This window comes from Castanea sativa, chromosome 9, assembly GCF_040712315.1.
Source record: "Castanea sativa cultivar Marrone di Chiusa Pesio chromosome 9, ASM4071231v1".
NCBI classification, from domain to species: Eukaryota; Viridiplantae; Streptophyta; class Magnoliopsida; order Fagales; family Fagaceae; genus Castanea; species Castanea sativa.
In genome coordinates, this window is record NC_134021.1 from 15,552,434 (window position 1) to 15,624,522 (window position 72,089).

The window sequence follows — 72,089 nt, forward strand, 5'->3', positions numbered from 1 at the left end:
TGAGCAATGATGATATTATCTGTAATGCTTCTTCCACTAATGAATGCATTTTGAAAGGGAGTGATAAGGGTGTCCATCAAAGGTTTAAGCCTATTAACCATAAGTTTGGAATTAATTTTGTAAATTACATTGCAAAGGCTAATAGGCCTAAAATGAGTCACAAATTTAGGAAAATTAACTTTAGGAATGAGAGTAAGGTAGGTTTGATTGAGAGATTTGTGCAAGGAACCTGAATGGAAGAAAGCCTGCACAGTGTTGTAAATATCATGTTTCACAGTTTGCCAAAATCCTTGCAAGAAGAAAGCTAGAATGCCATCAGGCCTTGGGGCTTTAAAAGGCCCTAATTGGAAGACAGTGTTCTCAATCTCCTTGATTGTTACCGGTTTGTTCAGTAGCAGCATTGCTGAGCAGAAAATTGAGGAATGGCTAGATTGTGCAATTGTTCCATGATGCTCTCTATATTATAAGTGTTGGCAAACTCATAAGTAGATTTAAAATGATCCACAAAAATTCTTTCAATGCCCTCAGGATCCTCAATAAGAACCCCCTCAGTATTCTTAATGCAATGGATTCGACTTCTAGCCCTCCTTTGTTTAACCACAACTTGAAAATACCTTAAATTTTTGTCTCCTTTCAAAATCCATTCACTCCTGTGCCCACATAAGTTCTTCTCTCTTCAACAAGCACTCCAACTCTTTTCTAAGCTCTCTCTCTTTTCCCACATTTGCCACAGATATCACATTGTTCTGGAGATCCTGCAACAATCTCTTTTTCTGGTTAATCTCTTGTTCTATTCTGCCAAAAACATTCCTATTCCAACGAACAAACTCCTTTCTAACACTGTAGACTTTATGCATTGATTGGTAAGCTCTTGAACCATATGTACTACTAGCCCAAGCTCTTTGCACCACTTCCTTTCATGATGGATGAGTTATCCACTTACGTTCAAACCCGAAGGGTCTTCTTTGAGAGGGAAGCTTGAGATCAAAGTCTAGAGTGATTGGACCATGATCTGATTTGATAATTGGGTGATTTGTTAAAGCATAATCTGGATAGGTTTCAGTCCACTCCACACTTGCAAAAGCTCTGTCCAAGCTCTCCATGACAAAATATTCCTCCTCCCTCTTGTTCATCCAAGCAAATTGTTGACCTTGAGCTACTAAATCACATAATTGTAAGTCTAACACTAGGAGCTGAAAGTTCTCTGCACTAGGGATTGGACCATCACCAAAAGAAAATTTTTCCTTCACAAAGAGAATTTGGTTAAAATCTCCAATACATAACCATCTCTGGTGAGCTAACAATTTTAATTCCCTAAGTTTACACCAGACTTCTTCCCTCTTAGAAATTTCAGGCTGTCCATACACAAAAGTAATAGAAAGGGGGTTACCTCTATTGTCCAACAAATCTGTATGCACCAAATGTTTGGACTCATACACAATATGAAGCTTCTGTCTATCCATCCAAGCTAACGGAAGACCACCACTCATCCCCTCCCTTGGTAATTCCAAACCAACCTCAAAGCCACATTTATCCCATATCTTTTTTCCTATATCTTTAGGTAAACGAGTCTCCATCAGAAACATTAAATCTGGTTTTGACTCGTGGGCCTTTTTTTCACATTGAAGAACTGCGAAGGATTTGCCCAAGCCTCTGCAGTTCTAGCTCAGTATCCTTATGGCGACTGGGGAAGCTGTTGAAGGCCAGCTTCCCGTTGCCCATTTGGATTATATTGGATAGAAGGATTACCCCTCTGAACATCTCCTTGATCCTCCCTCTGTACCTCCCTATTGTGCTCCACACCTTGATCATCCCTACCTTCTTCTCTTTGGAAGAAACCACAAAATATCCTTTGCTTGATATTTCTACCCAACCTGCCAAATTCCCTCCTAATTCTCTTCTTGGAAGTACTCCCTTCGACCATTGACTCTGCTGAAGCATTCCACACTACATCTCTCTGGTTGGAATTAAGAGGAAAAGGGTTAAAGTGTGATTCAGAGTGAGTTGGAGACACTGATTCCGGGCTAACCACACTCCTAGTACTGTAAGGGCTCATCCCAGCCCATTGATTTATAAGGAAAGTGGGTACTTGGGCTGCAGACACATCACCTTCAGACTGGGCCCAAAGGCCCAATTGTGAGTTATCCCTTGTTCTGTTAACTTCATAGCATTGGGCTTGATCTCTAGTTAAATGAGGTCCATCACTTGCACCACCCAATTCAAAATTAAAACGGTCTCTGTTAACTCTTCTGACCAAATCTTCCACCAATGAATCAAGGGATTCCGGAATCTGCCCTCTCCCCCCGCAAAGAAACATCTCTAACCTCAGGTCTATCCATATTCAAACGATCTAAATTAAACATAGTTGCAATGAGAGAGTCACTATTTGTCTCAGAGGAAGAATGGTGATCGTCCCTAAAATTCCCATTCGTAACAAAAGGCCCTGCCCCATCTAACCAAGTCCATCTCAATGGCATAGAGCCTGTATGCATCCCAGACTCAGAGTAATTAGTATGAGTGTGTGAATTATGATCATGCTGTGAAGGAAACAGATTAGAAGCATAATCACTTCCCCTAGGACCATTAGCAAGGCTCTGCTCAGGTGATGGTATAGGAGTATTGAAAGGTGTAATAGGGTCGTTGTGGTTGTCTAAGTGCAGTGAGTGAATAGCAGAGTTTAAATTGGAATGCCCCATGTTAGTTTGGGTAGGAATCTGATGAGTTGGATTAGGATTGATGTTTGAAGTAGGACTCGGTGGGGCTGTTCCTGGGTCAAGGTACAAAGGATGATTCGGTGCATGAGATTGATTTAGGTTGACTCTGCTAGAATTAACATAGGGTTCTGTGTTTGGGTAAAAAGGTGGTTTGGAATGTGAATTGGGTTGCATGAATAATGCTGATGCTGAGCCATAGGACCAAAACATACCTGAGTTGTCCAACGTCTTCGCCGATTGAAATATGCTTTGAGCTCATTTGAGAAGTGGGGCTCCAGAGCATCAAACCTGAACTGCACTTGGTAGAGTTGTTGCATGCGAACCCTCTACCGATACAAACTCGTTTCAATGTCCTCCATGCACTGGGAGCATTGATTTTTGGAATGCCCAATCAGTCCACATCGCGTACAGAGCTTATGAACCCGTTCATATTTACATTGAATCCACGTTCTTATTCCATCGTCCAATCTGAGCATGAAACCAGTCACTACTGGCATCCATGGATCAATAAGAGCTCTGATATGCATAAGCCTCACATTCCTAGGCACACGATCCTCCCAATCAACCCTCTAAAAAATGCCCAATAACTACCCCATTTTCTCCGCAAGTTTAGGACATTGATACTCCACTGGTAACCCGTGAAGTTGTACCCACAACGAGACAAATTTGAGTTGAAGCTTGTGCATGACCAGATTAGGCCGCCATTTCTCTAAAACTAATAAAGCACCGTCAACGGACCAAGGACCTTCATTGCATGTATGACTTAGATCCTCCAAATTCTCAAAATGGATAAAGTAAAAGTAGGAATCCCTTCCTACCACAGTGACACAGCCCTGCAAGTGCCATGCATTATTGAGAAGTTGCTGCAATATAAAATAAAATAAGAAAAAGAAACATAGGGGAGAAAGATGGAAATGCAATCCATATAATTACAATTAACGGAACAAGAACCTTTATCACGGGTTTGTTTTATTGTCTTTTTGGTAACCATTTATTTAACTTTTTGTTGAAATTCTGTTAAAGTATATTTGTATTTTGAAAAAAAAATTTTAAAAATAAAAATTTAAAAACTGAGCTTATAAGTTGATGCCAATAAAAGCTCATAACCAATCTAGAATTTTTAATTTGAATTATTTCAAACAAATATTGGTAGAACAAACAACAATAAAGCCAAGAACATCTAATTTGAGATTAAGATTGAAATAAATAATTAATCTTATAAATTTGAACATTTTAACTTTCTCTCTTCTAGAATTTTTAATTTAAATTATTTCAAACAAATATTCGTAGCACAAACAACAATAAAGCCAAGAAAATCTAATTTGAAATTGAGATTGAAATAAATAATTAAACTTAGAAATTTGAACATTTTAACCTTCTCTCTCTCATATTTGTTTGTGTTTGTGTTTGTGTTTATGTTTATAATGCTGATGTGTTTGTATTGCGATACTTTTTTTTTTTCTTTCTATATTATCATTTTTCATATTACCATTTGCATTTATTTTTTCTGTTTGTATTTATGTTTACTTTTATGTTTTTATTTTTTATAAAAATATATTTTCAATATTTTTCTTTTTTTGCACTCCCTACGTGTGCATGAACTATTCCACTATCATTGCCATCACTGTACATCAGTAAGGAACAAGAAAACTTATAAGTGGTAACCAAGTGGACAAATTAGTATAAACCTGAACAGAAAAATAGCTGAACAGCCTTAAATTTTAAACTATGTACCCAAACAACCATCTTTTCAAACAATTTTGGAGAATGCCCCTTTTTTGAATTCAATAATGCTAGTGTAGAGTTTTGCGTGAAACTCGATATTAGCAAGGTCAAGTTCTATCTATATCCTGTCATAGTGGCAATGCTGATGTGGTGTTTTCAAATAAATAAATAAATAAAATGAAACTAGACATTAGTAACATCAAATTTCATTAAATCTAAAACTGTAAATGCTTCACATAACTTAATAGCCTGATGGAGTTCTTCAGATACTCCCTAAATTCCTTCTCAAATTCAAGCTTATCAGATTAGTAAGGTTAAACCATGGATGAGATAAGAGATTTTTATCCTTCATCATTTGAACAATTATCTGGGTAAACTTTTGCATTGCTAACTGCAATTCCAAGATATGTAAGATACTTATAACTAAGCTTATATACTTAAAATTTTATAAAAGCTTACTTTTTTCCACAGAGAGAGAGAGAGAGAGATTTTGAAAGGTTCATTATCCGTTTTAAAGCTAATGCCTGGAACATACTTCAACCAAACATAAAACCCCTTAAGACCAAAACAAAAGGCAAAAACAAACATTGTATTTACTGTTTCACTAATATCGATATTTGTGTATTAATTTAGTTGTTTTATTTTAAATCTTAACATTTGTGCTTACACAAGTCAACACATACTCTTTCAATGCATAGGCGATTATAACAATTTTCTAACAAAACCTAATTAAACTTCTTGATATTTCATCACGTATATACAAGCCTTTAAAAAGAATTTAATTGTAACCTTTATTTCATTTTTTATCACAAATGTAGGAAATTATCTTTACTTTTCAACAATTTTCCACCGATAATATTTTAATGTATAAATATGTGTATTTGTATGTTCAGGGTTAAAATTATATTATTTATCATTTTGTTATCAATTCTTTCCAAGCAAAATGTAAGTCTATGGCAAAAAAAAAAAAAAACTATTAATCCAAAAGAGCTAAGATTTAGGATACTAAGTTATAAATTGGGACAATGTTGGTCAACTGTCCGGCAAGATTTGACTTTAAAATGGGAAAAATTTATAACTAATGCACATATATCTTCATAAACATATACATTGTGCACGCTTTATATAATATTTAAGATCAATTTGGACAATAAAATGTCACTCGTGTAAATATTGAGTAGTATTTTTATATTATTAAACTCATGAAAAAATAACATTTCGATTATATTATGTTCATTTGTTTAGATTTTTTAATATACAAATACAATGTGTTTATCTTTTTCATAATAATATTCCCACTTATAAGTTAAGGCTGTGATTTTTAATAATTATGAGGGGTAAAATGCCTTGATATCTCCTAAACTTTGGAGTCGTTGTATTTAAAAAACAATTTTAAACTAAAGGCTTTGTAGCTGAATTGACATCTCCCTATACACAAAGTGCTTGAGAGTCCAGGAGGCAGGAAATGGTTCGAGTTGCCAATTTTAAAGCATAGACATAGAGTAATCATTTGTTTGTCTGAACCTTTGAAGGTTAATTTAAAAATAATATCAAAATTATGGATTTATTTAACAATTAATTTCAAATTTTATTAATTATATATTCATTTTAATGAAAATTAACAAAATTATATATAAAGAATTTAAGCTTTTTTTTTTTTTAAAAAAAGAAGAATTTAAGCTCTTACCACTTTTTAAAATCATAAAATGTAACAGTATACTTTCTTTTCTTTGGTTAACACTTTTGCTTCTTTATTTTCCTTTTGAATTTTTTTTTTTTTTGGTGCTTATCCTTGTTTAATTTCAAAACTTAAAGAACACTAATAAGATAGGAAATATATCCTTTATAATTTTTTCTAATGAAACTTTGTATATAAAATAAACATATAAAAATAAATTAAAAATATATAAAAAATAAAATACAAAGGAAATTTTCGTGGGACAAGGGGAAATTGTCCCCCCAGTCCCTACTCCACCATTATTTATTGGTCAATATAGTACATTTACTCATCCGAATCATAAATTAAATATAATATTACTATAAATTGCAAAAAGAAACAACCAAAACAATGGAACAGTGACATATACTACACATCACACGCGAAGAGCGTTGTAGCTCAATTAGTGTGCGTTTGGGATGAGCTAAAATTTTCAATTTATCTCCACTTTCAACTTATTTTTGCTACTATTTATAGGTCTCACTGCACTTTTTGACACTATTCATGGATTTTACTGTACTATTTAGCTATTTACATTTATTTACAATACTTTCAACAAAAAGTTTTCAATTTCAGCTAAATAAGCTATTTCCCAACAGACACTTAGTATGCATTTCTTGAAATTTTCAATGGTGACATCCAAGATTTAAATCCTCCCTCCTCGTTGTAACTATCAAATTATTAAAAAATTGGAAATTAAATGGACAAAACATAATAGGAAGAATATTGGAATTAAATTCTAAATTAAGTTAACATATACTTTAAGTAAGAATTAGATGAAAAAATCTTGAAATGTATGTGTTAGGTTCTAACGAATTAGGAACTAATGTTTTAAAACTTTAATATGTAATATTGGCAAACCATGATAAAAACTTAGAGTCTAAATTTAGGCTGCTCAAAGTGATGTATGTGTAAAGTTGGAATCGAGTAATTACAAAAAGCTACTGTTCAATTTTTGCAATGATCAATCGATCGAAAATTAGACTCAATTGATTGAAGCTCGTTCAAAATATTTTTTCTGCAGAATTTCCAACTCAACCCAAGTTCATATGATGTGTAGGGTTTTATGTTTTGTCTTAGGTATAAAAGGAAAAACCCTAACCACGTTTTGTTGTTGTTTATATTGTGTGTGTGAATCTCTTGTGAGATCTAGATGTGTTTGCCTTCATACATACTTAGGGTTATCAAGATCAAGATTGATGTCGAGAGCTTTGTGATCGTTTAAGTTGCTGCATAAAGAGTTTAAAGAAAAACAAGTGGTATACTTGTGGATGCTGTGGATCTGAGAAAGAAGTAGTCCGTGGACTCGGAGCTGTCACATGGTCATAGTAGTAAGCTTTCTACTCGAGATAGTAATAGGATGTTAGTGGTCTAAGTCGCTATTGTAAAATTTCAATTCTTTCATAGTGGATCTGTTTTACCATGAGAATAGCTAGGTTAAATCATCCCCAGGTTTTTTACCAGTTTGGTTTTCTTGGGTTATCATATTGTTGTGTTCTTTATTTTTCGCATTGCTTACATGATATGATTGTTATTGTCTTAACTTAGATTTGAATAATTTATCTAAGTAATCACTTGGCTAAATAACTAGATTAAACAACTAGTGTTTTAAGAGGTCTAAAAACGTACAGTATGAAATGCATGAACAAGTGATGATTTAAAAATGAATTAACATAGGATAATAAGAGAGTGTTTCAATATGTATTATGTGATAATGGATGATGCTTAAGCATGTGAAAATAAATTACAAGAAAAATGGCATTTAGTGACAAAACCTTTTTGAGGATTGCACAACACCCTTGCAAATATATATTTAGGTAAATTGCAAATTACACTTCTAAACTTTGGGAGTGTTTAGATTTTAAACTCTGAAATTTTAAAATTTAGATTATACCCCTTGAAATTTAAGGGTGTTTAGATTTTATACCCTAACGTTTCAGAATTTGGATTTTTCCTTTTAAATTTTAAGAGTGTTTGGATTTTATTCCTTAAAGTTTGGGGGTAAAATCTAAATTTTGAAATGTTAGGGTGTAAAATCTAAATATTCCCAAACTTTAAGGGTGTAATTTACAATTTACCCTATATATTTTTGTGAGGAATCAAAATAGGGGAAGGTTGAGATACTCCTTGCGCTTCTTCAAGATCTTAGCCGAAGGAGAATGAAAAGAGTAACAGTCAAAAAATATATATATCAAAGTTAGAAGGTTCAAACAAAATAGTACAGCCCTTTATAAGGGTCTTAGAAAGACCAACAGTCAAAAAACCTACAAAAGGTTTGGGTGCACCCAGCAATGCTGGGTGGGTGTGATCAAGGCAATGAAGGCCAGACTACTCACTTTAGAGTGAATGAACCAAATCCCAAGTGGTTTGATCTGCATGCATTTTCTTAATAACTAGTCATAGACCCGTGCGTTACGCGTGACAATTTTTTTTAGAGTTATCTCATAAATATATTTTTTATTTTTATTATTATTTTTTTACTATTGTTTATATAACTTGTGTAAAATTCTTATATGGTAAAATTATTCAACTCATGTTATATAACAAAATAATATTATATTCTTTATAATGCAATAGAATATCATTTAACAACCAGAGAGAGCAAAAAAAAAATTAAAACACAAAACTAAATTGCATCAACTCAAAGTAGAGTTCTTAAAAATACAAAAATTTAATAACCTAAAGTAGAGATGCAAGAAAAATAAAAAATAAAAATCCACCAAAAAATTGAGAGAGAGAAATAATATTTTTTGTGAGGGAAAATTATGCATAGAAATATAGAATAGAAAAGATAATGAAAATTTTGAAATAAGAGGATAAGAATAAGAAAAAACAAAATAAATGAAGTTAAATGGAAAGATGAAGAGTGATATTAAGGTAGAGGGTAGTGGGGAGATGAAAATGTGAAAGGAATAAGAAATGTTGGAGAAAGTGTAAATGTAAAAAAAAAATGAGTATTTTTTTTATAAGAAGATTTTTATTTATTTGTTTTTAATTAAAAAATTATATGTTTAATTTTTAAAAATTAAAAAAATGAGAGAAAATATTAATAATTTAATGATATGGAGGATATGGCTGAATTTAAGTGGTCAATTGTAGTAATGCTATTGATGTTAGCTTGAATATGTGTGTGTGTGTGTGTGTGTGTGTGTGTGTGTGTGTGTATTTTGCAACATGAAAAATGATAAACCCTATCCATATAACTAAATTAAAATTACTTTATGATATTGAGTTAACAAAACAAATTGGTGGTTACCAAAAAGCTAAGCATATTTTGTTTTTCTTTTTTTTAAAAGAATAAACCTAAAAGCTGAACATGAATTATCTTGTTTTATTGCTTGTCATTTGTGTGAAATTAAAGCCTCGTATAAATTGATGGAGCCTCATTAGACCTATCAACCATTATAGCTCTAAAGAATACCAATAACAAAAACTTACATAAATCAGTACTTACCATTTGCAAGTCCAGAGACTACACATACAATCTAACGTACATCATTACCTAACAATATTTCAACTCACCACACAACAAAGTAATCATGCAAATGAACTTTGAAATATCCATTTGGTGTTACAATCGATGGTATGTAGCTTTCAGGAAAAAATATGTAGTAGTGGTAAATTACTTAACAATACTATTCAATTACTCAAATTTATCACGATATGAGGAGAACATGAATGCATTATAAACCCTTTTGTTCCTTATGGCCCATACAAAATTTAAACTGTTGGAATTAAGAAGAAATAGATTTCTATATATAGAAATAGATTTCTAAATATATAAATAAAATAGTTTTTGTTAGAAGTCAATCACTACACATGAGGAGAGAAAACAAAAATTAAATGAGAAGATAACGTATCAAGTCTAAAAGGAATTTCATAGAACAAATGTCATCTTGTACAAAAATAACATATATAGAATGACTAAATAGGTGAATTCAAAGCAACCCAAACTAAGAATTTAAAAAAAAAAAAAAACACATGTAATAAATTAAGAATTAAAGAGAGAAAAAAAAAACTTAAATCACAAAACTAAATTACATCAGCTCAATATAAAGTTCTAAAGAACACAACAATTTATCAACCTAAAGCAAAGATGCAAGAAAAATAAAAAAATCTACCAAAAACTTGAGAGAGAGAGAGAGAGCCTTTTTTGTGAGGGAAAAGTATGTAAAGAATGGAAGAGAGAATAATAAATTTATAATAAGAGAACATGAATAAGAATGGGAAAAAAAAAAAAAAGGAAGATGAAGGGAAAGAAGAAGAGTGATATTAAGGTAGAGGGTAGTGAGGAAATGAAAATATAAGGTAGGGATGATGGGAAGATGAAAAGGTAAGGGATAGAGAAGGGTTGGAGAAAGTATAAATATTTAAAAATGAGTAAATGATAAATAAAAATCAATATATATATATATATATATATATATATATATATATATATATATATATATATATATATATAAGCAGAGACCTCATGTGGGAGTGCATGACGTCCTGCCAAGTAGCGCTCTAATTTTGCATTTAGCATCTTTTTACCTCTTTCATTCAGTATTTTTTACTATTACCCAAAAGTTCACATTAATTTGTTTTACTGTTATCTCATTAATATCTCATTAATTGTCTAAGCTTACACCACATCTTTCTCTATTTTTCATGTCTTTTAGCATACCCACTGTTTTAGTATTTTTTTAAAATAATAATAAAGTAAAATAAGTAAGGACTAATAGTAATAACTAACGAGATAAGACCCTTAAGAGAAATAGAGAAATACAAAAATGTTGTGGATTGTTAAATAAAACGTATTATTTCACTATATATTACCAAAATAATAGACCTAAGATTAACAAAACATTTGAAAGAGAGAGAAAGAGGAATCTGAAGGGTCGCTACCTTTGTTATACTGGCCTCCCACCACCATCAAGATACCGAAACCCCTGCGGGTAATTTTTTTTCTTTTTTCTTTTTAAATTAGGGGCTTAAATTTGATTTAGGCTTAGGTAATTTGGTTTGATAGTTTTTGTTTTGGGTATATACGTAGAGAGAATATTTGGTGCACAATGTAAAGTCATATTCTATCATAGTTTAATTTTAAATCATCTGTAAGACATATGCATACACACTTGCCCACACCATGTCTTAATGTTGTACTATCGACGAGTGGAAAAAAGTCAGAGAGTTGGGTATGCTTTCATTTCATGGTATGAAATATGTGAACACTGCACAAATTGGTTGATTTTCATGATCCTGTTACTCTTTTACATTTATTTTTGGTTTCATGATTAAAAAAAAAATCTTATCTTAAGAAAGCTACAAATATGCAGTGAAGTTACTAAACTAATTTTTAATATTTCAAAATGTATATGTTTCTTTACTCTAATATAGTTTAATTTTTCTTTATAATATATGTACAATATTTACAAAACCGTCTTACATAAAATATTACAAAATTATTTGTGCATCGCACGGGCAACTTACTAGTTATAGGAAAATTGAAAAAAAAATGATATCGACGTGAACGCTGATGTGGCTCAACTGGAACGTATCAACAATAAATGTTACACTTCAACATTCATGCGCAATTGATTATGTTTTTTTTTTTTTATTGAAAAACACACACACACACACACACACATATATAGGGGGATGAGGATGAAACAAGGGAATACACTCACACGCCAACACCATGGCAGTCAGTGTCGCGGAGCAAGAGATAAACTTTTTTTCAATATCACACCTTACTGATGTGGGACGACTCAACAACATTGACTATCTTTTTTTTTTTTTGGTTGAGAAAAACACACACACACACTCACATATATATAGGGAAATGGAGATGAGATAAGAGAATATACTCACACGCCAACATCAAGGCAGTCAGTGTCGCGGAGCAAGTGATAAACCCCTTCTCAATATCACACCTTACCAATGTGGGACGATTCAACAACACTGAATATCTTCTTTTTTTTAGAAAAAAAAAAAAAAAAAACACACACACACACACACACACACATATATATAGAGGAAGGGGGATGAGATAAAGGAATACACTCACAAGCCAACACCAAGGCAATTAGTGTCGCAGAGCAAGTGATAAACCCCTTCTTAATATCACACCTTATCAATGTGGGACGACTCAACAACACTTCGTATTTTTCTTTTTTTTTTTGAGAAAAAAAAAAACACACACACACACACATATATATATAGGGGAAGGAGGATGAGATAAGGAAATACACCAACACCAAGGCAGTTAGTGTCGCAGAGCAAATGATAAACTCCTTCTCAATATCACACCTTACCGATGTGGGACGACTCAACAACACTGCGTATCTTTCTTCTTTTTTGAGAAAAAAAAAAAAAAAAAAAAACACATACACACACACACACACACATATATATATATAGGGGAAGATGGATGAGATAAGGGAATACACTCACACGACAACACCAAGGTAGTTAGTGTCGCGGAACAAATGATAAACATCTTCTCAATATCACACCTTACAGATGTGGGACAACTCAACAATGCTGAGTATCTTTTTTTTTTTTTTTGAGAAAAAAAAAAACACACACACACACACACACACACACACATATATATACAGGGGAAGGGGAATGAGATAAGGGAATACATTCACACGCCAACACCAAGGTAGTTAGTGTCGCGGAGCAAGTGATAAACTCCTTCTTAATATCACACCTTACCGATGTGGGACGACTCAACAACACTGAGTATCTTTTTTTTTTTTTGAGAAAAACACACACAATCGAAAATCCAATTAACCTTTGCACCAAACCCTGCCAAGGTGGTGGAGGTCCAAGGAACCTAGATAACTCAATCATATAAAAACACGAGCTCAAACCTAGAGGAATTTACAATCCAATTATTAACACACACAATTAATAATTTCCAAACATAAAATTGCTCATCATAGAGAGAGAGAGAGAGGTAGTAATCTACATAACAATCAAAGATTATATTATCACATGAAAAATTACATTGATATTGCACATATATTAAGCATGAAAAAGCTGATACTAAGCATTAAGAAATCAATACCGGAGGCTAGTAGACCTAGCTAATATATTTGGAGAGATACAATGGATGGTATTGAAACTATTGATACATACTAAGAGTTACATTGGATGGTACATATGTTGTATTCTAATCTTCCATACATAACATATAAATTTGTTAACAATGATGATGGCTCATACACAAGGAAAATATGCTTTTGGGATACTTCATAATCAGGCTGGATTTGTGAGGTTGATACATTTTTACATGATTGCAAGATTAAGGCTTTCGTTGCCTTTGCGACGTCTGATCTCTCCTCCATATTTTTTTGGGCTTATGACACTGCTTGATCCTTCCTTCCACTAGTCTTTCAAGTTCAAGGCAACATTTGATCTCTCCACCGTGTTTTTTGGGCTCAGGACACTACTTGATCCTTCCTTCCACTAGTCTTTCAAGTTCAAGGCAACATTTGATCTCTCCTCTTTTGTGTTTTTTGGGCTTATGACACTACTTGATCCTTCCTTCCACTTGTCTTTCTAGTCCAGGGCCACATTAGATCTCTCCTCCTTCGCGTTTTTTGGGCTTATGACACAACTTAATCCTTCCTTCCACTAGTGTTTCAAGTTCAAGGCAACATATGATCCCTCCTTCCTAATGTTTGTTAGACTTTTGATGCCACCTGATCCCTCTTTTCACTTGTTTCCGGGCTTATTGCGCCTTTAAAATCTTCAATAAGTCCTAGCTGCTTTAGAGAAATATATGTGCACCATTGATTATGCCCCAAAGGAAACTACCGAAATAATTCATTTTAAGATAGCTCGCTCTATCAACTTGCTGAAATCTGAGAATTAAATGATTCTCAAATGCTCATAAAGAAAATTATGGATTATATGAAAGCAATATCAACCCATTCGGTTCTATTTTCAGTTCTCTCTCAAAATCATTGATAGAATTTGAGTCAGTATTTTCTCTATTATGAAAATGGTCCATAAACAGAAAATGGCACCGTTTACCCAAAATACTGATTAGAAAAAAGCAATGATTGCAAATGATTCCAGCCACAATAATGAATTTGTATGATCGTATCTGCTATTGTTTCTACATTCTTATGTTCTTCTTTTTTATTGTAAATAACTAAAGGTATCGCACAATTCCTAATTCCATAGAGGATTCTGGAAGAGATATGAACATTAATAAAAATCATAGGATTTAATGAAGAAGTATAAAACTGTTGCAAACTTACAAAAGATGCATACATTATTCAAATTTTAATCTCAAGCAATGCAACAATAGCAGCACAGAAAGAAGTAGATTGAACATACCAATCCAACGAGGCATCCTTCACCATGATGCATTGGCCATGAGGAGCAAGTGTATGCTTCTGCAGTGGCAGCTATCCTTGTTTGTCTAATTGCTGAAAAGAAAATAACCTACTGAAATGTTAATAAATTGTTGTTTATGTTTTTATAACTACAACTTGTACACAGACAGTTCAAATTTTGACTTAGGGAAGGGGAAAAAAAATTCTCAAATAAAAAAGATACAAATGCCACTAAAATTTATTGGGCAATAAGTACTTGCCATTTAAATAGATGATTATATTTTTGCAAAATGCAAAATTCTTCTGGTAAATCATTGATCTGATTTAGTAGTCTCCATCTCCTCAAGAATCTTTCTTATACTTTGATGAAAGGGAGAGAATTGGGAAGGAAAGTGGGGTTGTTGGATGGGCAACATGAGTACTGATGATGGAGACGATATATTAAACATTGAGAACTGCAGAAACACATATTATGGAGGCATATTTATACCCACAAGCACTAGACAAAAATGAATCAATCACATTACTTCCGAGGCAATTTTGGAAACATCTAAGGTGTGAATTTCCAATTCTGGACTAGCAGATAAGAAGCATATTGTAATATATTATGTAGCCTATATAAGAGGGGTGTCCTTTCATTTTGCGTTCAGACAACGAATATCTCATGATCATCACAAATAAATTTTTCGATGGACATGAACATGCCAGATGCATTGAATTTGGCATGTAGGAACTATTCAATTCAATTTATAGTCCTTATATGGCAAGCAATTTTATACTCCAACCAAGCAAGGTCTTTCCACGCTTGCACTTCCTTTCCAAATAAACCTTGGAATCTCAGGTCCCCTGAACTTAATCGGTCAATTTGGAGGACAACCAGCTACTATCTTGTGAAAAACTTGGAGGACAACCAGATACAAATTGACAGAATTTGGTTCAATTTTCCTAGAAGTACAAACTAAAATTTTAAACATTCCCCCATATATGCGTTTACTCAACTACTAGTACCACCACCAAAAAAAAAAAAAAAACTGTAATTTTGTCTACTTACACGCAGGCTTTAATAAAAACACTAAAAGGTACATAAAATTGATAGTATCGTTCACCATTCATGGATACATCCTTAAATCAATACTTTTTTTTTTCTTTGTGTAAATGAGGGGATTCTAGTCATTCGACACCTAAGAAATCCCTACAAGAAGGCAGATGCCACCATACTATAAGGTTGGTGGCATTCTTCCATAAATATATGATCCTGTTCTCTATGCATCTGATCCCGACATAACTCCGCAGTTATGCTTCCTATCTCTAGATCCATTTCTGTCTTCCATATTGTTTTCTCAAGTCCAATACGACTGGAATTCTTATAATTTCTTCTTTTGGGGGAATGGGAACGAAAACTTCGAGTACATGGAATAAACTTCAATTACAATTTATGTTACAGGTTGGCTAAAACTCATCTGGCAAGCAAACCAACACCACAACAACTCATCAAAAAAAAAAAAAAAACCATTAAGATTACCCAATTTGAAAACAAGTTGCTCGCGATCAACATCAGAACATATTCAACATTAATTATAACTAGTCATTAATCCATGCAATGCATGGAAAAATTACTGAAAATGAAATCTAATGAATGCAAAGAAATTGTGCAAAATATCATTTAAATTAAAAGACATATATTAGTGAATGTTATTATCCTTAACTGTTTGTGTTACATCTAGAGTTTCATATCTAAGTTACTACAATACTACTTGTAGTAACTAAAGCTCACAATATAAGTATATTATATGAGGCCAAAACTTATATTATCTTCAAGCTCTCCTTAGCCTTACAGAGTCCCTAACAAAATTTCTTTTGTAATGAATTTGATTTAAGAGGACTTATTCAAAATTATTTGAATTAAACCTCACAAATTAGAAAGAAAAAATAAATAACATTACAACATTGTAGATTATTAATATGCAAATAAACTACCAATTTAACATGATAAATCACTATTAGTAATTTAGAAAGCAAAAATTAACAAAATTAAAGTTGTTACCCATTTAACCTAAAACTTTTCATATTCTAAAGTTGTCAAACACCTATTAACAAATAACTATTGATATAAAATATTTAGTAATTACTTCAATACTGCAAGTTGTTCGTACTGTAAAAAAAATTGAGAGAATAACACAACATGCATCTTAAACTCTTTCTTGCTTGGATCCATTGCTATATATATATATATATATATATATATATATATATATATATATATATATATATATATATATAGCAATGGAGACGGAACATGCAATTAAAGAGATAACCAATTACGATAGTGTTGGAGGCAAAGTAAAAGATTAAAAAAAAAAAAAACTAAAGAAGCAAGCGCTTTGGCTAGCATACCAGCTAGTTAATTTTTATCAAAAGACATAGAAATCTTACAATCAAATAGAATCCATAAGTAAATAAATACATGTGATACAATCAGATAAATAAAAGGTTTGTCAAGATAATCAAGTTTGGCAATGAAGAAGACGCAGCAGCTATTGATGAGAGTAATCTCTATCTTAAACTTGTGATAATGATAAAGATGCAGCAACTACTAAGTATGCAGATCTAGCATAATCTTATTTTGATTCAACTACAACAAAAATGACAATAACTACCATAAAAAGATTATATCAAAAAACAGTCTTTTATGATATAGCCAAGAGTACAATCAAAGCTAATAGAAGGAATTTTAAATCGATTTCAATGATGAATGAGGGATTCACTTAAATGAGGAGACTAAGACAAAAGGATAAGTATCATGTTCTGAGTATAGTATTGAATTTTAAACTCTATAATTCAATTTGCTAACTACCAAACTACCTTAGCAAATTGAATTTCTGCAAGCATAGATTACATCATTCAATTAAATTTCTGCAAGCACAAATACTGCTAAATCTCTATCATTTAATTTCCTAACAACTAAAACTTTATCACACGGATACTACTAAAACACTATCATACGGATTACACAATATAAACCAATAATGTTACCGTCTCAAACGTTAAAAAAAAAAAAACACCAAATCAATTTTAAACATAGAAACAATCATATATCAGTACAAATACCCAACCTAAATACATAAAAATTCAAATATGAACCACAACACAAAAGAGGTAGTAACAAGATTATAAAAAAAAAAAAAAAAAAAAAAAAAAAAAAAGAACAACGCTATTAATCTAATCCTTACATTAAACTATCATGCAGGCAGCCCCAAGAATAGAGGTCAAGAACAACTAGGATTTAAAGATACAAAAACTGAATCATCCAACTTTTCAGTATTAATATAGTGTGAAGAGAAGAAGAGATGAAGTTAGAAAGCCAAAATCTGGAGTTAGGAAGCTAAAGGGTTGTCGTTTGAGATTGTAACCGTAGAACACAGAGGGTTGCTTTTTAAAATTGTAACCGTGGAACAGAGAGAGTTGGGAATTATTTTCTTTTTATTAGTAATTTTAAATTTAAGAAAACTAATTTTAAATTATAGGCCAAATTCAGGAAAAATAATGATAATGACATGACAACTGATGTAACTCAAACTAAGCGTAGCAACATTAAATGCTACCGCTTCAGCTTTTAGTAATATATATATATATATATATATATATATATATATATATATATATATATATATATATATAACTTAGAAGGTTGGAACATTATTAAGCTAGTATACATTCTGTACCATTTGCAAACCACAAATGGGACTAGTTAAGAACAAATTACAGGAGACCACACAATCGAGGCCTAGAACAGAACTGCCTTCCATTAGCTTTAACCACTGCCATGACTCCAGCAGTCACTCCAGCCCAGATTACCGAAGACATAAATTGCTGTGCACTTCGCCCAACTATATCACAGACAATAAAATTAAATGTCTTAGTGAATATCATATAGGAAAGATATATATATATATATATATATATATATATATATAGAGAGAGAGAGAGAGAGAGAGAGAGACACACACACACACACACACACACATTGTATAAGTCCCTTGTGGTACACTGAATATAATATAAATGATACCATTCTGAAGTGTGAATGATGTCAGCGTCAAGCCTCCAACTATCAAAGCTGATGCCACTGGGAGATACTGCAATTTTTCAGTTTGTCCAAAAAACATGCAATCAGAGACAACTCCAAAAATTAACATGGATTTCCAACATCTGAAAACTAATGTAATCAGGCCAACTGAGCTGGACTAGGCCAGAATTGATGTTTTCTTTTTGGTGAAGATTTAACCAATTTTTTTATTATTTCACAGACGGTTTTGACTAAGATTATAAAAAATAAAAAATAAAAAATGTCATTAGTGTTACCCAAAATTATCATGATAACCAAACCAACAAATACATTCTTTTCACAGGGTCAAAGTAACAGGTTCTCTGAACTAAAATCACCTAATTTAGAATTACTAGCACCATTAAGAGGATCCTGAAATGTATCCCCCCCCCCATCCCCCCTACCTTCTCCCAATTAACAGTAATGTGAATCTATTGCCACTTTTCTTGATGGTAGAAGGCAGCAAGTAACAAAAATGTCATATTTAAGCTATAAAGACACTTATATTACTTACAGAGAGTGACTCAAATCCATTTAGCTGGAACGGTGAAGGACTATTTCTACTGACAGTATAGTGACCACTTATAAGATCCATTGCATCCTGAGAAAACATGAAATTCATTAAAGCATACTAGCAATACTGGTTTCTTTCTTAAAGAGTGGTATTCATAATCGAAAACCCATAAATAGGCTGCTTGCCTGCCGAACCCCATCATGAAAATTATTCAAATAATATCTTGAAATAGCACTCATTCCATCTTTGATTAGTCCTGCTACAGTCTGCTTTCCATATCTGCAGCATTTTGGATCCAAGATGTATTATACACAATATGGTGAACAACTTGACATTTATTTTTGAAAATCATATATTGAAATTAGATTTTACCTAACCAGGTCCCCTTTCAGGGCATTAGTCCCAGCATATTCAAGACTGATCTCATCACCTTGCTCAGCCCACACTAAATCAGCGAAAAGAAGTTTAGAATGAAACTGAAAACACAATTTCACAGGCAAATTCTGACTCAAAGAGGAAGATAGAAGCAGTAATATTAAGAACTCCATACATGTTCTAAATTTTCCATATTCTTCGGGAAACATAGAAATACCCTCTGAAGATGTAAGCACTCCAATCCTTTGCAACTGTATGTTTAATGACTTCTCAGCCAGAAAACTCTGTTAAGAATACATGGAGGGAGCTCAGAAAACTCTACACTAAAAAGCATATCATTCTTAATTACTGCAGATACGATCTACTATAAGATAACAATGGCGTATCAAGGAAATGTAACAGAACAAGAGACAACAATCAAATATACTAAATACTGTTTCTGCAAACCTGGGTGACATTTGTTCGATCAAGGCAATCAATGCAGTTATTTCTAATTACCCCTTTCTGCTCCTCTTGTATGTTTCCTTCCATGTCTACAAGGAAGTATCTGCTCAGCTGGAACAGTAATTATTAAAAAAAATGGATAGCCTACATACCTAGATTGTAGAACAGTAGTAGCAGTTTATATGTAATATTCCATATGTAGATTACCCTTGTTTTTCAAAATCCTCTGAGATTTGGTCATACAGAACATTAAGGTTATCAAAGTTTGCGTTGCCATTATAGTGATGAAAGTCAAACGACACATATCTGCAATAAATTGGGAAAACAAAATTAAGTTTTCCTCTGAAGAACCTTAGTTCCTGAGGAAATATACAAAGCTAAAACACAGCTAGAATCAAAGCCCATAGAGAGAGGTTTTAGCATTTTATAAAACAGAGTTAAGTCAAAATGAACAAATACCATAAAGTCTAAAATGTCACCTTACATCTCGCAGCTTTTGCATTTCAGCAGCATATGCCGCACTTAGTTCACCTTCATCACCATGCTATAAAAGTTAAACATGCAAAATATCCATTAGTTATAAATAAAAAAATTTCCATTGAACAGAAAAGCTTAAAACTTGTGTACTAAGGACAAAGTTAAGGAATCCAATCATTTCACTAGCCAAATATGCACTAAGAACCAGACAATCAGAATTAATATGCCATTCTTTTTTGGCAACATTCTGATCAACCAGTTCAGTGATGTTGCCCATATAAATAGATATCAAAAGAAACAATTTGCTAATATTTTCTTCTTCTTTTTTTCTTTTAAATACACAATTTGCTAATATATTTTGTTCACCAAATTCTGCAAGTTCCTGAACTGCTTACAAGAAGAAAGTTTATAGGCCAGAATTATAATTTAGTACAAAAGAAAAGAGAGAAGAGACCCTTACTTTATCAGTTAGGTCAACTGCTACTATTTCTCCATATCTTTGTAAAAGATCATGGAAATGGCGCTCCACAACATTTGACTGGAGGTAGAATGCCAAATACACAAACATAAATAGGCACTAATTACAATAAAACTCAAGTATTCATCATGGAAAGAGCTCACATCCTAGTGTAAAAACAATACCGTCTGCTCATGGTTTATGATCCTAAGTCGCGGTTTATAGCTTAGGTCAACAATCTGCTCCCAAAGAAGTGGAATTGAGCCTCGAATCTGAATTGCATAACATTGACAAGTTTTGCTTCTTAAGTTAATACCCTTTTTGTGACTAACATGCATAATGAAACATAAAGAAACACCATGCAAAGATATCTAGTCTTATACTTATTGAGTTGTAAGGTAATGTGCATTTCAAGCACACAATTACTTCTCAACCCCCATCAGATACAGTAAAGCTACCTGCAATAATGAGGATCTGAAACCTTCAAGCTCAAGCAATTGTTCAGTTTCAATAAAATTTGCTGTGTCTCCTTCAAGGTTAGCCCCTCTTCTCCACATCCTTGTCCCTAAATCAAATCCAATCTCATAACTTCAAATCTGCTTGCAGATAGTTAAATAAAAAATCATAGGAACCTATCATCTCCACAACGTTATACCTAGACGCCGTGTACACCTCCTTGAAAGTAATGTGATTGTCACATGTGAACTTTTTAAGTTCAGCTGTACAGACTGGAAGCTTAATCAACAGTTAAATGAAAACACTTGTTTTTGAATGGAATATAATGAATGAACTTATTCCAGCATCTTATTTTCTCACGTGCACATGACAAACACAGAGAAAGAAAAAAGAGGAAGAGGGAGGGAGAGAGAATGATATTGACTAAACAGAATTAGGAATAAGAAATTTCAGGATATTTCCTTGTAATATAGGAATGATGAAACCGTCAAGCTGCACCAGAAAGATAAAGGCACATTAGGGGAAAGAAATTTTATCAATTAAAGTTAGTTTAGTACATCATTTTTCCTTTAACCTATTGAAAAATTTTCCTTCTTATAAAAGATTAAATATTTCTTGCTTTAGCAAACAATAAAAGTAGTCCTGAAATCCTAGGATGGATTGATCTAACAGAAGCAACATCTAACCTTAGACTCAATAAGGTCCTCCAAAAGATTTCTGTTCCAAACAAATCGAGGGTCAGCCTGAAACAGAATTAATTATTAGAAACAATATCAGCATGTTTGACCAACCATACTCATTCTTGAAATGGTAAAATACAATCTAACAGCAGAGAAATAGAAAAAAACAAAAACAAAAAAACAAAGTGCTCACATACAATATAGCTTCATAAAATTCAAAGTGAGATTGGAATGTTAAAATTTTTAGGACATGGAACATCAAAGAGATCTTCCAAAACTCAAACTAGTAAGAAATCAACCTTTAAGCCCAAAAAACAAAATCCTATATTCATAGCTGACATGGTATGCTGACTAACCTGCTTCCAAATTGGTTTATTCATCCATCCTTCAGCTAACTTGTATCTTCTCTGTAAGCTGATAGACATGATCAAAGGCATCTTCAATACATTATACATAATATGACACGGATTTGACTCTGAATACAATGAAAAGAAACAGCCCAAGACAATTATAAAAACAGTGGCAGTCTAGTTAAAGAGAGCAAGCTGCAAGGCAAAAGAATTTACTTCAAAGTTATATCTGCCTCATATGAATAGTATAATCCAGGAGCCGATTCCACTGTTCTCAAAAGTGTTCTAAAGTATGCCTCGTCTTTTTTCTGCGTAAAATACATTATTATGACTAGGTTTTAGGCAAGAATCAAAATCTTAATCATTTCAAGAGATGCCTGCATAGGTTTAAATTATTACTTCTTGAGAAGTCGAAAACTTCAAAGCCTCATTGCAGGACAGGAACGTCATAGACATAACTTTAAATATAGGAAAACCAAGAAAAGTCCCGACTTCTTTCCGAGAAGTTATTACGAGTACGTACGTTCCTGAGCCAAAACATGAACAATTGAGTAGAAGTCTCATTCAAAAACTTACAATTATCATACTGTCAAGTTAGCCAAGCTAATTAATTGGTAAAATTAGCTCAAGCCAATTAATATTATTACACTTCGGATAAAACTTAGATACAGTTCTTTATTTAGGTTTTCCAATTAAATTCAATCACGTCCCTCAAATAAAATGGCCAGGAACCTAAATTACAGCACCCAAGGAACTCTTGACACTTTTTAGCTACGAAGCACAAGCATGTACACATGTACGGGTACAACAGATCATAACATAAAATAGCCAGCACTTGTGTAGTACGACACAATTACGATTCAATAACAGAACGTATATCGACAAGTAGGGCATTTATTGATTACGTGCTACTTAAGCAAGCCATTTTGCAAATAAACTTAAAAAACACATTTCCAAGAATATCAAAACTCATCCATGTGTGAAGGAAACGGTTAATACTACCTGCAACCAATCTAATGGATCCAACAACTCCATAAATTGTAGAGACTTTTGAAGGACTTAGAGAACAAGTGTCATCACCTGCGAAAATTGGCCAAAAGCATTAATTATTGAACCAAACATGCCCTAAAATAAAGGAATTGGAAAAGGGGAATGAGAAAGAGTATGAGACGGAAAATGTTTTACCGGTGAGTGGTTCAACGTTGCCGTCACGGCGGCCGATGGAGAAACCTTGGTTTGGGGATTCAATGGATTTGATCACGTACTTGTCTTGAAATTCCTGTAATTCTAGCTGATCATAGAGCTTGAATCTACTACCTCCTGAAGAAGCTCCATCTCCACCGTCCATTTTTTTGTTGAACCAATTTGAAGCACAATAAGGTTCAGATTGATTTTTATTGTTTTTTTTAGAGAGAGAGAGAGAGAGAGAGAATGGAAAACGTGAATTTGATCGATCAGGGAGTGTGTGATCGATGGAGGAGGAAAGTGAAGAAACGTCAGTCAAAACAACTCGTCAGCTGACTCAGCTCCAACGGATAACCCGCAGATTTTTTTTCAATGTTGTTATTTATATTTATAGTTATAATTAAATGACGTAAATAGCCATGTCATTTTGGATAATTAATCAAAAACATTTTCTTTTTATCTCCAAACCAAAAAAAAAAAAAAATCAACCTATATAAATACTGAGTACAACAAAATTTCAAAGGAAATTTTATTTGATCATAATAAACTTTACTGAAACTAACTAGAATGCATGTATGTTTTGATAATTTGAAAATTAGGAGAGGAGAAATTTGAAAATAAACTTTTTCTAATTTAGTTTTTTTCTAGAGAAAAAACTCCTAAATTAGTTAAGGCTTAGGAATAATTTCAGTTCCTTATATGATGGTTATAAATTTTCAATGACCATTAAATATATATCTAAAAGTTAAAACTATTTAGTGGTTAAGAATTTTGTAATTCAATCGGCACTTTTCAGGGAGCACTTTTTAATATTTGAAAAGCAAAAACTAAGCCTTAGAAGAGAAATTTTATCTTTCTTTTTTTTTTATACAAGATTGAATTTCTATTCTAACCTAATCTAAGTGTATATGTGTGTGAAGCTTCCTTCTAGAGACTTGAACCCCGACCATTGCCCCCACACCCTACAAGCACTTATACTTGTGGAGTGCTTGGTGCGCGGTGATAGAACGGAAATTTTATCTTGAAAGAATAACGTTTGATATACACCGATAATCCTTAATTGTTTCATAACCAAGCCTCTTTTATTTTTAATTAAAAACAACCACTCTCACATAGGTGATAGGTCTATGATTGATACTTTTTCTTTTATTATATACTTACTTCTAACAACTGAGAAAAATAATTTAAATCTTTATTAATGTCATCAAACTTATTTGATTCCAATTGTTGTCATTTAAGCGAGGCATTACTTAGGCTCCATTTTTGTCTCTACCATATCACGGCAATAATGTTGTATAAGCACGACCTAACCTCAACTAAATCATCACAAAGATGATTATGATCGTGGACCCCACATCCAAATGGTTTGGCAAAATGATGGGATAATCATTGCGTGAACGGATTTGACTTCATATTCAATCATGTTCGTATAACCTCAAACCACATCTTTTTCTTTTTTTTCCCGTGCTTGAAACTTTTAATGATGAAGGTTAATCTAAGAAGTAAAAAGGAAACGGCAATGAGTATTGTTTGAAGTTTAAGAAATCACATGTAATTAAAGATGAAAGGTAACAATGATTTCGCATTGTCTTTTCCGAGTTCTGCTCTGTTAAATATATTTTTTGAGATGGCATTAATGATTAATGCAGAGCTGGAAAATGTTGCTTTCTATGGCATTTCAAAGTTGTTGAAAATCAAAAGTTAGAGAACCGTGGAAGCCACACATTTTAGGCTTTGGCTACAAGTCTATAGCAACATAACAACACCAATTGTTTGGATTCATACATTACTCTTGCTCAATGAAAAAAAAAATGGCATGACTCAACTTGTGCCCCTGTACAGTTTGTAGTCAGATTTTTCTGTCATCGCTTATAAGAAAAGGAATATGCAATGCTTAAACTTAAAACCAATAAGTAGAAGCTAAAACTGGGCACAAAGAAACTGTAAAAAAGAAATAAAAGAGAGAGAGAGAGAGAGAGCGCAAATGATACCAAGAGGATCTACATGCACAAAACATTTTCTATTTCATACTTATTCAACTTTAACTGACAAAATTCCAATTATATTTGGTCAAATTGATAAGCTTACAAACTGTTCAGTACAATTGAACCATAGATGGACCTCAATTGCCATATTCATGCTCCATTTTCTTATCCCTGTTCTGTTCTACACCATCCCATTCGACAAAAAGACAAATTGCTGAGAAACTTGAACGATTACTTCTTGACCAAAGGAGCAAGTTCACCCTTTTCGTACATGGAAGTCAGAATGTCACAACCCCCAACCAATTCACCATTCATAAAGATCTGTGGGAATGTAGGCCAGTTACTATACTTCTTCAGTGTCTCCCTCAATCCATAATTATACTCTTCATCAAGCACATCAACACTTTCATAATCCACCCCCTCGCCTTCAAGGATGCCAACTACCCTTTGTGAGAATCCACACATTGGTGCACTTCTTGAACCTTTGATAAATGCCACCACCTTGTTCTCCTTGACCAACCTGTCAATGAGTTCCTCCAGTGGGACTGTCAGTTGGACATGACGGCCAGGTGTCAGCCGAAGATCAGGCTTCTTCTTTGGTGGCTGCCGGACCCAGGTAATGTTTCCTGTTTCATTACCTGGTGGGATCTTTCCAGAGGCCTTTATGTGTTCCTCCATCCATGATTTCCAAGCTTGGGTAAGAGCTGCTCTATCAGGCTCATCTACTACCCCAACCTACAATTTATTACAATAGTCACTAATAGGCAAATATTAATATATTACTCTCTTAATTATTGTGCACAAATATAGACAGATCATATCGTCAACAAATTAAAAAGACTGGTAGGCATATCTACTTAATAGGTTGATTTAATGAACTTTGCTTTAAGATATATCAATCAGTCTCAGTAGCAGAAAAACCTCATAAGATCCTTCCCTGTACTTCTAAATTGATTTAATATCTTCTAACCTATTAGGGTTAATTAGATTCAATGATTTTGTTTTACTAAATATATATATATAAAAAATATATATAAAAAAAAAAAAAATCAATGATTTTGTAGACATCTGGATTCTTCATAATAGCTGAGCATGCCCATGGTTGTTTGAGTACCTTCAGTCTTCACACTCACAAGAGTTCTTGGGATCAAATCCCAATACACAAGAATTCGGCAGGTTGTAATGGGGGAACATAATTGAAGGCAGGTATTTGAATGTTCAGCATGCTTACTAGAACCAAATCATGCTTTAGTGGAGCCTACGCATCATTGTAGCTGAAATATTCTTTCTCAAGCTTGGCTATTATAAGTTCAACCACACTTGACCCTATTATGTTAGTGCCAAAAGAAATATGTTCTTGTATTATACTTTTTAGGGTAAATGACATATTACCTCCCTGTGGTTTAGCCCAGTTTCATTTACCCCTTGACTTTTCAATTGTTTCACTTTACCCCCTATGGAATGGACTAAAATGAAAATGTTTAATGTTCCATCTAATTTGATGGAATTTGGCATGTGAGAGGCACCTATGCCTTGATTCCACCTGAAACACACCCTAGAAACCTGATGCCATGGAGGGAATGACTCCCACAATTCTTCACACCTCACAGCTAAAAAGTAAGAAAGAAAAAGCTAGGCCAACTGCTTTTGTATACATCTGTATTTTTGTGAATCTTAGTTTCGTTTGGTTGAATTTTAGATATTCTTTGCTGCAATTATCTTAAAGATATTGCAAGGAGAAGATTATTGTCTTAGTATGAGAATTTTTGCTTTGCATTTAACCTTGTAACACTTAGGTATGATCAATTGGTGCCAATTACTTTTAACATTCCCTTTTTTGGACCTTAAATAATTTGTTACGTACCTATATTGGTTGAATTTGCTGTCAGAATTTACCCACTTTCATCCATTTTGACAAACAAATATTACATTCTTGATCAAATTTAACTTGTAACTTTTTGGTGGATTAAAGTGCATCAGGTTTCTATGGTGTTTTCCAGGTAAAAACAAGGCACAAGTGCATCTCTTATGACAGATTCCGTCAGATTAAGATGGAAAATTAAACGTTTTCATATTAATCCATTTCACATGGGGTAAACTGAAACAATTAAAAAGGTAAACCGAAACTGGGCTAAACCACACAGATTATATGCCCTTTACCCCTTTTTTTATTAGTACCATTAGAAAAGATAAGATATAACTCTAATACCATGTTAGACAAGGCATGACATAGCTTTGATAGTATGATGAAGTATATGAGAAAATATAAAAAAGAAAATAAATAAGGCAGAGAGAAAGGAAGAAGTTGAAAGAGAACACATAAAATTTATGTGGTTTATCCTTAAGGACCTACATCCACAACAGAAAGCCATTGATGGCTACATCTATACTATTAAGCTCTAAGTTACAATGAACCCACTTAAGGGTATTTTAATTTTTGATAAGCACTTAAGGGTATTTATATTAGGCCAAATCCCCTAGACAAACTAGGGTTACAATACTTAAACTAAAAATAGGATTAGGATTACTTTTCTTGCATTCCAATAACAACAATAACCAAGCCTTAGTGCCAAATTTTATGGGGTCCGCCATGGATCCTTTCTTTCTTACATTCCAAGTGGGATTAAATATACTGAATATGGACAAAGACTTGGGCCTTGATATTTGTAATAGGTCCACAAACCTATTGGGTTTTGAATCCATAATTGCACCCTCCAGCCATTCTTAATGTGTCATTTAAGCTATAGCTCATTCCCTTATACTTGCCCTAATGAATTATCTAGAAGTGAACTGACCAATGTACAATGGCTTCTCAATGCATTCAAGTTTAAAACGTCCCAAATGTTAAACCCTAAGCAATAGCCCAAATGGAAAAAAAAAAGTTGTGTCCCAAGAAATTTCCCGAGCAAAGTTGTGGGGCTAACAGCATATATATTATATTAAAGCCGCACAATTAGAATCCAAACTAGTTCCTAATTGTGGTCTAATTTTGCGCAGCGTGTCCAATTTAGATTTCTTAATTTTGGCGTCAAGTTACCCATTCATGATACTTAGCGCGAGAGCCGAGATGACCACTAGTATACAGCAACCAAAACTTCATTTTATGACTAAGTATGCGTTTGGGATGAGCTGAATTTTTCAGCTATTTCCACTTTTAGCTTATTTTTACTAAGTTCTGCTATTCAACTTATTTTTTACCTTTTTTTCTACCGTAAAAAGTTTTCACCGAAACAAACGGTTACAAATTTACAGAACCATAGAGATAAGAAAATAGTGCAAAATTTATTAACAAAACAAAACGATTAGAAAATACCTTAACGGCGGAACAGAGCTCCGGCACTGATTTTAGGTGAACGGTAACGCTGGCCGCTATATCCCGTGATATACCAATGAACTGAAGCTCCTCCTTGTTGTCATAAACGGCGTAAACGCCAGCATCAGACGGAAATTTTCCGTTTACTTCGTCAGGTAACGGCGGCACGGCGATAAGTTCCGTTTCCGCTAAGTCCTTGTGAGCTGAAGTGATTGTTGTGAAAGAGCGAGGTTTAGTTGGGTTTTTGGATTTGAGAGAAATAGAAGGGAAAGTGAGGGAGGGTTTAGGGTGTGAATAGAATGAAAGGGTAGGGGCATTTTGGGAAGAGCGAGAAGAGAGTAAGCGAAGAGAGGAGGTACTATGAATTGGAGACAGGTTGATTGTGTTCGTAGCCATTGAGGATGTTTGATTTTAGTTGTTAGCCTCTGAAATTAGTTGATTTTAGTTTTCTTGAAGCACGGGGAGAACTTGCTCAGGCTCAGGTTGCTTGGACTTGAAAATTGGGTTGGGTTTGATTTGGTAACTAGGCCCAATTCTCATATCTAAATAAAATAAAATAAAAGCTTTTTTTTTTATAAAAATTATGTTATTATACTTTTTTTTTAAATTGATGCTTTTAAAGAAAAAGTTTGTGCTCTTTTTTATCAAGCCCGAAATATCATGTAAATAATTTTTTTTTTTTTTTCGATGGGATCATGTAAATAATTGATCAAGCCCGAAACTACACAAATGTGTAAATAAACAATGCCAAATTAATTTAATACCTAACAATCTATCTACAACAATTTAGTAGGTTCAAATTGAATCTTCTCCCATTCAACAGTACTATCATAATTCCCTTTATTTCCCCTTTTCACCTAATTTTTCTCTTCATCCATTCAACGGTACTATCATAATTCCCTTTTTTTTCTTTTTTTTTCCCTTTCACCTAATTTTTCTCTTCATCCATTCATATGAATTATTACTTATATTTAATTTAATCTAATATTCTTCATGAGTACCCAATGTATTATTAACCTCTTCTCACAAGGCTAAACTACCCACTCTTATGTGAGAGAGAAACGTAGTGTTGATGTACGTGAGTAGCAGATTCCATCCCCTAACACAACCTTAGGTCCAAAAACACATCAATTGGAAAATAAGGCATGATGAATGAAAAGGACAATACAATTAATTTGTACTATGCTTTTTTCTTCTTTTTTTTCCTTTCGAACGTACCCAGATAACAACAAATATCAAGAAACTTCTTACTTCAATGAACTTGTAAGAAATCAAAGACACATTAAGGAGAAAAGGGCAAGAGGAAGGGAACACGCTGTATGGTCTATTGGCCAACCTCCCACCTCACCTAATATAAATGTTGACGTAGCACTAGGAACTGTTTGCACACGTGTGCAAATTTTGCTATTTATATACTAGGGCTTAAGCATTGCAGCCACCTAAAATAGCCTTTGCTTGGACTGTGCAAAGTCCTTAGCCTTTACAACTGTTTTCCACACGTGTATAATTGAACTGTACAATTCGATTAGGCCAAATCCATTTTCCAAGGCATCGACATCATCTTTCATTACCTAGTTTTAGCTGGATGTCGATTTGTGATTACCTAGGACCATCCATTAATTCTATTCATCGGACAACGTTTTCCAATCTGGTTCATGTTTTTTATTGGGGTGAACATGAAGGATCTTCAGGTTGGGGCCAATTTTTAGTTGTACTTTTTACAGTGATTGTGTTGTGTGGGTTGTAATGTCCATGTCAAGCATATTTAATCTTGAAATCACCACCAGGAAATTATGAAGAGCTTTGATTTGCAAGCAATGATTATTTTACAATGTAAATACAAAAATATATGTTCTTGGCAATGTACATTGCTGCACTGACAATTCTGTATATATCATTATTCCCCACAACATGATCTTTCAATAATAACGGACCCTTAACAGCCTTTATAGTTGGATTTATGCTGTGTTTGGATGTTGGGGGAAGGAGGAGAAGTAGAGTAGAAGGAGGAATAGTAATTAAATTGCCTAATTTGGATGTTTTTTAAGGAACGAGAGAAAAGGATTTAGAGGGGTTTAGCGGGATTTAAAGTGCTTCTAACCTCTCATTTTTAATTTTCTAAATTGAAGAGATTTAGAAAAAGAGTAGAGTACATGTATTCTTGACCAAATGAATTACCTAATTTACCCTTATCACATTAATAAAAACTACAAAATGATATTAAATTAATTTGTAAAAGGGCCAGGAGCATTAGCAAAGGGTAATTTGTAACATAATTTTTTTTTTTTTAATGTTGCACCAATGACATGCACCAAAAAATTATTCACTGCGTATCGTTTGTTTGTAAATTGTAACGTCACAAATTATATTTTTACAAAACAACTTTTAACGTTAAAAATTAATGACATGCACCAAAAAAAAGTTTTTAATGCTGCACCAAGACATGCACCAAAAAATTAATGATCCTTTTACAAAACAATTTTTAACGTTATAAATTAATTTTTTAACGTTACAAATTATATTTCAAAAAATTGACCAGTTTCAGTTTGCATTAATATATATATATTTTTTTAAGAAATATATACTCTACAATTAATCAGCTATTTCTTGAAGCTTTTTTGGTCAGTAAGGAGCAGCAATGATAAATAAAATAGTAATAATAAAACTATGTTAAGGTGTATAATTATTTAATCTAACAAATTAATCATATTAATCATAGACCAATGTTGTAAGTCCATTTTCAAATAAGGATAAATTTGTCTATTTAAATATAATTATCATTTCCTCTCATTTTCATTCTAATTTTTAAAACATCCAAACAAGAGGAATGACTAATTATTCTCCTCTCACTTGCTTAATTTATAAACATCCAAACAAGATTAAGGATAGTCAAATCCCTCTACTCTCCTCCTTCTACTCCTTTTACTCTCCTCTCTCTCCAAATTTCCAAACATAGTATTAATGATTACCAATTGCAAATGACTCTAGTGGGATTAATTAATTGATTAAAACCGAGCAATATATCATTATTCCCCACAACATGATCTTTCAATAATAACTGAACCTTAACAGCCGCTATAGTTGGATTTAATGATTACCGTTTACAAATGACTCTAGTGGGATTAATTGATTAAAACCAACAGAGGAGGACAGCACATGCTGACCCCTTTCATAATTTGGAAGGACACTTCATAATCAAGATAATTTAAGAGAACTTCAAGTCATTTTACATATCTACCAATGAGGTTGTGTCCCAGGTTATATATTGAAGTCAATGAACGGATGGTGATGGTTCTTTTATCAACTTAATTATATTGAGCTTCATTTTTGGAAGACATTTATGATCATTTGAGTCCCCAACTCCCCATAATACGTATTCTATGACAAATTTTATTTACTCAAGTTTGGTACACTGCAATGACTATTACATGAGAATAGGAATAAGTATTATAAAGAATACATTAAGTTGGAATGTAATAAGTATTACTATTCATTAGTTTGATGACCATTTAGGAATAGAATCTTGAATATGCATCCACAATTTAGTAGAGTATAAAAAGAAGATGTAATTAAATCATTTTTAAGTCAAATTTCTTAAAATACACTTATTTTAGAGTGTTCAAAATAGAGCTAATAATTAACAACAAGGACAATTTATTTTCTTTCCTTTTGAAGATGTGGCAACTAATGGCTTTTTAGGAAATTTTTAAAAAAAGTTATTACATAAGATGAATGAATAAATATTCAATACTTTTGATAATGAATAATTATTCCTCATTTTGAAGAATAGCTATTCATAAGGAATATCTATTACATTACAGTGTCTGTTACAGTCTACCAAACGTGCCCCAAGTTTTTTACCTTGTAAAAATAACTTGTTATAATTGGTTTTAATAAAAGTGCTGTCAGTAACAGACCTACATATCAATGTAGCTTTTATCACGAATAACTGAAGGTCAAAGTTTGGTAACGAACATAGTTATAACTTAAGATTACAACTTCACTCAATATCTTTTTATTTGATATGAATTTTCACAAATCTACCATCATTGGAATACATTTTCTTCTTATATCATTGATGCTTGTAAGAGTCTAAAAGATCAAGATCAATAACTATGTTATCTGTCAAATGTTTAAATTTCAAGTTTTTGTAGTCTAAAGTATAAAAAATAAGACTATAAATAGAATAGAGGAGAACAGCACATGCAGATCCCTTTCATAATTTGTAAGGACACTTCATAATCAAGAATTCAAGAGAACTTCAAGTCATTTTACATATCTACGAATGAGGTTGTGACCCAGGTTATATACTGAAGTCAATGAACGGATGGTGATGTTCTTTTATCAACTTAATTATATTGAGCTTCATTGGTACTTGTTACAAGTATTCAAGCCATTGAGATACTACAATAGCCGGTACATTGAGCTTCATTAATGGAAGACATTTATGATCATTTGATTCCCCATAATACATATTCTATGACAAATTATTTTTACTAGTTTTTCGGCTTGTAAAGATAACTTGTTATAATTGGTTTTAATAAAAGTGTTGTCAGTGACAGACCTACATATCAATGGTAGCTTTTATCATGAATTACCAAAGGTTAAAGTTTGGTAACGAACTTAGTTGTAGCTTAAGATTACAACTCCACTCAATATCTTTTTATTTTATGTGAATTTTGACGAATCTATCATCATTGGAATACATTTTCTTCTTATATCATTGATACTTGTAATAGTTTAAAAGATCAAGATCAATAACTATATCATCAATCAAATATTTAAATTTCAAGTTTTAATAGTCTAAAGCATAAAAAATAAGATTATGAATCGAATAGTAAATAACATCCGATTAATATAAAATTTGATATGTATATTACGAACATAAACCACATGCAATATAGTTAAATTTTCAAAATACGTAGTAATGTTAATTTTTTTAGTAAAATTGTAATTTAAAATCACAAACAAGTTTGTAGCCAAACTTTGTCCATTACCAAATCAACTGTGGGAAAAAATTATGAAAAACTTTGGGTGTTTCTCTTATTCCATATACCTTGCGGGCAGGCTCCTTATTATTCAGTGATAACTGGTAAGCCCCAGGACATTATTTGACAGTGACCCTGAATCTTTTAAGGACAAGAGTCAATATCAACTACTATTATGGAAAAAATAAAGTAGAATTATTTTTTACCATTACTAAAAATGATATGTGAATAGAACTATATAGAAGTCATAAGAGAGAGAAAGAGAGAGAGATAGCTTCCTCTGAGCTCTAACACTCTTTGAAGCGACTGGTTACTATTCCCACCTAATATTGATTCCAAAGGGTCAAAACCATGGCCATGGCACAGTGGTTGGAACATCTTTTAAGATTCCAGTATGGGCGAAGAAAAAAAGAGCTCAAGATGTTAGCCTTTCAACTTATCCACGCTAACCTCCATTATACTTTGAAATAGGTTAAATACCCAACCATATATACATCGCTTTAGCTTTACTCTTACTCAAAACCCTATAAAATATATAACTCATAAACCTCTCTCAAAGTCTTCATCATTCTGTTGCACAAGTTGATAAACTTTATTTCACCATTAATCTTTCTTCACCCTCCTCCAATGAGCATAGCACCTTCTAGTTCAGGCACGATGAAACCCTCTAGAGGAAGACCACTTCTTCCCATTATTATTGCCATTGTCTGTGCTTTTGCCATCTTAGCTCTCCTTTACACAGAAACAATTACTTTTCTTTCTCCCACATCCATTTTCAAGATCAAATCCTGTTCCAGAAAACACACTGTCATAAAATCCAGTAAGTCCACAACTAGTTTTCTATTTACTGATACTTTCCTTTTGAATTCAATAAAATGACAGAAAAGAATACATGCAACGCATTGATCCTTATTAGACTTTTAGACTTGATTGTTGTCGATACTTTCCTGTTAAAGATTACATCATTGATTATTCTAATGTTGTCATGTTATATTCCTACAGATGATAAAACTGCAGAGAATAATGTGGATGAGTCCCTTCTAGATGATAGATTTGAGTTCGACCCAGAAGAGTGCAATGTTGCTAATGGAAAGTGGGTGTTTAACCGTTCAATTAAGCCCTTCTACTCAGATAGAAGTTGCCCATATCTGGATAGGCAAGTTTCTTGTGTCAAGAATGGAAGGCTGGATTCTGATTATCGGCACTGGGAATGGCAGCCAGAAGATTGTACTTTGCCTAGGTTGATAAGTACAACAGTTTAATATTCTGTTATACAATGCATGTTTCTGGATTGGCTATTATTTTTTTAATACAGTTTTTGTTTTGAAAAACAAAAAATAGGAAATGGTTTGTAAATGAGATTTGCTTTGGTGTTTTATCGTATTGATCAGTTTCTAACAGCTTTAACTCATGCATTATAGTTTTCAACTTTTTATAAATTAAAACACCAAAAAGATCTTTACATTGATTTGTTTTCTCTGAAATTTTGAAAAATGAAAAGAATTTCTTTCTCATTAAGTTTAAAACCCATAATTCATGTACATTAAAGTTTTAGAAGACAACAAAAATATGTTTTCACTTTTCCTTGTTTTTTTTTTTTTGAAAACTTCGAGCAGGAAATGAATTGTTTTCTAATTAAGTGCACCATATTCTGATTTATGTGCATTCTCACATACACATACTAATGCATGGAATTCTATGTCTTCTATCTATTTCTTACCAAGTTTTTAATGATAAGAACTGGACAATGTCACTGAACCACAGGACTCTTGATCAGAATTCTCTTTTAACTGCTATATATCATTGATGTCTTAAAACGTAGATTCAATCAAGAACTTGCTCTTAAGAAACTGCGAAACAAGAGATTACTGTTTGTAGGAGATTCACTACAACGAGGCCAATGGCAATCTTTAGTCTGTATGGTTGAATCCATCATACCTGAGGACAAGAAGTCCATGAAACCGGGCCGTTCTCATTCAGTCTTCAAAGCCAAGGTATAGACAAATGATTTTTGTAGCAGGAAAAAGCAAAAGCTAAAAAAGGCATCTATGAACAACCTTTATATATAGGTGTTTCTAATTCGAGCAAATTATGATGTGCTAAAGCAAAATAAAAGCTAACCTTTTTTCCACCAATATTTTTCAGGAATATAATGCTACTATTGAATTCTATTGGGCCCCATTTCTTGTGGAGTCCAATTCCGATGAACGTATTATAGGAGATCCAAAGCAGAGAATACTAAAAGTGGATTCTGTTTCCAAACATGCAAAACACTGGTTAGGAGTGGATATCCTTGTGTTCAATACTTATGTTTGGTGGATGAGTGGTCTTAGAATTAAATCACTGTGAGTTTTGGAACTTCTTTTTTTTTTTTTGAGAAACAGGAACTTATTGTATTGATTGAACAAATTTTGAGTTTTTATTCATCATTTTTTTTTCCTTGAATTATTCAAAATAATGAGTGACATTCGTGTTAAAAATGCAGATGGGGATCATTTTCAAATGGAGAAGAAGGGTATGAAGAGTTGGATGCACCAGTTGCTTACAGAATTGGTTTGAAGACCTGGGCCAATTGGGTTGACTCCACTGTTAATCCCAACAAGACCCGTGTCTTCTTCACTACCATGTCTCCTACTCACACAAGGTCTCCCTCTATCTTTCTCTCTAAAATTTGAAACTTTTGAAGTCGGTTCATAATAATTACTTTTTAAACACTAGACTAAGACACCAATAGATCTGTTGGTGTGAGTAAAATTTAAACCTATGTCACTTATTTTATGACACAATAGGCTTTATTACTAGTTGAACTAATTAAAATCTACTTCTCTCTCATTTAAGATTTGAAGTAGCATATTTGAAACAACTAAACAAGTTTTTTGATGGCTACTTCAAATCTTAGGAACTAGAGAAACCAAAATCTCTTGTCCAATGTCAAATTGGAAATTAACATCTTATACCAATTCAAGCCCTCTTGATCACTTGCATCTCTTATCTACATCTACCACTGCAATTTTCTTAATAAATTTCAACTTTAAGAATGTACATTCAATTTCAATTCTCACATGAAATTTACACGATTGAGAGTCAAAAACAATTTCTCTGTATTGATCAAATTAACACAAGCATATATCATACTTTCTTCTTACTAATGCGTTTGTACTCACAATTCAAATCTCGTCTCTTCAGAAGCGAAGACTGGAACCGCAAGGGTGGACTCAAATGTTTCAACGAGACAAAGCCAGTCATGAAAAAGAAACACTGGGGAACTGGTTCTGACAAGCGGATAATGAGTGTGGTAAACAGTGTGGTGGGAAAAATGAAAGTCCCAATTACATTCCTCAACATAACACAAATTTCGGAGTACAGAATCGATGCTCACTCATCAATCTACACAGAGACTGGAGGTAGATTGTTAACTAAAGAAGAGAGAGCTGACCCAATGCACCATGCAGATTGCATTCATTGGTGTTTGCCTGGAGTCCCAGACACATGGAATCAAATATTTTTGGCACATTTGTAGCAGCATGGATTAAAAAAATGGACAACGATCCATGTGTTATGTCGCAAAACAAGGCATCAATTCCAGCTTTGCTTTTTTCTTGATGTTCTGACCCTTTGGTTTCATCCTTACATTTGAATTGTATAGCAAAGCATTTTAAGTGTGAACCATTTTATTTTGGTATTATAAAAAATTTCCATTCATTGATTCACCAAAACATACAGCACCTGTGGCCATAAGGCATGGTTATCTTACCTATAAATTGTTTGGTGAATGCTTAGTAACATGGTACATATGGGATTTTCATAGTGCTGATAGGAATAGTTGAAGGGGGCCTCCATGCCAGTTATAGAATCTAAATTATTTCAATGTGCTCCTGCAACTGCACACTAGGCTTAAGTGTCCCTTTGATACAGTTTATTTTTTCAATTTTTTGAAAATTGTTTTTCAAAAAACGGTGTATATCTCAGAAAACATGAGATTTAGAAAAACTAATATTTTAAAAAAAGTATAGTTTCAAATCCGGGATGCCAAATGGACACAAAGCAACATACATAGTATAGTTAAATCTGAATATATGATGATAAATCTTGAAATTTTAAGAAAGTCTAGCTTCCAATCATATAATTATTAATTAGTACACCTCAACTATAAACTAACATTTATAGGTGATAGAAAAGGGACTATTCCATAAGGGCCTAGACACGCTCAAATGGAACTTATTGTTTTCTACTTTTTTATATGAAATATTTTGCACAACGTCCATACTTTCACACCAAATACTCACATTTGTATACATAATATATGCAAGAATATTGAAAACATGATGTGAAAATGAATACCGTTGGATATAAAAGTAGCAATCAATAAAGAAAAATATTGTTGGAGTTAAATCCAGTGACATCATAGCTATTATGTAATTATCTTATAAGAAGTTGACATGAAAATTGAAAGCATTTTATCCAAGAAGCTCACAAAATCTATGCAGGTATGGTATACTTTATCCAATAACGAAAATAATACATGCCAAACTTTTGAAAGTGGCACCCAAACTGTCTTGTCAATTAGGATTTTTTTCTTATAAAAAAAATTAGAATTTTTTTCTGAAATCAAATGCTTAAATACATGCTTGAGAAAATATTTCAGGAAAAAAAAAACAACAAATAAAAAATCACATGAAGGTGCTTGTGATAAATTTCTAGTTATTTCAAGAAAATGACATAGTTATGGAGAAGTTATTTTATAATTTTAAAAGAGTAATTTATATCTTAAACTATATACTTGGCCAATTGGTCTTATAATTTCAAAATTTTCAAATCAAAGCCTGCAATTTAAGATTTACAAATTAAACCTTATAATTTCATTAATTTTAAATCAAGCTTTGGTATTTAAAATTATACCCATTTAAATCCCAAACTTTTTGGATCTGATTTTTAAGTTTGACTAAGAATTAAAGTTAATATGATTTTAAAAATCTAAAATTTAATTTGAAACCCCTTTTGAGAATTGAAGGATTAATTTAATTTGAAACTAAATTAGGTTTAATTTGTACTAATAATTTTAAATCTGTTCTAGTTTGAATTTTTTTTATATGAAATCACCCCTATACATTTTAAAACGTACTTAATTCATAATAATAAAAAAATACGAACAAAATGATAGAATATTTCTTTACACCAATTTGAAAGAAAGATTGTCCAACTCACTATACAACAATCAATATAAATATCCACCCATATTTTAGTCACATGACCTACTTAATAAATAATAATACAATTTAGGGTAAATTATAGTCAACACCCCTAAAGTTTGAAATAAAACCAAATAAGTCCAAAATATTTCAAAACTAACTAATTTAGTCCCTGAATTATATATTAAATACAACAATTTCATTTTTAAGAGTATATAGTTTAGAGACCAAATTGATTATTTTTAAAATATTTTAGACTTGTTTAGTATAACGGTGCCAAATGTAATTCACCCTATAATTTATTTATTACTCGTAAATGGTTTTATCTTTTATAAACAACCACATAATAAAAATTGTCAAAGACAATCATAAAAAAAATAATGGCAAGTTTTATCAGAATATGGGCCAAGAGAGTGGGGCCATTGGCCTTGGGCCACCCTAGCCCATCAAACCTCAAAGAAATGTCGCCTATATAAATGACCCTCACGAGTAATGTCATACGCCGCAATACTAGTTCCTGGCTTGTTCGAGAAGATAGAAAAGATTTTTCTCTCTTTTTCGCTTTTGCCATATTTCTCAGGTGAAAAATCGATCAATCTCTCTTACACTTTCATTTCTCATCGTTTCCAAAGAAATCTTTTAAATTTCCTAGGGTTTCTAATCCACGGTTAATAGCTCTTCATTTTCTTCGATCTATTTCGATTCTAGACTTCAATTTCTAGGGTTTCCGCTCTAATCTTCTGTTTTAGCTCTTCGATTTCTTCGACCTAATTTGTTTTTAGACTTTAATGTCTAGGGTTTGGTACTTTCAAACTTGTTTGGTACTGACTCTGTGTGTGTTTTTGATTTAGCTTACTGGAAAAATACGATTCGATCATGGCTGGTGGAAATATATTTGGTAGAGCTATGTCTTACGTTCTCAATGAGCTCGTTGTTGACAGACTTGCCAACAGGTACCTTGTCGTTTTATTTCATAGAGCTTGTCGTTTATTATATTTATGTGTGTGTGAATCTAAGCTTCCTTCACTGGCCACCGGGAGTAAACTGTTACCGATTGGCTCGTTCCCTTGAAGCTAAAGAAATTCAAAGTATTTGATTTGGATTGATCTGCGCCGCACGAGATTTGAGAAATTTTTTTCTTGATGATTGTGATTACGATGTTATTTGGTTTATCATTATTATCTGATTCTTCATTTCAACCAATTACTATTGAGATTCATGTTGCGGTGAACTTTTGATTTATATGATTCTGATTTCTGAGTAGATTATGATACTAATGGCAGTATTAAGATGTAAATGACACTTGGAGACGGGGTTTAGAATAATGTCTAGGTGATAAAATTCACTATTTCCTAATAGCTTAAGCTAATAATGGGTGAATGATTAAATTCATAGAGCTTGTCATGTTTGTGTGTGTGTGATAGAAGCTTCTTTCTCTGGCCGCCGGGACTAAGCTGTTACCGGTTGGCTCGTTCATTTGAAGCAAAAGAAGCTCAAATTATCCGATCTTGTTTGATCCGTGGTGTGCAAAAATTAATGGGCACTGCAAGCTTAGGAAGTTTGAAAAATTTTGTTTTGATAATCATGATTTTGAAATTTATATTTGATTCTTCATTTCAACCAATCTTTGTCGTATTAGTGGAAGATTGAATGTTGATATTCCTGCTTCCATGAATTTTTAATTTATATGCTTTTGGGTAGATTCTGATATTTTGAGTTTAGAAGATTGCTAAGCAAATGACAATGTTAGGGTGTAAATGACACTGACACATGGGTTAAATAATAAAATTCACAATTTCCTAATATCTTAATCTAATAATGGTTTAAGTTCTCTCCTTAAGCTTTTAGGACAAGTTATGTTATCAGAGCACATGGTCATGAGTTTGACCTTCGACTTTTTAAGGTGGAGTTTGGTCATGTTTCACTGAACGTGTGAATTATATGTGTAAGTAGAAATCTTGTGATGTTAGAAAATGTCTGCTAAATGAATGGCCTTTTAAGGATGTTACTGACCCACAGGTGTCAATGATATGCAAGAACAAAGAATCCCACTTCACTTGATTTATGCTATGTAGTTGTCCCCACCCCCAATCATCTAAGTTTCTCCTCTGTATCTGCTGCCAAGGATGACCCTATCGTAGGCTTGTACTGATTGCATAGATGACTGCAACAATTAAACAACTAAGGGCTGAGGCTTTTTATTTTATTTTTCATACGGTGGTTGTTATTATTCGTATGGAGCGGCATCCTGAGCATCCATTCATTGTTTGATTGGATGAAGCGTAATGCATATGCATATCTGTTAACTAATGAATGTTGGAATTTATTTTTAAAGCTTCTCATAGGTTATTTGGGACTAGTCTGTTCCTCACTGGTTTTCATTCTTACATGTGAAGCACTGCTACATGGGAAGTTTGAGTATTGTTGTGTTGAACGTTTGTTTCTTCCTTCCTTTTTTTTATTATAATTCTTTGATTCTCCATTTCCCCAAATTCACAATGTTGCTGGGAGATCAAATATTGAGATATCTAATATTTCTCCTCTATATCTGCTGCCAATGATGACCCTATCGTAGGCTTGTACTGATTGCTTAGATGACTGCAACTATTAAAAAACCAAGGGCTGAGGCTTTTTGCTTTTATTTTTCAATGATTGTTTAATTGGGTGCTTGCATTCTAGCTTAACGGGTGATTCCTTGTTATTTTAACATAATATTTTTTGTGGTTTTTTAGTCACGCATTCCAGAGGTTTGCTGTGAGAACATCAAAGAGTATCGATGAAATGATAAATAAGGGTATGTTTCCTGTTTTTCCAGTCATTGTAGTTTCCATTAGTCTGCACTTCTGAGTTCTGAGCATTATTTAATTACTGGGTGATGGTTTGTTCATGCAGCTGCTTCAAAGCAGCGAGATGTCACTGAGCAGGTGAAGGAATTCTCTAAGAATTTTGAGGTTGGATTCTGTGCTCTGATTTGATTAGAAATATTATTCAGCTGCTTTGGATTCTATAATAATAACATTACTTGTTGCATTTTTTGCAGTCATACAAAAATCAGTGATGCGCAGTGATGGACTTGGTATTGTGACCATATGTATATGATTGCCCCGGATTCTTGTTCCTTATGTGAGAGTGACGAAAATGAGTTAGTTATTTTAGGATGTTGGATTGTCTCAAGGAAAATCTTGTACCTAAAATAAATGTCATTTTAAAGTATAGCTATTTTTGTCTTGATTAAAAAGTTACCTAAGAAGTAGCTAGTTTTGCTCCGCAGAATCATCTCCTCTGGGGAATGTGTTTCCTGAAAATGGACTTGGAGCTAAACGTCCACTCCTCTTAAGTATGGACATTGATATGTTAAGTAAAATCCTTTTTACTACGTTGAAATAAATTTCTGATTCTGTTAGTTGCTTTTTTTTTTTTTTTTCCTGAGTTGTGGGTGTTTGAAGTTGCCATTAGGAAAAGAGAGCTACATTTTGCTCAACCATTTGTACACCACTAACAAATTTGGAACACGTTAACACTTTTTTATAAACATTAACAGTCCTTTTGAACGGTATGATATTCTCATTTTTATTTCTAAGAAGAATTATCTTTATACATGGAATTTGGTTTATGCATGTTTGAGGTGCTTCACAAAAATCGTCTAGAGGTAATCAGGTGGTTGAATTCATAGTCAGTATTATATGATAGTATCATACAATACAGTACGAATCGTAAAAAATGTAAAATAGATTTTTTACAATACATAGACGAATGTTTTAAAATGAGATTTTTTGTTAAATTTGTACTTTTATTTGAATATAACCAATTGTTAGACTTATTTTTAACACAAAATTATTAGGTTATTTAATATGGCCTAATAAAATTAACATATTTATAAGTTTTTTTTCCTTCTTTTTTCTATAAAATTTGGACTACACGCATTTACATTTCACTTTAATATTTGTAAATTTATTTTTTATACTATAAATAAGATATTAATTGACAATATAATTATTTTTAATTTTTGTCATTATTATAAGTCCAAGTCCAAGAAATTAGAATGCCAAAAAGAAATATTTTTTTTTAATTATTAAAATAAAAAGAACAAGAAGAGATAATAAATGTTAAGGACGATAAAAAAAAATTTAACGAAAAAATAAGTTTGCAAAATGATAAACATGATAATAACATTGAGTTAGATGGGGTTTATTAGACAATATGATGAAAATAATTACTTATTCTTGGGTCATTTGTAATATATTCTTATTTTTTAATTTAAGTAATTTGAATGTGTATGTTATAAACACGTACTAGTTTGATTTATTTAGTTAGCTTGTTAAATATTATTACGTAAGTGATGAATAAATTAGTTATTAGCTGAATATATTTAAAATTTATAAAGTATATACCATTTATATATGTATATTTATAATTTTTTATAAATCTTATTAAGTGTGTGCATCTTACAATACACAATACCAAAAAATCAAAAATTGATTCATGTTTTGACAACTACGATTAAATTGTCATAGCCATGGCGTCGATACTAGATACTCCTTTGGAGTTCAACGTTACAGCGGTTCTATATTATTAAAAAAAAATTTAAAATTTTAAAAAAACTACGAATTTCATAACAAAAATTTTGTTTGCTCAAGCAAGATAATTCCATGGAAATTTGCATTTATTTTTCCCTTTTTTTTTTATGTGAAAATTACTTTCTTTTCAATTTTGAGAAGTAAAGAAAGATCAAACCTCATATTCTATGTTCACGCTGAGGACCAATCGACGAAGTGGGGAAAGTTACGCCAACCATCTAGAGTTGCTAACAAAGCAATATAAACCTGTTTTCTATATTGATGAAGTATACATTGACCAATTGAGTTCAAGTTTAATAGATAATATGGTTTTGCAACTCCATCCAATTATTCTTAACTTTCCTTTGAATTTCTTACGCAATGATATAAATACATACATTGTCAACAAAACTTAGGGCAGTAAATGACTTTTATCGTCACCAATTGTCTCGGAAAGTTACCAGGCAGCTAAACTATTATAAAATCATGGTTTCTTAAATTTCATTATTAGAGTATGCGTATGACTCATTTTCATAGTAATGTTAGCAAAATCATTCTATTGTATGCGCGCAACCTTTCTACTTCTGTGACCAAGAAACAGAAGCACAACTGCCTCTTTGTTCTTGCTTTTCCTATGTTCTATAACAATGATAAAATGTCATATTATACCAGGCAGGGTACACGGATTTATCGGACACCATGTTACCAGTACCACTCATAAAATCGTGTCTTCAATTGGAAACAGGTGCAGTATTTGATCTTTAGGCTTCCAGACTGGATTTTTTGTTCTGTGCTAGGGCAATTTGGGGAGCAAAGTTATACTGTGATGATGGCTCCACTATAACGCAAAATTTAATATACAATATTAAAACATTTCAAAGTTAGCCACTCTACAGTCTACCCTGTAACTTAAGTTCATGTAACAACAAAAACAATCAAAGCTATTCTGGTTGGTTATATTTCAACAATTTACTTTTGTGATTAAGCAAAAGAGAATGACACATAGATCTAATTATAAGCAATATTAACACAAAAGAAGTAATAGGCAAAACAATAAATATATACTTCATATATAATAAAAAATCTGTAATATAATTAAAAACTCACAGACCAAATGCATGAAGGATGAATGAATCAGATCAAGTCTTGTGTTTGATACAATCTTCTTAAAGCAGATTTCGCCTCTCACACAATCACTGTGGTGCTTTGAGACTCACAGACGTCTGTCTCCCAAAATAAAATAATTTACAGCACGAAAAAGAAGCACACAAGGTCATGCTCTGCAAACTACTTAATGTCTCTCTCTCTTTGACACAAAATGAAATGCACAAAAAATGTTCTCACTAGAGAGTTTTTCTGAAAAATAGTTTTTTTTATGAACGAAGAACTGAAAAATTATACGTTATTAAACAGACACTCTGTTTTAGTAATAACTTTTATGCACAGACCAACTGACTCAACAATTAAAATAATAAAATATTCTTATTTGGACAAGTAGGCCCAGTCCACATATGCCAAAAGTTCAACCCAATGTCCAACTCATGAATATATAAACTCATATATCTATGTGGGACTATCTCTTACCTTTCCTATGTGGGACTATCTCTTTCCTTTCCTACTTGGGACTCAAGATTTTTACCACTTTTAATAACATCTTCAAATGAACATAGAAAACATCAATTTCTTATTCACTCCATGCTATTTTTCCAACAATTCTAAATTTGAGAATTCATACATTCGATGATATTAAAACAGAATAATCTTGTCTTATCAAAAAAAAAAAAACAGAACAATCTTGTCTTATCAAAAAAAAGAAAAAACAGAACAATCTTGTCTTGATTAAAAATCAATTAATTGTGGGCAAAGCCACAGAAGAAAAGAGAACTACTCCTCAAAGTTCTTCAAACAAAAACAACATGCATTCATCTCTCCAAATACACATGAGATTCAACAATTATTAGGTCAAGAGAATTATTTAGATAACACCTTTTCCCAAAGGTATTGCATATTTGCAAGCACGCATGCCTAAGCGATCAATATGCCCCTGTAAGAAGAGAAGATTCACAATTAGTCAAAATTGAAGTGTGCTAACAAACTTTGAACAAAAAAAATTTGCAAGAACCAATTAAGAGCCCTTTCATTGGATAGACTATGAAAGGGGCTAAGTATGCCCAAAATACAAATTCGATAAATAAAACAACTGGCAAAAGGATAGGGAAAATAAAAATGTTTTCCACGTTGAAATTACCCTAAATCCTAATCAAAGAACTTGACTCCAAGACTCCCATAAGATTAAAGCAGATTTGATGAAACACCAGGACATATATCATTTGCCAAATTAATCTCACAAATTATGTAGCAAATGAGAACCTGATGCTGAAACAGGCTGATTCTGCTGCTTTATCTAAGGTCTTAATTCCATGTTTTCTCCAGTACAGAACATGGTTACTATAAATGAATCTGGGAATTGGCATAAGGAAGGGTCATACTTTAGAGATAGATTGACGGCAATTAGTCTCTCTTAAAAGGGATGGGTATATGAAGGATAAAAGGCTTGTTTTTAAAGAATTAGAATTCTTTCTTGTATACAAGTAGTCTCACAGTTGGATTCAGAGCCAAGCAATATATATATTATATATATATATATATATAATGAAAAGTTACTAACAATCCTCAACTGATTGGCTGCTTTCTGCAGAATCCATATGCATCAAAGGCTTTGAAACCAATTATATACAAGAATCTCTACCAGTCATCCCCATGTTTATTCATCAGAGGAGAGTGCCATCTAATTCATTCACACAAAAACCTCATTGTTTAGAAAGGTTCCAAACATCATGTTTAATAGTACATGAGATGCTACAAGGTAAGTGATTATTTTATAGTAACCAGACACTTTCATCTGCATTATGTTATATCACTTATGTACTTATATGTAGAGGAAGTAAATCAACCAGACTCACAAATACTCACACGGACACTGAGAGAAAGAGAGCACATTCCATATGCATCAAAGGCTTTGAAACCAATTATATACAAGAATCTCTACCAGTCATCCCCATGTTTATTCATCAGAGGAGAGTGCCATCTAATTCATTCACACAAAAACCTCATTGTTTAGAAAGGTTCCAAACATCATGTTTAAAAGTACATGAGATGCTACAAGGTAAGTGATTATTTTATAGTAACCAGACACTTTCATCTGCATTACGTTATATCACTTACGTACTTATATGTAGAGGAAGTAAATCAACCAGACTAACAAATACTCACACAGACTGAGAGAAAGAGAGCATATTCCATCTGCATCAAAGGCTTTGAAACCAATTACATACAATGACAGTGTTGAATTTAATCCATGTGGTCTTTACTTGAAGATGATAATCTAACACTACTATCTAGAAACCATAAAACCACACGAGATTATCAAACCAAAAAATACAAATTACCCTACCATCCTCCATTTGAGCTGCCCTAAACACAGGCAATTTTTTTTTTTTTTTACCCTCAACAACTTTATCGAACCATACGATGAGCATAACCCTCAAGCTGAGATAGACTGTAGGATCACAAACCACCTCAAATAATCATTAACAAGCCCCAAGATTTTCTATATATCTTACTTGTGGCCCAAATTTAGTGAAGATAGGAATGTATTAGTACCTCATCCTACAGTAGCCCAAACTCACCATTTTCAAAATTAAATGAAATCTTTTTGTATATTTTGCACCTTAGGTGGGGAAAGCAGGCTTATAAGGTGGGAACAGAATATCTCAAGCACAAACTTTGTGTAACTAAAAATCAAGTAATTGAGCCATGTACAATTTGTGAATAGGGGCATATCATTTAAAAAAATTCCATTCTCACATGTCATCCAAGACAGTCATTACCATTCACCACACACAAACGCAACCTCAAATAACAAATCTTGGAAATTAACAGTTTAGCACATACAATACAACTATTCACAAAAACCCTAACCCTATAAATCAATTAAAAATAAGAAAAAAGATTAAAAGAGGAAGAAGGAAATGACTGACCGAGATCTATTTTGACGACTTCTGGTATTTGGCGGGGTTGTAGTAGGATGCGTAATCAGGAGGAGAGTAAACAACAGCAGCCGCCATGGCTCCTGGAAGAACCACATACTTGGCCAAAACCGCCAGCTTTGCCACCAATGGCTCACCCCTCATAAACACCATTGTTGGATTGCTTACTCGAAGTATTTGATGATTGATCTCACTTTCTCTGCTATTGTATTGCTTGCTCCTATAATAATATAAGTCCAATGCAATACATGTTATAACCAATACAGAACAGCCTAATTTTTTTTCTTTTTCTTTTTACCTGAATCAAAGAAAATGTACCCAAAAGGAAGTAGCTGGAAAAATATGGGTATTACAGACAGGTTATTATTAGAATTAACCACAAACAGACAACAACCACCAATTGAAAGTTCAAAAAAAAAAAACAAAAAATATATACACAGTACACTACAGAGCAAGGGTCCGTTTGGTTAGGTGATTTGGGAGATCAAAAGAGCGTTTTTAAAACCAAAAACTCTGTTTTGCAACCCCAAATCTTTGTAGCTATTTTACAAACACTCATTTTAAACTTAAAAGACATGTTTTCCAACAGCTTATACAAACGCACCCAAATTTTAAAGGTGGTTCTTAAAGAATTAAGACATATCCATATACAGCAATTACTTAGATTTATAGATGGGTCTTTACTGTTTACTCTTAACAATCAGATTTTTTAGGCATGGCAAAAACTATATGGTAGATCAGAACCTTACATGAAAATAAAGCTGCAAAGAAATAAAAAGTTCTTGTTCATAAATAAGGAGCCTAGCTAGCTATAGGGTTATATCAGGTGTGGTTTATGACTAAAGTAACAAATTTTTTTACTCAGAAATGTCATTGGATGATATGATAGCAATAGCATAAAAACCCAAAACTAAAGTAAACTCAACCCAGAAAATTATTCTCAGAAAGAAACCATAACAGAGTCAGATTAAGCATATTTCACACTGAAACAGAAAACTCCATTCATAAACTCAGGATCAAATCAAAGCTATAACACAAGACACAACAGTCAAATGAGAGAGAGAGAGAGAGAGAGATAACGGTTCAAACTGACCCGGAAACTGAAAGTGGACCGGCCGGAGACTGGTGGCTGTGGACTTTATGGGGTGGTCCGGCTGGAAGGTAGGGTCAGAGGGCAGTGGGTTGCTGAAGAGAGATTGAAAGACAATGTGGGGAGGTGGATCCTGTGGGGAAAAGTCTAGAAGTGTTTCGGATGCATGACTCCACGTGTTAGTATAATTTAGGGAAACACCAATTTATTTTTTCAAAAAAAATAAGTAAATAAATCTCACCATTTTTTTTTCAATAAATAATTCTATTAATTCTATGCCAAAGTTTTTTTTTTCTTAATTTATGATATAAATTTTTCCTTATAATTAATGTCTAAAATCCAAACCACAAAAAAGTTCAACATTTTTGAGGTTATATTGAGATTCAATTCACCCTATAATATCATAATTAATTTTTAAAAATAAGGGTATTAAATTGAAATTTTAGCAAAATTGTCTAAATAATATGCAACAACAAAATTTCAAATGAATTTCCCACTTTTATAAGATAAGAGAAAAAAATAATTCATAAAAAAAGTTTTAAAAAAAAACATAAAAATTGAAGATTATTTTCAAAATAAATTTAAAAATATCACATTTATATTCAAAGGCATGATTCTTAAATTACAAATAAAGTTAGCATATAATTCAAGTTCAATGGAAATAATATTTACACACAAAGAGAGCGAATGAATAATTATTAATCCTTCAAAAGCAAAATTAATAGAATAGGCCTTCATGGTTAATCAATTAACCAAGCAATCCAATCTAATTATAAAAACTAAATATGTGTGTATTTTAATTTTATATATATATATATAATTTGATCTTTTTTGTATGCATATGCTATTTATGAATTTTTTTTAAAACATATTCTATTACTATCTTTAAAACGTCTACTTTCTCTCTCTTAGCATTCTGGCTTCCCATTTTTCTTTCATCTCTATGCTCTTATTGTTGAAGACATCTGACAAAATACTTTCAATCCACCTCAACTCTAGCCTGCACTGACCACTCCCACCCTACTTAGAATTTGTCCTACCTAAAAAGATGACGTGATGGGGATAAGACACCCCCGATCCGACCCACCCTGCACTGTTGCCATCCACAGTTAATATCCTAGGCCAAGCTCAAGCCTATCTGACCCATGATCAAGTTTGATTTAAGAAATAAGGCCCTTTTTTTTATATAAAACAAACTTTTTTATGAAGATGTATTCCTCATTTCTTGTGTTCAATGCACCTAAAAATATTTGACAGCCAGAAACATCTTTGGTTGATCACAAAAAACAGGGTGGCGAGTGTTTTTTGATGGGTTTTTTGTTAAAACATTTTCAATTTCCAATCAAAATCCAAATAATAAATAGTTTTTGCTGAAAATGATTTCAACAAAAGAAAAATGGGACAAAAAAATGTTATATGATTAAACAAAAAACAAAACTTACGCTCCGTTTGTTTCGAAGTAAAATAATTTCAAATGTAAAATATTTTACAAGTAACAAATTTTATAGTAAAATATTTTCAATAAAACATTTTCAGGTATTTGGATTAACCTAAACAATTGAAAATGAAAGCAAAAATCAGCCACTACCAACCACCATTGGATGCAAGCACAATCCACCACCAACTGTACTAAGTCCAAATTGGAAAAAAAAAAAATCACTGTTGTTGCCACCAAAATCCAATGTTAAAAGCCTGAAACACAATCATCCACATCACCGCAATAGCCACCACCCACAGCACTGCAACAACAAGATGAAAAAAATCCAAGACCAATGATTAATGAAAACCCACCCTAATCAGCTACCACCCACAGCACTGCAACAACGAGAAGAATAAAAATCTAAGATCAATTATTAATGAAAACACACGCCAATCAGCCACCATCAACACTGGAAACCACCCCCTACGCACCACCATTAAACCGACGAACCATCCATCACCCAGCCACCAAAACCCAAAACTAAACCCACCTACCAAACTCAAAACCAAACCCACCATCATTGACCCACCAATCCAAATCTAAGAGATGCGGCCAGAAAGAAATTAGGAACATGAGGAAGAGTGTAGAGGGAACAGAGAGATATAGCAACCCAAATCAACAATCTGCACCGCACTTACTACCGAAACCTCTATGCTAGACACATCGACGTCATTCGACTCGGTGCTCATCACAGAGAGTCCCAATGGACTGCCAAAGTAAAAAGAAGAGAGAGCAGGAATAACTGAGAAGGCCAAAAGGGAGAGTAGTTATGAGAGAGGGAGAGATAGCGTGAGAAGGACTAAGGTCAAAAGTAGTGAAAGTATTGAATAAAGCATCGGGTAAAAGCGAGGAGAGCAAATATAAAATATTTTACCAAAATTTTGTGTAAAATATTTTACACAAATTTGTCTAGCTTGATTTGATTGACTGAAAATATTTTACTTTTGTCCAATGTTATCAATTCCGTCTCGGACCCCATTTCAGTTTGTCAAGTGAAACAGAATATTTCGGTACCGACCTATTTCAGTATACCGCTCAAGGTGTTTCAGGATTCTTAAAAAAATCAAAAAATATATACAGTATAATTTTTTTTAATTATAATAAATTAATTCCCTAACATTATATGATAAAGAAAACTCCACGCGTACACTCTATAGGCAAGTAGATTCGAATAAGTAATAACCCATCAGTCCATCGCACCATTTAAAAATAAAATAAAATAATAATTTTCAGATTCACTAAAAGACAATTATATCTTGGAAGTAGGAGCCATTCAAAACTTTACCAAACCTCATTGTTCAAAAAATAAACGTCTCAGGTTTTTAGCATTCAGCTTAACAAAGAAAAAAGTCTCAAGCTCTTAGCACTCTTAAGGTTTGATGAAATGTGAAGACAAGCAAGCGAAAAAATGTAGTGCAGACAGAAAATAAACCCAAAAATGAAAAGGGAAAAGAAAAGATGGAGCATGCAGATGAAGGTTGGACACTGCCATTGTTGTTAATTTCTATTTCTCTTCTTAATTTCTTTTTGGGTTGTGATTATTTTCTTATGAATTTAAAGCTTTAGATCTTGTCAAAATAGAAGCTTTACATGTATGAATGGATCTGTGAACATCTGATTTGAGATGTAAAACAACATAGTTGTAGGATAGTTTTTTTTTTTTTTTTTAGACAAAACCAGCACTGGCTGAAATTCCCATTCCACCCGAAATTGGCTGGAACTGACTGGAACAGCCGAAACACCTCAAAACAGGCCGAAATTTGACCCAAGGTGGAATGGCTGGTAGTACCATTCTGGATTGCACACCAACACAAGAAATTCTAGTCACTCCTGCCGGAACGGAACGAAATTAATTACATTGCTTTTGACTAAATATTTTACTACAAAACAAACACCGTAAAATGGAAAAATATTTTCCTGAAAGTATTTTACATTGAAACAAATGGAACTTAAGTGTTATTTCTTAAATCTCTTAAGATTTAACTATGTGTGGCTATATAATTAAAAAATACACTTTCATCCTATAAAAAAAAATCCACATGACAAAATCTTACAAGAGAAATCTAAAGAACAATACCAAAATATTGTACCTAAATCTTGCCCTCATACAAAAGGGGTACAGTGAAACAGACTATAAACAAGATAATCTGCATGACCTTGTCATTCTACCATTGCACTCAAAAGCTCCAAATTTGCACGAGCGTACACAAGCTTAATTGAAGACGAGCTCAATGCTTTAGCAGGGAGAAAATCGGTTTTCAGCTTTTAGCCTTTTCTATCAATTAGCAAAATGTATTGATTGTAGGAAACAGTTCATCTTGTATGGGAACAGTACATTAGTAAGAGACCAATTTCCCTTCTTGCCATGGGTAAGCATTACATGATAGCATTTTACATAAAACTTTGCTGCAACAGCAAAAAATGCAAAATACAAAAAGGCCTAAGATGTATCTAATTATTGTTCTAACCTCTGCCATTGTTACTACAAAACCACTTCCATTATTTGCTCAGAGAAGAGATTGAGATCTTGTTGCTATAGGCTATATTCCAGATTGAGAATCTGTATGAGATATTGTGGGATCGACCATAATACAATAACCCATGATGTGCATTGCTACCTCATCTTCTGTTAACATGCCGCTTGTGCCAAGCCAAATTTCAGCCAGAGCGTCAGTTTCATATGTATTCTCTTTTATGCAGATGAGCAAGTGTACTGCAAGTTCCCTGCCTTCTGCAACAAACAAGACACTCAGATTAACCTATTTATTACCATTGAAGAAGTTCCTAGTAACCATTGTCAAAATTACTTGAATAGAGAATGAAATACAAGGAGGTCACCTATAAAAACATATTGATATTCAAGGATGGATTAGGTACATTTGCCTTGCACATCACTTGTCCACTTCTTCAGGGATAACCAGCTCGCCCAAATAAACTTGTCGCATCTCCTCTCTCCAGATCTGCAATTATCACAATCACATCATTTAGTTCTCCTTATACTCCTAGGTTTGATTTGTTCCGGTAGAAATAAGATCAGAAAAGGAATATCAATAACATAAGATATGATCTAGGAATGTGATGTTTACTGAATTATTCACATAACATTAGAGGAAACAATAAATAGACTGAAAAGATGTGACATAAGAAAGAGGACGAGCAAGAAAGACATGGGGCAGGGAAAAAGGGGGTGGGGGGTGGCGTTGTGGGGAGATTTCATTCTAAGTATTGCATCTTCAAGTCCTCCAAAATGTAGGGTGGCATAATAAAAAGGCATTACATGAGTAAAAGAACCAGATTAAGCCATGCATGAAACCACAATTAAAATCATACCGTGTCACGGAATTCCACCCGAATATGAGGCACATTAGTTCTATGTATGTCATTTCCACTTGGTCCTCTCTTGTAGTATTCTTTCCCAATCCAGTGCGACTGAAACAGAAATTCCAATTGGGTAAGATACAAAAATAGGCAGGCAAAAACTCATCTAAATGAAATATTATTGACATTCGGAAACCCTGAAAGTTTCTTCCCCCCCTTCTCTAGAACTTAAAAGAACTAGAACTAATTTCAGCTAATTTCATTATATGATACAACCAAGCAAGCATTGAATGGTCAACCATGGATCAGGAACAAAATGCATGCTGGACAGATGGCTGTCCACAAAAAAAATAAAAAAGTAATTTGTATATGTTTTGTCCAGAAAGCAATAATATGTCCCATTCTAACTTGCATTTAGAATCTATGGCAATTAAGTCAATTGAGAATGCAGAATAGCCAAAAGGCCTCCCACTGATTCAGAGCCTTAACAAACTGCTGCTCAAGCTATGTAGCAGTTGCTTTACTAGAGAGCACCTAACAAGCATTTCCAGCACATACATACCCAACCCCAAGGGGTTGACCTAGTGGTTCCTAAGGCTCTACGAGATCCAGGGTTTGAAACCTCTAGCTATCATCTTGGGGGACCCCCAAGGGATTCCTCCTTTGTAATTAACGTGTTGTGTGTGGGACGGGGATCACACAAGCGTGGGGGAATAGTCAAGTGCTCAAAGAGCTGCACACCCTCATTAGTATTGAGCTGGGGAAGGTGATTTGCCATGACATTATCTGTGCAGCATCAGTAAAGAAGACGAACCAAAATAGTGGTATAAGCTCAGGATGAGGGTATGTACCTTGAGGGCATGTGAGAAACCTGATTGGTAGACTGAATTACGGGCAATCTCACATAAATCACACGAACTGAGCTTCCACACCTGCAATGAAGGTCATTAACATTTTTGGGCCTGTATCTAGGTATGAAATTATGTGCATGCATAACTATGAATGAATGTATTCAAGAAAGAGAGCTCACTGAAGCAGCTATGCTATACTCTTCCACCAGAGGTTCTTTTGTTAAGTGAATTTGCAGTGGATCATCAGTTGAAAGTGAAACATTGAGACCCCGTAAGAAAAAAGTAGGAAAGGGATTCCGATGGTAGTCCAAAAATAACGAGTTGTTGCTCAATGGAGACATAGCCAGACCAATCTGATAACCAACAAGAAATTTAAATTAAACAAATATTGCAATTAATCAAATCATAATATCAATCCAAAATAATTCCTACCTGTGCTAGATAATACAGATATTGAAGTACAGGCGATTTTCTCAAATTGATTCCATGTGCAATATTATGAGCCGTAAGAAAGGTTGCAGCAAGGTGGTCGATGTCACCAGCCTGAAGTACAATATACATAAGGCATCCATACAATCAAACATCTGCATTAATTAAAACAACTATTCCATAAATACCTCCCCAGAGTGCGGACGGAATTTTATTGTCGTCATGCCTTTAGATTCACGAAGCTGAAAATAGTAACATCTAACAGGTCAGAATTCAATGCATCAACATCAAGACACAGGCATCTAGAAACTATTGCACTTGTCAGGACTACAAAAGAACAACACAACCAACATTTTAAAGAAAAATTTGTTAAGTCAGACTCTTTAAAATAAAAAATAAAAAAACCAATTTGTTCTGCTTATTATCAAAATGATTTTTTGCTGATGCTGTCTACTCTATCTGGAAGGAAACAAATGCTAGGCTTTTAGACGTGAGGGCATAGACTACGCTAGGATTCTGGAAGAGATCACAAGGAGTGCCAAAAATCAGGTTATCAACTTCAGAAAACTGCTGATAGACCAACAGAGTACATGATTGCAGAGATCTTGGCCTTTCCCTTAGTCAATTTTTAGTACATAGCTATATCTGGTGTCTTGTTTTCTTTTGTTTATGCTCTTCTTTGACCTTGTAACTTACTGTGTAGGCTGTTTCTTTTTTGTTTTTTTTTTCCCCTACAGCATGCCCCTATGCCTTTGTAAGCAATCAGCAACGGCATTTAGAGCTAACAACATGCGAGTCCTGCAATTGCAACTACTGCTAATGTTTAGCAGTTATTATTTACTAGCAAAATTGCTCAACAACTACAGCTACCCAATCTTTTCCTTCTGATGAATGCAGCTCCATTTTTTTTATTTATAAACTAATATGCACCTTCCCTAGTTACATTATTTACTTTCTAAAGAAGAAAGAAAAAAGGGACGGCGTAAGGTAAACAGTTTAAACAACCACAAATTGTACTCATAATAAATTAAAAGATTGCTTGTGATTGTAGAATGAATACCTTGTTTAGTGTGTATAGGTTAGCATAACAGTAATACACATAGTATGAAAATGCCGGATTGAATACATTAGTCCATTGAGCAGGTGTGGGCATGTGTTTTGTGGGGCGTCTTTCAGGCTTACTTTCATCATCCACCAAATCCAATCCCACAACCTGAACAAGCAAATATATGAGAAGTCAGACATCTTAACAGTTAAAATCTTTTTAAATAGAGATTTTAAATATAAAACGACAAACTTAACCCAAACACAACATGCTTTGTTCAAATCTCAAAAAATATAACTACAGTTTTAAAATTTTTTTTTTTTTTTAAAAAAAAAAAAAAAACTTCTTTTATTGATAAGTTACACATGCACTCAGTGAGTTTTGAAAACATGATCATTCCATGTTGCTCCTACAAGGGGAGGAGAATTTGAGCTAGAGTTCATTGGCAAAAAAATTTTTGATAGGTAATAGATATTTTCATTAATAAAAAAGTACATCATGTTTACGATGATGAACAAACTGTACTTGAAACAAATAGAAAAAAAACAAAAAACAAAATCACAGAAAAACAGAAACAGATTGTAGGAAATTAAATACGGAAATACATTGCGTAAAACCCCAAAAACGAGACCACCCAAACAATGTTCCAACTAGCAAAGACTTCAAAAGACCAACAGATTTCTCAACATCCTTAAAAGTGCGGGTATTTCGTTCCCACAAAATTACCCACATCGAACAAGCTAGTACCATATTCCAAATCGAAAAAGAGTGTATCCCCAAATAACTTTCCAATGCACAAATAAGAGAAATAACCGTCCTTGGCATCACCCACTGGATACCAAAAATTAAATTACAAAAAAAAAAAAAACACGCACACACACACTTCACTCCATAAGGCATGTGCGAACTTACAATAAAGTAAAAGATGATCCACTGATTCTCCATCACAGCGGCACAATCAACACCAATTAACCAAAGGCAGGTTCTTTTTTACAAGGTTATCCATAGTAAGAATACTATCCCAAGCTACTATCCATAAAAAGAAAGAAACTCTTCTATGTGCCTTAGAACTCCAAATACACTTCCAAGGGAAAGGAATGGTAGGAGGAGCAGATAAGGAATTATAAAATAAGCGCACATCAAAAACATCATTCGGGGTTAACATCCAAAACAAACTATCAACCTCCACACCCCTTAGCATTTTGGAATAAATACACTCGTAAAAAGTATTCACTCTCTCCCGTCCCAATCATCAGGAGCTCGGTGGAATTGAATATTCCAACTCCTACTACCACCGTCTAATGTAATAGTAATCAACTCAGAAATCCAGGCGTCTTTACCCAAAGCATGAGAGAATATCAGGGTAAAGATCTTTTAAGGGAATGTGTCCACACCAAAGGTTATACCAGAATCGAATACAAAGACCCTCTCCCACCACATACAACACATGTCCAAAAGAAACTCTCTGCGCCTTCTCTAATATTCTTCCACATTCCACACCCCTGCAAACCTCTACCAACTCTAGTGCACCAGCCTCCACTAGTCTCTCCATACCTGGTAGCTATAACCTACGCCATAAACGATTGGTTTCATTTCCCAACCTCCATAACCATTTTCCAAGCAAGGCTTGATTAAACAAGCCCATCCTCCATATCCCTAAACCTCCTGGCTCAATTGGCCAACACAACTTATTGGCAAAATTTTAATAGCTTTAAAACTAAATCTTTCCACCAAATTATTGTTGCCTCCTTTGCCTTGGGTGAGTAACATTCTTTCATATTTACCCATTGATTAAGTTCTGCAGGGAAGGATGTATTTAAGCCTTCATGGTTGCAATGAATTAATCTGATAATCATGGTAAACCAAATCTAAGACATAGGAAGTAAATTTCTAAAAAAACCAAGCTTCACGTAATAAAATTGTGTTTGTGTGTAGCACAGTTTCCTGACATGTAAAATCTCATAGATTTTTTCTTTCTACTTAGTGTCAAGGATTTAAGAGCAGATATGTAATGCTTGCAGAAACAATTAGTACAATTGCAGCTCAATAACCATATTTGCTAGATTGAGAAGATTTTACAAACAAGATTTTTCATACCTGTTTCAAGAAAACATGCAACTGAGGATGTGAATCTGGATCCACAGTAACCTCAAATAATGGAATAAAGATATTGTCGAGAATGTTCTGAAATGATGTCACAATTCCCATTTCCTTGTACACATTGTACAGACGTGGAAGCTGAAAAGATTTTGAATAAAAAAAGGCATTAGATATTGACAAAATACTCAATTTGCTAAGGATGTGCCCTCTCAGATTGCTGAGGTGTTGACAAAATATCTAGAATTTTCATCTCACTAATGAATAAGATTAATTTTGTTAATTGAATCTGACAGATTCTTGTAAGTACCTGAATCAACCAAACAACATTCACACTGTACAGTTCATTATTCACTATCCAACTAGCCATTTGGTCCCACTCACTTTGCTTCCTACCATATATTGATATTCGGTACTCAGCCATCTGCAGCAACAAAATGGAGCACCAGAAATGCATATAGAGCGTTAAAACATGTATGAATGAATAGTTGAACACTCCTTCCCCCCCCCCCAAAAAAAAAAGGTGGTTCTGACACCCATATTGAAGGCAGTGAACATTCCAAAATTACACTGTACAATGGTCATTCACTGCTGTAATATTTCTATCATTACACATCAAAGATGCTAAAATGTGCAACTGGCATAATATGGTAAAACATAATTTCAACATTCACGTTGTGTCCACTGGCAACAATGTTCAACATTAGGCTGCCGCTGTCAAGAATGTTAACAAATGCTTCATACACCAAAAAAAAATTGCTCTAAAAGAGTTTTTCTGAGAAGTCGATTAATTTATTAGCGAAATAACTACTTCAAATTCATTGTTTACAATACCTTTGATCAGTGACAGAATATCAAAGAGAATGAAACAAGATGAGAATAAAAGAAAAGAGGAAAAGAACAATACGGTCAGCATGACTTAATACTCAAAACACACGATACTTTATTGACCAACTCTTCCTTGTTAGAGTACAATAAACCAAACCCTAATTGAACCAAAGCAAACCCACCCATAGAAACTCATAAAATAAGACAGACTTATTAAGAAGGCCCACAACTATGGCTCATACAAAAAAATATATATAGAATTACTAAAATACCCTCGACTCTAGAATAACCAAATAAAACACACACACACACACACACCATGGACACTTATTCTAGGGTTTTGCCTTGTCCTTAGGCTTCCAAAGTGGATATTGTTTCTCTAACCACGCAATGGTTGCACTATCATAAAGCTTGAGACCCAATCAGCACCTCAATGCAGTACAATGCCCCAGGCTCTTTTGAAAACAAATTTATCAACAAAAAATATATATATTTGAACATCAAATGTTGAATCGATCTACAATTTATAAAGAAACAAAAAGAGAATACACTAAAATAAAATAAACATATAAGTGAACAGGACAGCACGTAAGCACCTGATATTTACTTGCTTCGAGATCAGAAAACACTTGCTTTGTCAGCTCGCCAAGGAAACGACCTATTCAATAAGAGATGACAGACAAATATAAGGATTGGTAATCAGTAAGGAAAAGATATTCTAAATATCAATCTAAACATCATCGTCTCTTATGAAAGAGGAGCTAACAGATTACAGAACATCAGAAAATAGAATTAAAACCTGCTGAATGAACTGAAATCCCCTATCATACAGAAGCTCTTAACAGAACAATTCTACAAGCTAATTCATTTATACCTTTCTCTTGCTAGAAAGGAGACAACTTCAAGATAAATAAAGTTCCAGTGAGAGGAAAACAAAGAATTGCTTAATTTGGAAGGGTACATCAAAAAATGTTGTTTGGCATATCTATCAATCTAGGTGAAGGTGCAAATTTAAAGCGCATGGATATTCTCAATCCTTGAGAAAAATTATTCCCTAGAATGCGGAACTAATTTTCCCTTCCACAGAATAAAATATATCTTGTGTATTGAAAAGGACACACAGTAAAATGCATCTTGTTCCTGCCTAATCACATTTTTCATGCCCATCTATTGAATTTCTACATATATATGGCCATGAAACAAAGTAGACAGATGGCATAATAATATTAAAAAAGCCAAGCACCCAATGCTGTCAAACTCGCAAACTACATCAACTACCCTCAAACTAAATTTTGGAAGTCCTTGGTAGAAAAAAGTGAAAGTTAATTCATCACTCATCATAGAAAATCCCACAGCCCACCAAGTTCCACATGATAATTGTTTTTTTTTTTAAAAGGACAGAGTTTGTTATAAAGGTGAAGATTGTCTTGTGTACCAAGTTCTACATGATAATTGACTCAATTTTAAATAGTAAGTGGCTTGCAGCAAGAGAATAGAGTAAGGAGCAACCATACCTAGTAATCAAGCAAACAAGCAGGAGAGCACATACCTTGGATAAGATTATCTTGCTTAAGGAAAATCTCCCTGAGCCTACTTTGACCACAGGGGTTGTACTTAAGATTGAACTTATCAAAGCGATGAAAAGTACTCTTGTCTGCATGAACATCCAAAAGGTCAACATTCAGATCATACCTGTTCAAACAAATGCAAAAGAGAGATCACAAACTGTCTCCAAATATATAAATAAATCTATTAACAATATTTATGACAATGAGTAAACATATACATCTTCATTTGGGTGAGAGCAAAAGAAGATTTCTTTACCCAGTTAGATCCAAGCTCTCAAATACTTCTTTCAAGGTCAAATATGTCCCATCTCGAAAAATTACAACCTGGGAAAAAAAATATAGGAAATTCAAGGCTCTGGAGAAAATGCAATGCATTGGGAAAAAAAAATCTTAGTTGACGCTGAGAAGGGAACAAAAATTTCATTGAATTCAACAGGTGCCAAAATTTCTTTTCAGTAAGGGATAGCTGCATTTAGAGTCAATCATAAAAAGAACCATCAGACAGACACATCAACAACTGATCAGCATAAAAATCCAAATTATTACCTCACCAGGCTCTTTCCTCAGCTTTGACTTTATAAACCTTAAAAGATGCTTCTGGTTCATGCACGCTGAGTGATGAACATGTGTATCTACTTTCCTGACATTATAGAAGTCACGATGTGGAGCACTTTTCTGAGCAAGAAATTCTCTATCCGCATTAAGCATCAAATGAAGATTGAATTTCTGGATTGCACACAAATGAGCACAATAATAAAGATATTATTATCTGTAGTAGTAATAGATAATAATATTATCATGCAGCACAATTACTAATAATCATCAATGGAAAACCATCTACTTGTTCCAGAAGATTAAGCCGATGATGACATAGAGTTCTAATATTCCCAGCTGCAATAACTCGAAGTATGTGATGCAGATCAGTGAAAAAGGTTGTTGCATCAGCGACAGGGAAAAGCTCTTCTTTAGCTGTGAAAAAAACAGGTAAACATGCATAAACATCCCAGTAGGACAACACAAACTTGTAAAATATAACAAGCAAAAACTATCTAGCAATCTTACAATCCTTATTTGCATAGACATGAATGACCCCATCTTGCATTTCAAAATAATGCTGCATGAAATTTGGAACATGTTAGAGATAAAAATGGAATATAAGTAGAATATCTTAGAGCAATGCATTATGGATACTATTATTCTAGAATCAAAAGAAAACTTACATCAGACTTTCCCTCAGGAGTATAAGAAAAAGGCTCAAGATTAGGCTTTGGAGTACTGGGATCAGATATAACTTCTTTTACCCATGGAGCCACTACTTCTCTGAATACATATTTTTTTCGCAATTCAAGGCATCCTTTAAGAACCCCGTAGGCCTCCACTTCATCAGATGATGGCACCTCTGGTAAAATATACAGATGTTAGAAAATAACAAACATTGAGACTCGCTCCTCAATTGCAGATCCTCATCTAGGAGAAGTATTGAGAGTAGCAGGCTTAAAAGCTAAAAGTACAGCCCTTTTTGAAGGAGTAACTATAAATCACTAATAACCCTGCTTGAAAATCACTAACAACCCTTCTTCAGAGCCAGTGCCAGGCCTAGAAAAAGGAAGGTTGTAGTAGGTCCAACATAAAATTTAGCCACATTATTATAAATGGAACTACAAAAAAGAATACGTGTACCCAACCCTAGTTAATCCATTGAGGACCCAAAGCTGATCCGAAAAAATTTGGGAGTAAGCCTAAGGCTTGGTTCTTGTCATTGTTGTTGTAACTATAAATCAACTAATAAAGGTGCTTACATAAATAATCATCAAGATTATTATAATTTATTATTTTCTAAGTCATTAACTAATTAAGGAGAAGGAGAGAAATAAATGAAGGCTTTATAGGTGTAAGTCTCAAGTCCAACCCAATAAGAGTACTCAGCATTAGCACTAAATATCTGACAGATAATTTACATTAAAGAGAAATGACAGGCAGTCCATACCACTAGGTGTTATTTTAAGCCGAGCAAAAATTTCTTGTTCTGGCTCCTTTCTCAAAATATCAGCTGCAATGGGATCGGGCTGAACACCATGCAAGTCACCGGATACACTATGGGAACGAATCATACTAGGAGCAACTATAGACTTCTGTTCTCCACTGGCCTTAACGTGGTCTGGTAAATTCTCATATAGATTTTTACACTCTGGCCCCTGCACAAAGAGGTACAAAGCAAAACTTTCAGCTTCTAAATGAAGTTTCCTTCAGCAGAGAAACAAAAAGTACTATTATATAAACTCACAGCATTTCCATTAGTGTGCAGATATGTAGTATCTAGTTTAGCATTGTCAGTCATGTTATCTTCATCCTCTGATCCATCTACACTCTCCAAGGCACTAGCACTTGCAACAGGAGACTTGGGAGAAGTTGGTCTGATAAAAGAACCGGTTCTCTTGGTTGAACTTACATGCCCAGCAGATTTCCCTGAAATAATAGAATTCTTTCCTTAATCAGTAAAAGATAAATGGAATCAACTCCAGCCCTGCTCTCTCAAAAAAAAAAAAAAACTGAGTGGGAATAAGCAAAACAGTCCTAAAGACAGGAAGGACATTAAAACATTCTGTTTATTTTCCCAGGACCACCAGCAGAGTTGTTGTTACTAAATACCATGGTAGCTAAAATTAGTGTCATTTTCATTGATTAAAAGCAGGCAAGCAATGAATATCTGATTCTACATTCTTTGAACATAGTATAATTAGGTGATTCCACAAGAAAGGAAGGACATCAAAACATTCTGTTTATTTTCCAGGACCAGAGGAGTTGTTGCTGAATACCATGGTAGCCAACGTTAGAATAGTTCTCATTGATTAAATGCACAAGCAATGAATTTCTGGTTCTACATTTGTGAGCCATAGTATAGTTAAGTGATTCAGAAAAGTCAAAAGAGTCTGATTCTGATTCTGTAAAGAAATCAATAATGTTCTCTCTGCCAATTAAGCCACTTATTTGGATTACAAGATGGGATGACTTGGAGGTAGATGCTACACCAAAGTGGACAAATCTTCACTCATGAGAACTTCCTGATGGGAAATATTCTACCTGGGCACTCAGCTTCCCTTGAATATTTCAAGTTTTTTGCTATTATACCATTTAAGCTGTGTTGTTTTCTTTCTTCTCCTCCATAGCATCTCCCTTCCACATGGTAATTTCTTCCCTCATTTAATAAGAAACTTTCATGATTCATCTTTTCATTGAGAATGAAAAGATAAAAATGCAAGCTCACAGTGGATGTAATTAAGCCAGAAGTGGGTAAGCAGTTGGTTGACCAAAGAATCAAGCATGTAGTTCAAAGTCAGACATTTGTCTTAAAAAAAAAGAGGATAATACGATGCCCATAAATTCAGATTCTCAGTACAAATTGGCTGCTGAACAATTTGCAAGCTATATCATTAAAAAATTCATCATTGCTTTGAACATAAGCAGTCTGCCTATGCTAATCAACTTTTATAACAAGCCAACTGTAAATCCCCATGTGTCATCAGACATAGAAGGAATATATAATTAATGTGTGTGTGAGTGTGAGAGAGATTTTTTTTTTTTGTTTTCTTCTTCTTGTATTTTCTGGGTTTGCTCTATATCTTTCATGCATAGAGTACCCACTTGTATATATAACATTCTTACTTATCAAAAAAAAGAGTGTGTGAGAGAGAGATAGAGACTTAAAAGGTTAAAATATGGGAAATTTAAGATTGGGACGCAAGGTCAAAGGGAGCTAGAAGAGACAAAGTCATGAAGGGGCATTGAACTGATTCATATCCCATTAGATCCTTAAACCAATTATAAAAAAAAAATGGTTTTAAAAACAAAAACAATAAACCAAAAAAAAAAAAAAACAAATGATGGGGTTGAATATGCAGAATACTAACTGTATGTTGAAACTAGTTTCTTCCTCATTCAGTTCATACAATATAAAGCATTTACACCAACAAATCCACTCAATCTTTCTAATAAACATAGCAAATTAGACCTGAACATTTTAACGTTGATCACATACCACATAACAAGTATCCCAATAGCAATACCCAACTCAATCTCAATTTTCCATCAAATATCCAATCCACCATGATATTTGACCATATATAATATATCTCTAAAACTTATTAATACCCCCAGACACACAGACACACACACCAAAAAAAAAAAAGTTTCGCTTCTTCATGAAAACAACACTATTCTGCACTATAATACTATAAATTAACATAAAATATCAAAATATATAATGCAAACAAGAGCTTTATAACTATTAAAGAACATAAAAACGCTGCTCCAATAGGAAACCCTATGTGTCAAAACCGTGGCAACAATTCTCGAATTTTCAAACAAGCGAAGAGAGAGTTCAGTTCATGATCACTCTCCCGGTGAGTAATCCGAGTGAGGAATACCTTCTGGAAGCGTGTGGAGCCTCGGCAATCCTACCGGAATCCCGTCCACGTGGATAGGACCGTTGCTCCGCCGATCTTCGCCGTCGATTCCAGTTCCGCCTCCTCCTCCGCCGCCACCGCCGCGGCCAGGTCCGCCGGAGATCGCCGTGACGTCGGGAAGAGAAGCCGAACCGCGGCGATAGTAACCGTAACCATTTACCTTGCGTCGCGCGTGGCTCCGGCGCTTCTTCAAATGCTGAGTCGCCTGCGGCGAGTCGAGGTCCGAGTTATCGTCCCTGTCTCTCTCCACCGTTTTCGCGAACTCGAGCAACTGAGTTAGGGTTTTCCTGTGCATGTAATAGGCCGAAACCGCCACCACCGATGCTCCCACCAGCGCCGCCATCGCCAAATGCAGAGCGTACGCGTCCATTTCTCACTCACTTCTCTCTTCTTCTTCTACTCTTAGAGAAAGAGAAATGGTTGTTTGTTGTGAGAGAAAGAAAGCGAAGAGAAGAGAGAGGGAGAGAGAGAAAAACCCTACTGAGAAGTGTAGAGCAGAGGAGATATTACAGAGAGAGGTACCTCTGTTTGATTTTTTAATCTGAACAATTGAGCCTTGCTCTGGTATTTATAGCCGACGAGGAGCTCAGCATATTTTGATTCTTTTTGTTTTGGGATGGAAAAAAGAAAAAAAGAAAAAAAGAAAACGCCTGTTTAATGTAATAGAGGTCTTAATGTATGAATGAAATATACAGTTTGTTTTTTTATGTTTAGTTATCCCCAAAAAATAGGTTAAAATGTAAAATTTATCTTCTAAATTTACCACAATTCATTTTAATCCTCTAAATTTTAAATTTATTCAATTAAAAATTTCTCCGTCAACTTTGATTAACATTTAACAAAAGTTAATATAAAGACCTTAATTGAATAAACTTAAAACTTAGATAATTGAAATAAATTTTAATGAAACATATAGATTAAGATTTGTATTTCAGCCATAAAATTTTATATAGGAATATGTCAATAGTGTTTGCAAACAAATTTGTGAGACTTAGGCTCTCCCAATGACTAAAAGGTGTTTGAATCTAATTAGGGTTCGCAACTTCGTTGCAAAGTAACTAAATTTGCACACAAAAAAAAAAAAGTGGGATTCCAATAGTAAGATATTTAATAATGAAATCGTCACTGGAATGAACAACATGTAAATATTCCTCTACTACCCATTGTTGGTCTCGAGGGATTAAGGAGGCTAGATTAGTCTAAAGATGATTATCATTCTAAGAACGCAAGGTGCTCCTACCTTTTTAAGGCAAGAAGTGATAGAAAAAATGCCCGAAGCCAATGTTCGAGTACCAACACTGTTGTGCACTCATTGACAAGACTTCAAGAGTCCCACCTACATTGAAAACAAAAAACAAAACTTTATAAATAAATACAATATCTTTTAAGTTGAAAATGACTTGACTCTATATAAAATAAGTCAATCAACTCTAAAGAGAATATCATTTGTACATCAATTTTGTAATTATGACCATATATTAAAGGAGTAAATTGGACACGACCCGTGAACTTGACATGATATAACACGAAATTAGAAGGTTATGGGTTGAGACTTAATGAATTCATGTCATATTTGGGTTAACACAATTTACCTGTTTAATAAATGGGTTGGGTAACCCATGGAATTCATCTGACCCGTTTAATTAAATAACATTTTACCAATTTATCCTTCAAATCCTAGGTATATAAACTTATTAGTAGTTGTGGTTTATTTTCTTTAACATATTGTGATTGATTATTTGTGATATTGAGGTATGATTCAGTTTTGAATGATTATTTGTGATACAGTTACTTGTTAGTTCTAAAATTTTATATTAAAAATATTTATTTGTTTGTTTTTCATAAATTTGTTTTCTTCATTTTGATCAAATCTGATAAATAAGTTAACATGACTGACCCGTTTAATAAATGGGTCGTATTAGTGTTAACTCATATAGTTGAATATCATAAGTTAACATGAATCGCAAACAAAAATTGCCATCACTGCCACACACACACATATATATATATATAGTATTGTATTTTCACATACAACAATAATATGATCATATTATTTGGGTTACACTTATTTCTCTTGGAAAGGATTTTGTGTTACGCTTAAAAGTAAAAATCATAACATAAAGTATTATACACTTGAAGATATACACAATAAAATAATATTGTGCCGAAGGGGGAAAGAGTTTAAATACTACACAAAACAAAATCGCAATGGAATATGGCGTATCTTTTTCCTTATTTTTTTATAATTGTTTTAGGGAGTGATTTTCTTATTGGACTTTCTCACTAAATTTTTGGACTCTTGTAAAGAGTGGAGGTGAAAAACTGGAAAAAGCTAAATAATGAGTGGTTTGCTTTGTATTATCGCCGCTTTTTCCATTTAAATATGGAGTTACGGGGTACGGGGTATGGTTTAATTATTTTGATTTATTGTCAAGGTATGTGGCTTTTTGCTATAAAAAATAGACAGTGAGAGGTGGGGCGGGTAGAGTAGGGTGTGGAGCTTGTCGGGTAGGGCAGGTAAGGAGGGTGAAGTGGGCCAGGGCTTGTGAAAAGGAGGTGTGATTACAGGATTGGGAAGAGATGTGGTTCTCGTGAGTAGAACTGCGGAGTGTGAGTCACTTTCGTTATCCAATACATTTGTCCACACATGCCAGATTTGCCATGTAGCTTGCAATTTTCAAACACGTTGTAAAGGACAGAGGGTGGCAAAATCGTGTATTATCTACTTCAGACTTCATAGTCTATTATAATTAAGATGTTTTTCCACACTTAGGGCACGGTCAGTAAGAGTCCTAGACTGGCATCACGGGATGTTTGTAAGGGTATGTTGGTATGAGTCACACACTTTAGTGAAAAAATAATATAATGTAACGTTGATAGTCCTAACGTACTCAGAAGTGTCCCACACCATATTGAATTCAAGTGTAAGTGAGTAGGGTCAACAAAAAGTCAAATAAAAATATGTCAAACTGATAATAAGAACTTCATTATAGCAAAGTGACGAAAGTTAACTTAATCCAAAACAACAAAAAATTAAATAACTTACAACCTAGACTTCATATCAATCGATGGAATAGGTCAAACGCGCTTTAAAAATTAAGTCAATTGAAATAACTTTGGACTTGAATTGCATAATAATGAAGTTTAGGAAATTTCATAACCATGTATTTTGGCTTAAAAGATGGTATTTATAGGTGTTTCTTTAGTAAGGTGGGTGATCAATTCCATATAAAGCGGGGGATCCTAATTTCTAGCAGCACTTCATCTCCTCAAGTCAGTTAAGGGGTCAAGCTCTTAAGGTATTCAACGATTCAACCCAATGCTATATAGTGATGATTTATCTCATTACAATGAATGCAAAAAGGGTGGTAGTTAGTCAATATACTAAATTTTGACATGATAGATCCAACAACTTTTCTTAGAACATTCACATCAAATTCAAAGGTATGAAAAATGCTAAAAACTTATTTTAGCTCTTATCCCCTCAAAAAGCCATTTGCATTAAGGTTGTTATACTTAAAAATCTTGACAACTTAGCGCAGTAAACTACCATCTTTGACTATCTATTGTAGCATCAAACTCATTAAAAAAAAAAGTTTACCTAGATTTCTCTCTCTTCTCTCAATGAAATATTTTTTCTCTCTCCCTCTTTTCTCTTAAATGGCTTCTCTCTTCTTCTTCTTCTTCTTTTTTTCCTTCTTTCTCTCTTTTCTTTTTCCTTCTCTCCACTCTCCAACGCTTCTCTTCTTCTCTCTTTTTTCCTTATTTTTTTTTTTTTTAGCTTCTCTTCAACGCCTCTCTTCTTCCTCTTTTTGGGTTGGCGTTCTTGGCGTTTTTGGGTTGAGATCAGAGAAGTTGTGGTGGCTGGTAGGTGGTGGTCATTTTTGTGGTTGTGGTGGGTTTTGACTGGGGTTGAGATTGAACTAGTTTGGTTTTGGCAAAGGAGTGTGGTTTGATCTCTCTCTCTCTCTCTCTCTCTCTATATATATATATATATATATATATATATATATATTGGTTTCATTGATACTTGTAGTTGTTTGGTTGTTGAGAAAATCAAGAAAAAGAAATGAAAATTTTGGGTTTCATTTATTGTTGGTACTTGAAATTAATCTAATATAAAGGGTTGTCAATTTGGTGGTTTGTGACGAGGGGTTTGACGGATTGTGGGTGGTGGTTGGTTGTGGGTTTGTGGAGATGGTGAATGGTGAGATGTGAGGGTGGGCATCAGATTAGACAAAGAAAGAGAGGGAGAGAGAAATCAATAAAAAAAAATGAATAGTTTTTAGCTGAGATAAGAAAATAGAACTTCGTTGTTGAATAGATTGTAAAATAAGTTGTTAAAATAGATAAAATAGTGTTTTGAGTTGTTAAAAACCAAAATTTTGAACATCCTTGATGCAAATGCTCTTACTTACTTCTATTGAGATCATGGAAACTCGACTATCGAGCTCTGAGTTTACTAGCCAAATCCATGAATTGTTTCCTTAGTGCCTGCGATCTAACCCTTTTATCTAAATATTCATAGTCATGGTTTTTAAGACACCCTTGTAGTGTTGTAACTAATAATCTAATACTTTGTTTTTGAGTGAATTTCCTTTTTACCCCCCAAAAATAGTCTCAATTCCCATAAACTTTAGATCCCAATATGTCATACCTTTGTAAGCAGGGACAAACCCGGGTAGGGTCCCAAGGGGGCCTGAGCCTCCCAAGTTCTAAAATTTCTTTTTTTGTTATAATATATATATATATATTAGTTAGCCCCTTCCAAAACCTTAGGGCCCATTTTTCCACAACAAACCTAACTAGCCTTACCCAAATAGCAACTATCCAACAACAAAAACTTAACAAAAACAATAAAAATATTCACAATGGTAATTGTATTTTAGCAAAAAAAAAAAAAAACTATTTTTCCACAAAAGAACCAAAAAATTATGTGTTATTGGAGAAGTTAATGCTAATTTTTTTACAATTACAGTAAACTAATATAAATATCAAATAACTATAGTAAGTTGTTGAAAATAAAATAAAATATATTATTAATACCATATCTCTTCCTTCAATTAAAAAACTCAAATTCTCTCACTTCTTTTATTACTTTAATGAATTATTTATATTATTTTAAATGAAGTTATAAAAAAAATAAAACATTTGATATTGGAGGAATTGTAAAGTGAGGTGGTAAAATAGATAAGTGACTTTTTAAGGTGCTAAGAGCTAAAAATTTTAGCACCACTAATGTGAATGCTCTAACTTCAACAAAATAATAATAATAATCTTAACTAGTCTAGTATTGAAACAAGATATTATTTTGTTTTTGTTTGTCTTTGTTAATAAATAATTGCATCTTAATATATTTAGAAACAACAATTTTGAGTATATATAATTTTTTAATACTATATGAATGCCTATTTGAAGTTTTCTTTTTCTTTATACTCCAGCTCCCATTAACTTAAAATCCTAAGTCTATTCCTGTTAATTTGTAAGTGTGTGGTCTTTGAACTTTTTAATTTATTTACTTATATATAATTTTTTTACACCTCAATTTTTTGTATATACAATTATAATTTAACCATATATCTTTTCCCTTAATCAATGTGTGTTTACATATATATGAGAAAATATTTATTGTTTTCCTAAATGTGTTGGTTTAGCATCTTAATGTATTTAGAAACAACGATTTTGAGTATATATAATTTTTTAATACTATATGAATGCCTATTTGAAATTTTATTTTTATTTATACTCTGGCTCCCGCTAGCTTAAAATCCTGAATTCGTCCCTGTTAATTTGTAAATGTGCGGTCTTTGAAATTTTTAATTTATTTACTTATATAATTTTTTTTTAAACCTCAATTTTTTGTATATACAATTATACTTTAACCACATATCTTTTCCCTTAATCAATGTGTGTTTACATATATATGAGAAAATATTAATAAATTCCCTAAATGTATTGGTTTATGAACTATTTTTAGTAATATTTTTATGAGAAAATGATAAAATAATTATTTTTTGCATAACTTTTCATATTTTTTATGAAAGTGGTGTCAAAACCTTCCTAAAGTAGTTTATTAATAATTTTCTTAAGAACACCCATTAACATGACCCATATACTTTAACTATTAGCAAAAAAATGCGCATATATTCAATCATCATATCCACCCAACGACATGATTTATTTTTAACTAATAAACAATTGCAAAATGGTTAATGATGAACTAACTTTAACAACCCATACATTGACTTTTGGTAATGATGTTTGGGTGTTCATGGCTTCAGATTTGGTGTTAATTTATCTATTTAAAAAATATATTAAAAAAACAGTATTATCCGAATGAATTTGTAAGATGATAAGAAATTAGCAAAAGTATTTCCTAAAGTTTCAAAGGATAACTAGGCGAAAATAGGAAATTAGCAATAATTTTCAAACAATATAATTAATAGTTACTGTTTATAAATTATATTTTTTACTAACATTTCGAGTCTAAGAGACTCGATTTTGGGCTTAAAAATCGAGTTTTTGAGTGTCGATTTTTAATGTCTAATATGACATTTTTTCTACGTGGAAATCGAGTCTCTAACACTCGATTTACAAGCCAAAAAAAAATCAAATCTAAGTCACCATCCGTTCCCTAAAATACACAACCACCAAAACCCACATATCCCTTATCAAAATCCATCTACCACGAGAAGATCACAACTGAGCATAACCCATCAAAAAAAAAAAAACCAACGCCCCCAGATCCACGGTTGCTTGGGTCTTGCGACCTGGGCGCGGCGGTGATGGGTCTGTGGCGACTTGGCTTGTGTAGATCAGCGTGGAGGAGGAAGAAAGAAGCAATGGAGAGGTAGTGAGGAAGAAAGAAGCAGAGCCAGATGTGAAACGCAGAAAAAATAAGGAGAAAAGAAGAATAAATATAAGATATAAATCGAGTCTCTAAGACTCGATTTCCAACTAGATGCCACGTGAAAAATATGCCACATCAGACGAAATTAAACAATAAAAATCGACCTTCAAAGACTCGATTTATAGGTCCAAAATCGAGTCTTTTAGAGTCGAGATATTAATAAAAAATATAATTTATAAATAACAACTACTAATTATATAGTTGAAAAGTTATGACTAATTTACTATTTTTGCCGGATAACTAAATACGTGAGATTCAGTTCAGTATATGCGTTTGCACAGTATTCTCGTCTATATATATATATATATAAAAGTTTTGAAGCTTCCACAAATTTATACGTCAACACAATATTAAAAAAAACGTAATAAAAGTTTTCTAAAACCCGATGCTCT

The 72,089-nt window shown here is 33.2% G+C and overlaps 4 protein-coding genes and 2 long non-coding RNA genes across 8 annotated transcripts; 2 read left to right on the plus strand and 4 right to left on the minus strand.

Moving 5' to 3' along the window:
• Positions 1-18,062: 18,062 nt before the first annotated feature.
• Positions 18,063-23,889, minus strand: LOC142608570 (phosphoinositide phosphatase SAC8). 3 transcript variants are annotated; one of them, XR_012839543.1, is made up of 20 exons: positions 23,539-23,889; positions 23,356-23,433; positions 22,753-22,880; positions 22,570-22,661; positions 22,360-22,417; positions 22,010-22,066; positions 21,782-21,815; positions 21,523-21,603; positions 21,326-21,432; positions 21,053-21,139; positions 20,871-20,948; positions 20,413-20,477; positions 20,141-20,239; positions 19,937-20,022; positions 19,665-19,773; positions 19,487-19,559; positions 19,300-19,393; positions 19,115-19,201; positions 18,565-18,631; positions 18,063-18,382 (listed from the first exon to the last, which is right to left on the minus strand). XR_012839543.1 is itself a non-coding variant. In XM_075780262.1 (20 exons), exons 1-20 carry the CDS (start codon positions 23,699-23,701, stop codon positions 18,255-18,257), a joined length of 1,785 nt encoding a protein of 594 aa, XP_075636377.1. In that variant the 5' UTR covers positions 23,702-23,889; the 3' UTR covers positions 18,063-18,254. The 3 variants fall into 3 exon arrangements, 1 of the variants encoding a protein (XP_075636377.1); XR_012839544.1 differs by having other exon boundaries at positions 19,937-20,044; XM_075780262.1 differs by having other exon boundaries at positions 19,937-20,036.
• Positions 23,890-25,543: 1,654 nt separating this feature from the next.
• Positions 25,544-29,344, minus strand: LOC142611384 (bifunctional monothiol glutaredoxin-S16, chloroplastic). Its single transcript, XM_075783499.1, has 2 exons — positions 28,837-29,344; positions 25,544-26,258 (listed from the first exon to the last, which is right to left on the minus strand). Exons 1-2 carry the CDS (start codon positions 29,230-29,232, stop codon positions 25,755-25,757), a joined length of 900 nt encoding a protein of 299 aa, XP_075639614.1. The 5' UTR covers positions 29,233-29,344; the 3' UTR covers positions 25,544-25,754.
• Positions 29,345-34,394: 5,050 nt separating this feature from the next.
• Positions 34,395-37,542, plus strand: LOC142610947 (protein trichome birefringence-like 3). Its single transcript, XM_075782936.1, has 6 exons — positions 34,395-34,644; positions 34,827-35,064; positions 35,647-35,818; positions 35,970-36,169; positions 36,310-36,468; positions 37,011-37,542. The coding sequence occupies exons 1-6, from the start codon at positions 34,452-34,454 to the stop codon at positions 37,342-37,344; spliced, it is 1,296 nt and encodes a 431-aa protein (XP_075639051.1). The 5' UTR covers positions 34,395-34,451; the 3' UTR covers positions 37,345-37,542.
• A 1,970-nt stretch (positions 37,543-39,512) lies between these two features.
• Positions 39,513-42,416, plus strand: LOC142610950 (uncharacterized). Its single transcript, XR_012839908.1, has 5 exons — positions 39,513-39,593; positions 39,865-39,966; positions 41,746-41,807; positions 41,906-41,964; positions 42,054-42,416. It is a non-coding gene; the product is annotated as an uncharacterized LOC142610950 (long non-coding RNA).
• A 1,712-nt stretch (positions 42,417-44,128) lies between these two features.
• Positions 44,129-48,887, minus strand: LOC142610781 (uncharacterized). The gene is made up of 4 exons (XR_012839886.1): positions 48,712-48,887; positions 47,610-47,838; positions 44,180-45,613; positions 44,129-44,143 (listed from the first exon to the last, which is right to left on the minus strand). It is a non-coding gene; the product is annotated as an uncharacterized LOC142610781 (long non-coding RNA).
• Positions 48,888-52,214: 3,327 nt separating this feature from the next.
• LOC142610384 (AMP deaminase) lies at positions 52,215-65,304 on the minus strand. The gene is made up of 20 exons (XM_075782194.1): positions 64,749-65,304; positions 62,609-62,790; positions 62,312-62,519; positions 61,545-61,723; positions 61,387-61,438; positions 61,166-61,293; positions 60,871-61,050; positions 60,581-60,648; positions 60,306-60,448; positions 59,353-59,414; positions 58,239-58,352; positions 57,929-58,069; positions 55,847-55,999; positions 54,975-55,028; positions 54,790-54,900; positions 54,537-54,710; positions 54,358-54,438; positions 53,519-53,617; positions 53,027-53,148; positions 52,215-52,919 (listed from the first exon to the last, which is right to left on the minus strand). The coding sequence occupies exons 1-19, from the start codon at positions 65,155-65,157 to the stop codon at positions 53,080-53,082; spliced, it is 2,607 nt and encodes an 868-aa protein (XP_075638309.1). The 5' UTR covers positions 65,158-65,304; the 3' UTR covers positions 52,215-52,919; positions 53,027-53,079.
• Between the last annotated feature and the right edge of the window lie 6,785 nt (positions 65,305-72,089).

Coding starts and splice junctions, on each gene's coding strand:
- LOC142608570 (XM_075780262.1), bottom strand. CDS start 23,701: ATGGACGGTGGAGATGGAGCTTCTTCAGGAGGTAGTAGATTCAAGCTC. Junction 22,881..23,355: donor ATCCATTAGATTGGTTGCAG/GTAGTATTAACC, acceptor GTTTTGGCTCAG/GAACGTACGTACTCGTAATA. Junction 21,816..22,009: donor AGGACCTTATTGAGTCTAAG/GTTAGATGTTGC, acceptor TTTCTGGTGCAG/CTTGACGGTTTCATCATTCC.
- LOC142611384 (XM_075783499.1), bottom strand. CDS start 29,232: ATGGCTACGAACACAATCAACCTGTCTCCAATTCATAGTACCTCCTCT. Junction 26,259..28,836: donor AGCTCTGTTCCGCCGTTAAG/GTATTTTCTAAT, acceptor AATAAATTGTAG/GTTGGGGTAGTAGATGAGCC.
- LOC142610947 (XM_075782936.1), top strand. CDS start 34,452: ATGAGCATAGCACCTTCTAGTTCAGGCACGATGAAACCCTCTAGAGGA. Junction 36,170..36,309: donor GGTCTTAGAATTAAATCACT/GTGAGTTTTGGA, acceptor TTAAAAATGCAG/ATGGGGATCATTTTCAAATG. Junction 36,469..37,010: donor ATGTCTCCTACTCACACAAG/GTCTCCCTCTAT, acceptor TCGTCTCTTCAG/AAGCGAAGACTGGAACCGCA.
- LOC142610384 (XM_075782194.1), bottom strand. CDS start 65,157: ATGGACGCGTACGCTCTGCATTTGGCGATGGCGGCGCTGGTGGGAGCA. Junction 62,520..62,608: donor TGCACACTAATGGAAATGCT/GTGAGTTTATAT, acceptor CTCTTTGTGCAG/GGGCCAGAGTGTAAAAATCT. Junction 54,439..54,536: donor AGTATAGCATAGCTGCTTCA/GTGAGCTCTCTT, acceptor CCTTCATTGCAG/GTGTGGAAGCTCAGTTCGTG.